The sequence below is a fragment of the Triticum aestivum genome, chromosome 7A (genome assembly GCF_018294505.1).
Source record: "Triticum aestivum cultivar Chinese Spring chromosome 7A, IWGSC CS RefSeq v2.1, whole genome shotgun sequence".
NCBI lineage: Eukaryota > Viridiplantae > Streptophyta > Magnoliopsida > Poales > Poaceae > Triticum > Triticum aestivum.
The window spans coordinates 657,746,172-657,811,480 of NC_057812.1; the positions used below are offsets into that span (position 1 = coordinate 657,746,172).

Here is a 65,309-nt window from a genome sequence, read left to right on the forward strand (position 1 = left end):
TGTCGGCCCTGACCAATAGCCCCACCGGTCAATGTGTGACATTCTGAACCAAACATAGTGACTTTTATATAAAAGAAATAGTGATACCAATTCATTTTTAATTGAGAGATGATACCAAACATAGCTCCAATTGTGGTAGTTTTGATATAGCTTGAAAAACGATCTTATATTGTGGGACGGGGGGAGTACAATTTAAATCCAAATACAATAGCATAAAGTATTTCCTCCACCAAATTATTATGAAGACAATGTTTACTACTTAGCCGTCTGTGATGATTTAACTCGGATGATGAGATAATATTGATGGGAAGTGGAGAACGGTAAAAGGAAAATGGCTTGGCTCACTTGGGAGAAGATGATTCTACCCAAGGACTTGGAAGGTATGGGGCTTAAAGATATGTGGGCATTTAACCAGGCGCTGCTAGCTAAGCAGGCTTGGAGGCTACTAGACAGCCCGGACAGTCTTTGTGATCGACTTCTTCGGGCCAAATACTACCAAATGGTAATCTATTGGACACGATATTCCCTTCTAGCTTGTCTGCAGTCTGGAAAGGAATCATACCTGGCCTTGAATTGTTGAAGAAAGGACTAATTTGGAGAGTGGGTAATGGTACGTTGATCAAAACATGGAGAGATGCATGGATCCCCAGGAGACATGATTTCAAACCGGTCACCCCGAAAGGCAATTGCAGATATAACTGGGTGGCTGATTTCTAGGATAAGTCAGGAGCATGGAACGTGCATAGACTAAGGCAATATTTTTGCAACATGGATGTTCGTGAAATACTGAAGATTTGGACGTCCCCTAGAGGCGGGCAAGACTTTTTAGCATGGTTTCCGGAGAAGAGTGGAAAGTTTACAGTTAAAAGTGCATATCACCTCGCTACTACAAACGTGTCCGCAGGGCTGGGAGCCTCTAGCGCTACACCCGACGGGCATCGTTTGATATGAAGACGGGTCTGGAATGCCAACCTACCTCTGAAGATGCGGATACTAGCCTGTAAGGTGGTGTCCGGGGCACTTGCAACAAATACATGCAAGAAGTGTATAGACACATATCTACGCATGACACAAGCCCGCTATGTGGTTATGAGAAGGAAACAAGTTTCCACGCACTTATCACATGTGATCATGCACAAGCATTATGGATGCAAATGCGCCAGGTTTGGGCTTTGCCGGATAATCAGTTGTTGAGGGATACAGGGAAGGATTGGCTACTGAATATTCACATAAATTGTAATGATACAATGAGGGACTGCACAATAATGCTACTTTGGAGAATCTGGTCACTGCGATTTGATCTTACACATGGCAAGGCGATCCCTTCTACCGCAACGTCAGCAGACTACCTCCAAAGTTACATGGCATCACTGCATTTGGCAAGAAAGTATACCACTGAAGAAATATTGAAGGGAAAGGTGTCGATAGTGGATATCAACCCGGCTGCTCCGCGAGTTGCAGCCCCGGCGCTGCCCTGGCTGAGGCCTCCACCCGGACAGATCGCTCTGTCTATGGATGGAGCCTTTTCCGAGGCAGATGGTTCAGCAGCAGCAGGGATGGTTCTACAAAGGTATGATGGCAGTGTTATATTTGCAGCGTACCGATGCATATTTAACTGCAATGACGCACTGGAAGCCGAAATACATGCTCTAATGCAAGGAATGGCCCTGGCTATTCAACATAGTGAGGGGTTGTCATTGTCCAATCCGACTCATCGGATGCACTGATGGCATTGAAGGGGGATAGCCTTCGGTATTCCGCTTATGGACACTTGATGGCTGAGATTCAGCATCTTATGGGTGATCGAGAGTTTATTTCTTCGAAAATTAAGCGTGAACAAAATAGGGTAGCAGATCGATTGGCTTTGTATAGTCGTACGGAGAACACTACTGCCGTATGGCTAGGTAGAGGTCCACCTTGCATGGAGGAACTTTTGCCTCTTGATTGTAACCCTGTGGTCTTGAAATAAATCTCTTTTACCCTCGCAAAAAAAATGTTTACTACTTAGCAAAATTAATTTACTCCTTTTGTTTTTTTTTACCCGGTACATTTTTCTTCAGTTAAATTGTATAACTTTGAACAAGTTTCTTAAGAAAAAACATCTACAATACCGAATCAATACCGTTAGGTTCACTATTAAATATATCTCCACATGTTATGTATGTACTTAATTGTTATTCTAGATGCTCATATTGTTTCTTATAAAATTGTGGTCAAACTTCATAAAGTTTGACTTAGAACAAAGCTAATATATAATAAAGTAAACAAAAAAAGAGGGAGTACATTCCGAATTGAAAACCAATTTAGTAAATTGACTGATTTGATCAACGATCTCACATATTGTTGCATGATAGTGCATTAAGTTGCTAGCACAGGAGGGTTGAAGTAAGGGAAACCCCTCCCCCTCTCCCTCCCGTGGCGCCCCCGCGGGCGACCCGGGAGGAACCCCAACCCGCCGTCGCAGGCCTCCCCCACCTCGCTCCCCCTCCTCCGCCGCCGCCGGAGGGCGTCGCCGGGCAAAGCCTGCGCGGTGCCGGCGGCGGCGGGGCCTGCTCTCTCTCCCTCTCGATTCGGACGGGGCGGCGCGGGACGCCAGATCCAGCAGAGGCTCACGCGGCGGCTGGGTGCGCGCCCGGCGTAGGCTGCGAGCTCGGGGCGGCTTGGGCGCGACGAGTGGTGCCGGTGGTGGTCCAGGCGGTTGCAGCGGCTCGGGGAGGCTGGTGGGGGCTTCCTCCCGTCTGGATCCGGGCCTAAGCAGGGGAGGCGGCTCGGCTTGCCATGGCCGTGGCTGGAGGTTGGTGGGGGGAGCCGCTCCGTGGAGAAGGTGGATGGGTGGTGTCTTTGGTGGCGAGGGAGGGAGGACGATGGTCTGTCTCTCCCGTCGGTGAGGCTCGAGGCGCCCAGTGTAGTGGGGTTGTCCTTCAGGCGCTGCGGTGGGCGACGCGGTGCTGCTGTCTGGCAAGTGGCTGGCGGCCGGCGCGGCGCGCTGCATATCTGCCTCCTCGGCTGGCGCGGCTACGGTTCGTCTGCTATGTCGCTGCTCTGCGCCGCGGTCGGTTTGGATCTGGAGTGCGGCGCGGCTGCTGCTGGCTCTGGTGCTCGCCATCCGGAGGTTACGGCGGTGGAGTGTGTCCAGCCCATGAGTCGCCAGATATGCGTCCCTGCTGGTTTGGTCCTGCCCAACCAGCATCTCGGCGTTTGGGTGGCTCATGCTCGATGACATGGTGGCAGCTCGTCTCGGGGGAACGGCTGTGTGTGGAAGACGGCTTGTGGCTGGTGGCAGTGGTTCTGTCACGCGGCTGATGGTGGGGCCGGCTGGGTTGGTCGGTGGAGTGGAAGACGATGCCAGGCGAAAGTCTGTTCTGACTATGGTCGGAGCCGGTAGCGGCGGCATCTGCGGGCGCCGTTGCCTTCTTGAAGGCGCTGCTGTGGTGATGTTCTTCTCTCCCTTACCATCTCCTGCTCCAAGGGAAACCTTAGATCTGTGCTCTCTCTGATCGGATGATGACGGCGCATTGTGTCTTTCCCCTCTTGTGGGCATCATTTTTTGGAGCAGGAGGTAGCCGGAGGGACCAGCGGTGGTAGTGGTGGATGTGGTGCGACTAGCTTGGAGTCGGCGGTGGTTGTTCGGTGGTGTTCATTGGGGCTCGGCGGCGGTGCCTTTGGCGCCGTAGGGCGGCCAGTTTTCCCCCCTCGTGAGCTCGACCATCCCTTGGTGTGGTTACGATTCTTCCTTCCGAAGCCGGGTTAGCGGGGTGTGCTCCTCCCCGGACCACTTCGTTCCCATACGACACCTCTCTCCTTGCGGGTGTTGTTGGGTGGCGACCAGACGGCCAACGTTCAAGGCTCTCCTTGCTTGGTCAGATGAAGATGGAAGTTGAGGCCCCCTTTGTGCTGGTTGTGCTGGCTGTGTTTTTCTTCATGTCTTTTCTCTTCGGCTGCCCTTTGGGCGACCTCCGTGCTTGCTCAAGACGCTACCATGGTTGCCGTTGTACTGCGGCGAGCTTCGGGCTCTTGGTGTGGTCTTGGTTCACCTTTGCTCAATGACGAAGCAATGATACCTCCCCAACCTGCTAATCGTTTCGACCGCTCGTGGCGGATCTCCCAGTCAAGGTTCGTGTTTAGTTTGGCACTCGTTGGTTTTGGTTGATCCTCTGTTGTGCCGTGGGGCTTGATACGCATGCCGGTGTGGTGCGTTAGGTTGTTTGCAGAATCTTGGTATTGTGATCCTTTGACAACACCCCACATCTACTTGTGTCTCTCGTGGTGTTGGTCTTTCTGCCTGCTAGCTAGGTCATGCCTTCTCCTGGGTGGCATTTTTTTCTCATCTTCTGTAACCTTGTTGCCTGTACGGTTTTTTCGGCCCGGTTTCCCTCATAAACGGGGTCAGCTTGTTTAGGTTTTCGATCCGGTTTCCCTTATAAACTGGATCAGCCAAAGCTCAAGGGGTCACTCTTGGCTTTGGCAGCTTTTGAGCAATATATTCAGGTGGGGATCCTCTCCCCCCCCCCCCCCCCCCCCCCCCCCCCCGGTGATCGTTCAAAAAAAAACATATTGTTGCATGTATTGGGAAATTAATTGACCTGATGCAGATGACGTGAAGCAATGAGGAGGGTGACGAGCGCGGCCGAGAACGAGACCTCCGGTATGTTCGGTGGCGCCCATGGGTCGATATCTGGGGAGTGGTTTGGCACCGGTGTTGGGTCACCAGGGCCATCGTCCGTGGTAACGACGGAGGACGAGTTCGGCCTCGAGATGCAGCAGCTCATGTCGTCGCTGCCACTGTCGGCCGACGAGCTTAACTGGAACGCTTAATTGGCAAAAGAAAAAAAAAGGGAAATTAAAGACGTAGGGATGGTGTTTGTTTATGTGAGAGCAGAGAACGCCTTCTTTTTGTATCGAGTGAGTCATATTGTCGGGTCTTGCTAATGATAAGAAGCGTTTTGCCCCTGATCACCTCCGGCGTCCAAAACAGACGGAGACGAGATCCCTTGTTCTTAATTAAAGGAACAAAAATACTAATCCTACGAACTAAACCCTATACTCCCTCCGTTCCTAAATATAAGTCTTTGTAGAGATTCCACTAAATGGACTACATACGAAGCAAAATGAATGAATCTAAACTTAAGATGCATCTATATACATCCGTATGTGGTTCATAATAGAATCTCTACGAAGACTTATATTTAGGAACGGAGGGAGTAGAATGCAATCTACAGAGGTACATGCATCTCTCCCCCCACTAATCTCATCCCCTTATAAAATGAAACCGTTCATTAAGCTCGGTAAATGTAACGTTTGTCGCGTTTCTCCTTATGCATCGACAGGATGGGAAAGCTACGTAGACATATCCTTCCAAGGGGGTTTAAGAAAATAAACTTTACAAAATGAAACTGATCATTTTTTTTCTAGTGAAGAGTCTAACTTCATGGAATTATTAAGCAAAGTGTCGCATTGAAGAGACCGAAATGGTTTAAAGATGCTTAAAGTTATATCAAGGCCATCTAAAGTCACAACCCTAGCTTCGTATTTTGCATTTTTGACATTTTCATCGCCGGGCTACACCGAGGGTGCAGACCACAGTCGAGATGTCACCCAACGATTTGCTGACGCAGCCCGAGAGAGCCGAATCCAACCGATCCATTGCCAAGACCATCTAACGGAATTGGCCAGCAAATAATCGAAGAAAGCAAGCCAAACCTGCAACCTCCGAGAGCGCACCAAATCAACACAATATTGACTCCAAGATTGACCATGTTTTCTGCACTGCTGATTGGAGCTACTGTTCCCCAGTGCCACCTCAGGGCGATCTCTCCTTCAGTTTCTGATCACTGCGCCATGGTGCTCACAGGTCAAGTCAACCAAAGGAAATTCAGGGGTTTCCATTTTGAGAATTACTGGTTGAAGCTACAGGGTTTCCGTGAGGTGGTCTCTGAATCTTGGTCTGCGCCTGCTGCTCACAACGACTGCATGTGGATCCTGCACCATAAGCTGACTCGACTGGCCCGTTCCCTTCGCGCTTGGAGTCGCCAGCGAGTTGGCAACATTGCCCTCCTCTCGGCCATCGCGGATCAGGTCATTCTGGCTCTCGACGCTGCTCAAGATCAACGGGACCTTTCTCTGGCTGAACTGGGTCTGCGCCTGTTTTTGCGTAATAAACTGCTCGGCCTGGCTGCTGTTCAGCGCATCAGAATTCGACAGAGATCCAGAATTCAGTGGCTGCGTGCTAGGGATGCCAACTCCAAATTGTTCTTCATCAAGGCAAACGGGCGACGCCGGCGAAACTTCTTCCCACTTCTTGACACTCCTTCAGGTCAACTCACTCTGCAAGCTGATAAGCATCGCGAGCTTCTTCGGCACTTCTCCTCCACTCTTGGCTCTGTCCGTGACAGAGCGGCGTCCATCAACTGGGACTTCCTAAACTTGCCGAGGCTGGACCTGTCGTCGCTTGATGCTCCCTTCTCAGTCGACGAAATTCGGGCTGCGGTCTTCTCCCTTCCTTCGGGCTAAGCACCGGGTCCGGATGGGTACACTGTTGATTTCTTCAAGGCCTGCTGGCCACTTATTGGCTCGGATGTCGTTAAGGCCCTAAACCAGTTGTTCGATCTAAGGGGACGCCGGTGGCACCTGCTGAACTCCGCCCACATCACGCTGATTCCAAAGTCTAATGATGCCTGCCGCGTGAAGGATTATCGCCCCATTAGCCTCATGCACTCGGTGGGAAAGATTGCCTGTAAGCTCCTGGCAAACCGGCTAGCACCTTTCCTTCACCTGCTGATCCCTACCTCCCAGAGTGCCTTCATCAAGTCGCGCTGCCTGCATGACAACTTTCTTTACGTCCGCAATGCGATTCGAAGTCTGCATCAGCTGAAGGAGCCCTCCTTATTTCTCAAGTTGGATGTCGCTGGCGCCTTTGATTCGGTCTCCTGGGCGTACATGCTGGAACTAATGCCGAGGCTGGGTTTCAGGCAACGATGGTGCAACATCCTTGCCCTGCTTTGGAGTTCCTCCTCCTCCTCCTCCCGTGTAATGGCGAATGGGACCTTGGCCAGAGTTTTTGGCATCGTTGTGGCTTGCGCCAGGGAGACCCAATATCCCCAATGCTGTTCACTGTGGCAATTGCTCCGCTTCACTGGTTGTTCAACAAGGCAGCACTTTCCGGTGCACTGTCTCCTCTTTGGGTTCCGCCCTCCCAGCTGCGGGTGAGCCTTTTTGCGGGCGATGTGGCTCTCTTCATTTCCCCCACAGCCGATGATTTGGCCACCACCAAGAGCATTCTACTCACGTTTGGTCAGGCATCGGGTCTCATGGCCAATATCCAAAAGTGCGGCATCTTCCCGATTGCGTGCAATGGGATCGACCTGCAATCCTTGCTTCGGCAGTTCCCAGTGCCCGTTCTTCAGTTCCCCTGCACCTACCTGGGTCTTCCGTTGCACTTCAGAAGCTTCACCCATGGTGACGTGCAGCCCACTCTTGATAAGCTGGCGGCTAGGCTGCAGATTTGGAAAGGCATGCTAATGTCCAGCGATGCAAGGCTGCGGCTCGTCAACTCCGTTCTTTTTGCCATTCCGGTCCACCTAATCACTGTGTTCAAGCAGGTTGACAAACTGCGGAGAAATTTTCTATGGAGGACCAGATAGGACGCGGAGGGTGGCATGCCGCTGGTCAATTGGAAAGTGGTCTGCCGGCCTAAAAACCTTGGTGGCTTGGGAGTGCTGGATCTCACTCGCTTTAGCAGAGCGCTTCTCCCGCGATGGATCTGGTACGAGTGGCATGACACTGGTCGCCCATGGGTCATGGGTGGGCTCCCCGATCCCATGTGATGACTCTGACAAGGCCCTGTTCCGAGCGGCAACCTTTATTACAATTGGCAGTGGCAATCGTGCTCTATTCTGGCACGGCAGATGGTTGAACGGTATGGCCTCCAAGGACCTTGCTCCAGATGCCTTCAAGCTTGCTCACAGGAAGAACAGCACGGTCTGCTCGGCACTGCAGAATCATCGTTGGATGGCTGGCATGCAGCGCATGCATAATTTGGTACAGCTACGGCAATTCACTCTCCTTTGGGGTATGTTACAGCATGTCCATTTGGATCCGACGGCCGAGGACACCGTTGCCTGGAACATGTGCACCTCTGGTTCATACTCGGCCTCATCAACATACAAATGTCAGTTCCTGGGCTTCTTCTCGTGCATCAACTTCGACCGTGTCTGGCAAGCCAAGACTGATCCACAATGCAGATTTTTCTTCTGGTTGGCCCTGCGATGCATAATTCTCACTGCCGACAATTTAGCCAAGAGGGCAATTGCCCACAACTCGATCTGCAGCTTATGCGACCAAATGGAGGAATTCGCGGCTCACCTTTTGCTTGGATGCCCCTACTCCAAACTTGTATGGTTGCTAGTTGCTGCTCGGGTTGGCATTCCTGGTCTTGCTGCTGCGCCCCTGCCTGATACTCCCGTCTCGACTTGGTGGAGCGAGGCCATTCCACCCCTCGGGGCCAAGGCCTGCTCTGCGGCTATCTACACTGGGTGGAACATTTGGAAGGAGAGGAATCGGAGGATCTTTGACAGCAAATTCTTGCCAGAGCATGATCTGCTGGAGCTCATAAATTCTGACATTTTCCAGCCTTCTCTCTCACTACACTGGCTCAGCGACACTGAGAATGCCCCAGAACCGGAGCCTGACTAGCTGTGGATATTAGTCTATCCCCCACCCTTTTGTCTTTTTCTTTTTTTCTTTTTGTACTATCATTCCATCTCCCCCCCCCCCCCCCCCCCCACCACCACCACCAAACTCATTGTACTTGTTTTTACTCCTGCTTAATATATAGGCGGCTTTGCTGCCCTTCCCTAGAAAAAAAATCAACACAATATAGAGGTTGAAGGGATGTACAAGGTTGCATTTTCTATAAGCTAGGAGCCACATATCTGGTAAAGTACACCAGTGCAAGTCCAATGTAGAAGCAAGGTGGGGTCAAAATTCAAAGAAAATATGAGTCAGTCTTAGCTAACATTATACAATGTGGAAATCAGGCCTCACAAAAAATTCCATCTGCCACTACCGTACTCCAGCTTGGTAGTTTCCACCGCCTGTCCGGGGTTGAGCCCTAGGATTTGACGGCGGACTTGAAAAGCCACCTACAGACATATTACGCACAATCATTCCAGATAACACTCGCATTCTCTGTCTTACCGTGGCTGTTGGCACAGAGTAGCCGATGCTTATTCCTCACCCGGTATGGAGCAATCATCGTCATCAGCGTAGCGTGAAGACCTTCCCACGGTCTTCGAGTCTTTTGGTACTTTTTCACTGTCTTATTACTTTTTTGTAACCGGCTTTAAGTGAAAAAATGTTTAGGTTGTTGGTTACCATGACCGGCTCGTACTGAATATAAAATCAATCTCTCTCTCTCTCTCTCTCTCTCTCTCTATATATATATATATATATATATATATATATATGTGGGGGGGGGGGAGGATAGAGAAGTAGGCGATCTCCAACCTTCACAAATTCATGTTGGAAATATGCCCTAGAGGCAATAATAAATTAGTTATTATTATATTTCCTTGTTCATGATAATCGTTTATTATCCATGCTGGAATTGTATTGATAGGAAACTCAGATACATGTGTGGATACATAGACAACACCATGTCCCTAGTAAGCCTCTAGTTGACTAGCTCGTTGATCAATAGATGGTTACGGTTTCCTGACCATGGACATTGGATGTCATTGATAACGGGATCACATCATTAGAAGAATGATGTGATGGACAAAGACCCAATCCTAAGCCTAGCACAAGATCATGTAGTTCGTATGCTAAAGCTTTTCTAATGTCAAGTATCATTTCCTTAGACCATGAGATTGTGCAACTCCCGGATACCGTAGGAGTGCTTTGGGTGTGCCAAACGTCACAACGTAACTGGGTGGCTATAAAGGTACACTACAGGTATCTCCGAAAGTGTCTGTTGGGTTGGCACGAATCGAGACTGGGATTTGTCACAACGTGTAAACGGAGAGGTATCTCTGGGCCCACTCGGTAGAGCATCATCATAATGTGCACAATGTGATCAAGGAGTTGATCACGGGATGATGTGTTACGGAACGAGTAAAGAGACTTGCCGGTAACGAGATTGAACAAGGTATCGGGATACCGACGATCGAATCTCGGGCAAGTATCGTACCGCTAGACAAAGGGAATTGTATACGGGATTGATTAAGTCCTTGACATCGTGGTTCATCCGATGAGATCATCGTGGAACATGTGGGAGCCAACATGGGTATCCAGATCCCGTTGTTGGTTATTGACCGGAGAGTCATCTCGGTCATGTCTGCATGTCTCCCGAACCCGTAGGGTCTACACACTTAAGGTTCGGTGACGCTAGGGTTATAGAGATATTAGTATGCGGTAACTCGAAAGTTGTTCGGAGTCCCGGATGAGATCCCGGACGTCATGAGGAGTTCTGGAATGGTCTGGAGGTAAAGAATTATATATAGGAAGTGCTATTTCGGCCATCGGGACAAGTTTCGGGGTCACCGATATTGTACCGGGACCACCGGAAGGGTCCCGGGGGTCCACCGGGTGGGGCCACCTGCCCCGGGGGGCCACATGGGCTGTAGGGGGTGCGCCTTGGCCTATATGGGCCAAGGGCACTAGCCCCAAGAGGCCCATGCGCCAAGAGAGAGGGAAAGGGGAGAGTCCTAAAGGGGGAAGGCACCTCCGAGGTGCCTTGGGGAGGATGGACTCCTCCCCCCCCCTTGGCCGCACCCTTCCTTGGAGGAAGGGGAAAGGCTGCGCCCTCCCCCTCTCCCTTGGCCCTATATATAGTGGGGGGAAGGGAGGGCAACCATACCTAAGCCCTGGCGCCTCCCTCTCCCTCCCATGACACATCTCCCTCCTCCCGCAGCGCTTGGCGAAGCCCTATTGGAATCCCGCTACTTCCACCACCACGTCGTCGTGCTGCTGGATCTCCATCAACCTCTCCTTCCCCCTTGCTGGATCAAGAAGGAGGAGACGTCGCTGCTCCGTACGTGTGTTGAACACGGAGGTGCCGTCCGTTTGGCGCTAGGATCATCGGTGATTTGGATCACGACGAGTACGACTCCATCAACCCCGTTCTCTTGAATGCTTCCGTGCGCGATCTACAAGGGTATGTAGATCCACTCCTCCCTTGTTGCTAGATGACTCCATAGATAGATCTTGGTGACACGTAGGAAAATTTTGAATTTATGCTACGTTACCCAACAGTGGCATCATGAGCTAGGTCTATGCGTAGTTTCTATGCACGAGTAGAACACAAAGTAGTTGTGGGCGTTGATTTTGTTCAATATGCTTGCCGTTACTAGTCTTATCTTGATTCGGCGGCATCGTGGGATGAAGCGGCCCGGACCGACCTTACACGTACTCTTACGTGAGACTGGTTCCACCGACTGACATGTACTAGTTGCATAAGGTGGCTAGCGGGTGTCTGTCTCTCCCACTTTAGTCGGATCGGATTCGATGAAAAGGGTCCTTATAAAGGGTAAATAGCAATTGGCATATCACGTTGTGGTCTTTGCGTAGGTAAGAAACGTTCTTGCTAGAAACCCATAGCAGCCACGTAAAACATGCAAACAACAATTAGAGGACGTCTAACTTGTTTTTGAAGGGTATGCTATGTGATGTGATATGGCCAAAAGGATGTGATGAATGATATATGTGATGTATGAGATTGATCATGTTCTTGTAATAGGAATCACGACTTGCATGTCGATGAGTATGACAACCGGCAGGAGCCATAGGAGTTGTCTTAATTTATTTATGACCTGCGTGTCAATATAAACGTCATGTAATTACTTTACTTTATTGCTAACCGTTAGCCATAGTAGTAGAAGTAATAGTTGGCGAGACAACTTCATGAAGACACGATGATGGAGATCATGGTGTCATGCCGGTGACAAGATGATCATGGAGCCCCAAGATGGAGATCAAAGGAGCTATATGATATTGGCCATATCATGTCACTATTATTTGATTGCATGTGATGTTTATCATGTTTTTGCATCTTGTTTGCTTAGAACGACGGTAGTAAATAAGATGATCCCTCATTAAAATTTCAAGAAAGTGTTCCTCCTAACTGTGCACCGTTGCGAAAGTTCATCGTCTGGAAGCACCACGTGATGATCGGGTGTGATAGATTCTTACGTTCGAATACAACGGATGTTGACGAGCCTAGCATGTACAGACATGGCCTCGGAACACAAGAGACTGAAAGGTCGAGCATGAGTCGTATAGAAGATACGATCAACATGAAGATGTTCACTGATGTTGACTAGTCCGTCTCACGTGATGATCGGACACGGCCTAGTTGACTCGGATCATGTAATCACTTAGATGACTAGAGGGATGTCTATCTGAGTGGGAGTTCATAAGATGAACTTAATTATCCTGAACATAGTCAAAAGGTCTTCGCAAATTATGTCGTGGCTCACGTTTCTGTTCTACTGTTTAGATATGTTCCTAGAGAAAATTTAGTTGAAAGTTGATAGTAGCAATTATGCGGACTAGGTCCGTAAACTAAGGATTGTCCTCATTGCTTCATAGAAGGCTTATGTCCTTAATGCACCGCTCAGTGTGCTGAACCTCGAACGTCGTCTGTGGATGTTGCGAACATCTGACATACACGTTTTGATGACTACATGATAGTTCAGTGCGTAATGCTAAATGGTTTAGAATTGAGGCACCAAAGACGTTTTTGAAACATCGCAGAACATATGAGATGTTCCAAGGACTGAAATTAGGATTTCAGGCTCGTGCCCACGTCAAGAGGTATAAGACCTCCGACGATTTTCTTAGCCTGCAACTAAGGGAGAAAGCTCAATTGTTGAGCTTGTGCTCGGATTGTCTAAGTACAACAATCATTTGAATTGAGTGGGAGTTGATCTTCCAGATGAGATAGTGATGTTTCTCCGAAGTCATTACCACCAAGCTGCTAGAGCTTCGTGATGAACTATGATATTCAGGGACATATATGATGATCCTTGTGATATTCGCGATGTTTGACACCACAAAAGTAGAAATCAAGAAGGAGCATCAATTGTTGATGGTTGGTGAAACCACTAGTTTCAAGAAGGGCAAGGGCAAGAAGGGATACTTCATGAAACGGCAATTCAGCTGCTGCTCTAGTGAAGAAACCCAAGGTTGAACCCAAACCCGAGACTAAGTGCTTCTGTAATAAGGGGAACAGCCACTGGAGCAGAATTACCCTAGATACTTGGTAGATGAGAAGGCTGGCAAGGTCGATAGAAGTATATTGGATATACATTGTGTTGATGTGTACTTTACTAGTACTCCTAGTAGCACCAGGGTATTAGATACCGGTTCGGTTGCTAAGTGTTAGTAACTCAAAATAAAAGCTACGGAATAAACGGAGACTAGCTAAAGGTGATCTAACGATATGTGTTGGAAGTGTTTCCAATGTTGATATGATCAAGCATCACACGCTCCCTCTACCATCGAGATTGGTGTTTGCGTTGAGCATAGACATGATTGGATTATGTCTATCGCAATACGGTTATTCATTTAAGGAGAATAATGTTTACTCTGTTTATTTGAATAATACCTTCAATGGTCTTGCACCTAAAATGAATGGTTCATTGAATCTCGATCATAGTGATACACATGTTCATGCCAAAAGATATAAGATAGTAATGATAGTACCACCTACTTGTGGCACTGCCACTTACGTCATATCGGTATAAAACGCATGAAGAGGCTCCATGTTGATGGATCTTTGGACTCACTCATTTTGAAAAGTTTGAGACATGCGAACCATGTCTATTGGTGTATATGCATGAAGAAACTCCATGCAAATGGACCGTTTTGACTCACTTGATTTTGAATCACTTGAGACATGCAAATCATACCACATGGGCAAGATGACTGAAAGCCTCATTTTCAGTAAAATGAAACTAGAAAGCAACTTGTTGGAAGTAATACATTTTGATGTGTGCAGTCCAATGAGTGCTGAGGCGTGTAGTGGATATCGTTATGTTCTTACTTCACAGATGATTTGAGTAGATGTTGAGTATATTTACTTGATGAATCACGAGTCTGAATTATTGAAAGGTTCAAGTAATTTCAGGGTGAAGTTGAAAGATCGTCATGACAAGAGGATAAAAGATCTATGATATGATCATAGAGATGAATATCTGAATTACGAGTTTGGCACATAATTAAGACATTGTGGAAATTGTTTCACAACTAATACAGCCTGGAACACCGTAGCATGATGGTGTGTCCGAACATCATAACTGCACCCTATTGGATATGATGCATACCATGATGTCTCTTATCGAATTATCACAATAGTTTATGGGTTAGGCATTAGAGACAACCACATTCACTTTAAAAGGGGCACCACGTAATTCCGATGAGATGACACCATATGAACTATGGTTTAGAGAAACCTAAGCTGTCATTTCTTAGAAGTTTGGGGCTGCGACGCTTATGTGAAAAAGTTTCAGACTGATAAGCTCGAACCCAAAGCGGATAAATGCATCTTCATAGGACACCCAAAACAGCTGGGTATACCTCCTGTCTCAGATCCGAAAGCAATAAGGGATTGTTTCTAGAATCAGGTTCTTTCTCGAGGAAAGGTTTCTCTTGAAAGAATTGAGTGGGAGGGTGGTGGAGACTTGATGAGGTTATTGAACCGTCTCTTCAACTAGTGTGTGGCAGGGCACAGAAGTTGTTCCTGTGGCACCTACACCAATTGAAGTGGAAGCTTGTGATAGTGATCATGAAACTTCAGATCAAGTCACTACCAAACCTCGTGGGATGACAAGGATGCGTGCTACTTCAAAGTGGTACGTAATCCTGTCTTGGAAGTCATGTTGCTAGACAACAATGAACCTGCGAGCTATGGAGAAGCGATGGTGGGCCCGGATTCCGATAAATGGCTCGAGGCCATAAAATCCGAGAGAGGATCCATGTATGAAAACAAAGTGTAGACTTTGGCAGAACAGCTCGATGGTCGTAAGGCTGTTGAGTGCAGATGGATTTTAAAAGGAAGACGAACAATGATGGTAAGTATCACCATTAAGAAAGCTCGACTTGTCGTTAAGAAGTTTCCCGACAAGTTCAAGGAGTTGAATGCGGTGAGACTTTCTCACTCGTAGCGATGCTAAGAGTCTGTTGGAATTATATTAGCAATTACTGCATTATTTGTGAAATCTTGCAGATAGGATGTCAAAACATTGTTTCCTCGACGATTTTCTTGAGGAAAGGTTGTATGTGATACAACCGGAAAGTTTTGTCAATCCTGAAAGATGCTAATAAGTATGCAAAGCTCCAGCAATCCTTCTAAGGACTGGAGTAAGCATCTCGGAGTTGGAATGTACGCTTTGATGATGATCAAAGATTTTGGGTTTATACAAAGTTTATGAGAAACTTGTATTTCCAAAGAAGTGAGTGGGAGCACTATAGAATTTCTGATAAGAATATGTTGTTGACATATTATGGATCAGAAATGATGTAGAATTTCTGGAAAGCATATAGGGTTATTTGGAAAGTGTTTTTCAATGGAAAGCCTGGATTAAGCTACTTGAACATTGAGCATCAAGATCTATAAGGATAGATCAAAACGCTTAATGGTACTTTCAAATGAGCACATACCTTGACATGATCTTGAAGGTGTTCAAGATGGATCAGTCAAAGAAGGAGTTCTTGCCTGAGTTGTAAGGTATGAAGTTAAGACTTAAAGCTCGACCACGGCAGAAGAAAGAGGAAGGACGAAGGTCGTCCCCTATGCTTTTATCATAGGCTCTATACGGTATGCCATGCTGAGTACCGCACCTGATGTGTGCCTTGCCACATATCTGGCAAGAGGGTACAAAGGTAATCTAGGAGTAGATCACCAGATAGCGGTCTAAATTATCCTTAGAGGAATAAGGAATTTTCTCGATTATGGAGGTGGTAAAAGAGTTCGTCGTAAAGGGTTACGCCGATGCAAACTTTGACACTAATCCAGATTATTCTGAGTAGTAAACTGGATTCGTATAGTAGAACAGTTATTTGGAATAGCTCCAAATGTAGCGTAGTAGTTGCATCTACAAGATGACATAGAAATTTGCGAAGTACATACGGATCTGAAAGATTCAGACCCGTTAACTATAACATCTCTCACAAGCATAACATGTTCAAACCCAGAACTCATCGAGTGTTAATCACATGGTAATGTGAACTAGATTATTGACTCTAGTAAACTCTTTGGGTGTTAGTCACATGGGGATGTGACCTTGAGTGTTAATCACATATCGATGTGAACTGGATTATTGACTCTAGTGCAAGTGGAAGACTGTTGGAAATATGCCCTAGAGGCAATAATAAATTAGTTATTATTATATTTCCTTGTTCATGATAATCGTTTATTATCCATGCTGGAATTGTATTGATAGGAAACTCAGATACATGTGTGGATACATAGACAACACCATGTCCCTAGTAAGCCTCTAGTTGACTAGCTCATTGATCAACAGATGGTTACGGTTTCCTGACCATGGACATTGGATGTCATTGATAACGGGATCACATCATTAGGAGAATGATGTGATGGACAAAGACCCAATCCTAATCCTAGCACAAGATCATGTAGTTCATATGCTAAAGCTTTTCTAATGTCAAGTATCATTTCCTTAGACCATGAGATTGTGCAACTCCCGGATACCGTAGGAGTGCTTTGGGTGTGCCAAACGTCACAACGTAACTGGGTGGCTATAAAGGTACACTACAGGTATCTCCGAAAATGTTTGTTGGGTTGGCACGAAACGAGACTGGGATTTGTCACTCCGTGTAAACGGAGAGGTATCTCTGGGTCCACTCGGTAGGACATCATCATAATGTGCACAATGTGATCAAGGAGTTGATCACGGGATGATGTGTTACGAAACGAGTAAAGAGACTTGCCGGTAACGAGATTGAACAAGGTATCGGGATACCGACGATCGAATCTCGGGCAAGCATCGTACCGCTAGACAAAGGGAATTGTATACGGGATTGATTAAGTCCTTGACATCATGGTTCATCCGATGAGATCATCGTGGAACATGTGGGAGCCAACATGGGTATCCAGATCCCGCTGTTGGTTATTGACCGGAGAGTCATCTCGGTCATGTCTGCATGTCTCCCGAACCCGTAGGGTCTACACACTTAAGGTTCGGTGACGCTAGGGTTATAGAGATATTAGTATGCGGTAACCCTAAAGTTGTTCGGAGTCCCGGATGAGATCCCGGACGTCACGAGGAGTTCCGTAATGGTCCGGAGGTAAAGAATTATATATAGGAAGTGCTATTTTGGCCATCGGGACAAGTTTCGGGGTCACCGGTATTGTACCGGGACCACCGGAAGGGTCCCGGGGGTCCACCGGGTGGGGCCACCTGCCCCGGGGGGCCACATGGGCTGTAGGGGGTGCGCCTTGGCCTATATGGGCCAAGGGCACTAGCCCCAAGAGGCCCATGCGCCAAGAGAGAGGGAAAGGGGAGAGTCCTAAAGGGGGAAGGCACCTCCGAGGTGCCTTGGGGAGGATGGACTCCTCCCCCCCCCCCCCTTGGCCGCTCCCTTCCTTGGAGGAAGGGGCAAGGCTGCGCCCTCCCCCTCTCCCTTGGCCCTATATATAGTGGGGGGAAGGAAGGGCAACCATACCTAAGCCCTGGCGCCTCCCTCTCCCTCCCATGACACATCTCCCTCCTCCCGCAGCGCTTGGCGAAGCCCTGTTGGAATCCCGCTACTTCCACCACCACGCCGTCGTGCTGCTGGATCTCCATCAACCTCTCCTTCCCCCTTGCTGGATCAAGAAGGAGGAGACGTCGCTGCTCCGTACGTGTGTTGAACAGGTGCCGTCCGTTCGGCGCTAGGATCATCGGTGATTTGGATCACGACGAGTACGACTCCATCAACCCCGTTCTCTTGAACGCTTCCGCATGCGATCTACAAGGGTATGTAGATCCACTCCTCCCTTGTTGCTAGATGACTCCATAGATAGATCTTGGTGACACGTAGGAAAATTTTGAATTTATGCTACATTACCCAACAATTCATTGGTTTGTTCATAGATTGAAGGCTCCCAAGCATACCTAGACGATGTAGGAGATTATAACCCTCGAAAAGTAGAAAAGATAGGTGTGATTCCTTTGATACGGTTTTGAATGTATATAGGCATGCCTTTTTTTCCTAGAGGTGACCCTAGGTCATCAAACCCATGGGAAGAATTGCTAATTGAAAGGTGATTCCAACAAGTTCTTGTCATTGCTAGAAGTTTCAGTTTTGCTAATTTGGCACAGTGTATCCTCCTATCCGGGGTTGGGAGTCCAAGGTATTTTTCCTTAACATCTTGCTTCTATACTTTAAGAATCTGACGCACTTGATCTTGGTTTTTTCACTGGACATGCATCTCCAAATTGCATAGAACACTTTTGAGGATTAATTAGTTGCCTTGTAGCTTGTGCATAGTTATGAATCACACCCCTTATAAACTCGGCTTGGTCCTGACTTGCCTTAAAGAATAACAAAGTGTCCTCCGCAAAGAGTAAGTAAAATACACCCAAAACTCTTTTGCATACTTTAACTAGCTCCAAGTTGTTTGATACCACACCCTGTCTCTAGAGGGTAGAGAGGCCATCAGCAACAAAAAGGAACAAAAATGGGCTAGGGGATCACCTTGCCAAAGCCCTCATGACGTTGCGAACGAATCCAAGATGGCTGCATTAAATTTGACAAAATATCTCACCAAGCCATTGTACCCATTGGTGAGAGAAGCCCAACTTTTCTATTGCTCGCTTCAAGAAATCCTAACCCACTTGGTGATATGCCTTGGATAGGTCAAGCCTATACGCACAAAACTATTTTCCGGATTTTTCTGAATAAAAGGAAACACTCAAAGGCCAAGAGAGTATTGTAAGTGATCAAACGACACAGGACAAAGGCATTATGTGAAGGAGATATGATGTCAGCTAGGATAGGCAGCAGCCCGTTCACAAGACACTTTGCCACAATTTTAGAAACCATGTTGTATCAACTAATGGGGCAAAAATCTATGAGATGAGTGGGGGTTGGTACCTTTGGTATTAGCACTAGTGTCCATATCATTGACACCACGGGGAATGACACCAATTGTGAAGAACTCCTTGACAACATGTATAATATCATGACAGCCCAATTCCTTTGAAAAAAGCTCGTCGGGAAACCACCCTCACCGGGAGCCTTCAAGGGACCAATTTGGAACAAGTTATCTGAAATCTCTTTTTTCGTGAATGATACGTCTTTGTTGTATCTATAATTTTTGATTGTTTCATGCCATTATTTTATAACTTTCACATACTTTTGGGAACAATTTATAAGATTTTGGACTAACATATTAATCCAATGCCTAGTGTAAGTTCCAGTTTGTTGCATGTTTTTTGCTTAGCAGCAAATTCATATCAAACGAAGTCCAAATGAGATAAAAAATTTACGAAGATTTATTTTGGAATATATGTGATTTTCGGGAAAAATAATCAATGCGAGATGATGCTTGAGGGGCCCACAAGATCAAGGGGCGCCCCCTACCCTAGGCGTGCCTAGCAGGCGTGTGGCTTCCCTGTAAGTCGGTTGGGGCTGTCCTTCTGCCGCAAGAAAGATATTATCTGGCTAAAAATCCCTCAAAATTTCAGCCCAATCGGAGTTACAGATCTTCGGGAATTTGAGAAACGGTTTTCGGACAGAAAACATGAACTCAAAACATAAGAGAACAGAGAGAGAGAGAGAGAGAGAGAGAGAGAGAGAGAGAGAGAGAGAGAGAGAGAGAGAGAGAGAGAGAGAGAGAGAGAGATACTATCTCCGAGGGGCTCCTGCCCTCAGGGAGCCATGGAGGCCATGGACCAGAGGGTGAACCCCTCCTCCCATCTAGGGGGGGGAGACCAAGGAAGAAGAAGAAGGTGGGGGTCCACATACTTCTAGAGTATCCCGAAAGCAAAGCACCTGTCGTTCACCTGAGGGTGTCACTAATAGATGTTCAAAAGACCACATAGCTTCATTAAAACAACCCATTACGCACTAAGGGAAGTTTGATTGTGTTTCCAAGGTTTGTAACAAGGACCAAATGCGGTATCTGTTCTCAACCTGAGGTTTGCCATAAACACAAGTAAGCCTCCATTGGGGTTCTTTCGCTGACTCACGAATGTACGCATAAATTAACCTTTCATTAACTTCTTTAACATCCACACATAATTGATCACACCAAAAAGGAGCTAATCCACCACTAAGACCAACGATGTCACAACCAGCAAAACCTCTCAACCCTAACATACCATGAAGATGACAAACTTTTTCAGATTTTTGTCTAGTTTCACAAAGAAAGACCAAACTAGCCTTGGCGATCCTGACTAGTCCCACCATCTCACGAAATTTGGGTTTTGTTGGCCGCGCCCCAACAGTTCCACGCTGAGCAATTCATCGCTCCTGACGAGGCACCACATTTGGCCATGTCAGTTTACCTGCGACCCCTATTGTATCCTCCAAATTTGCCTAACACGCCATGTTGTTGCCATCATCTTCTATAGATATCTCGACCACATATGCTTGTTGTCCATTCCCCACCACTTGCTGCATCTCCACCTTCCCATTTTTTTGCACCGCTCCTACAAGTGTATCCACGAAAAGGACATGTGCATTGCCATCGGTAGCCTCTAACTCAAACCCAGCATGCCAATAATCTGCCTCTTCACAAACACTAAACACACCCTAAGACATTGTACTCGATGATCAAAGGATCTCTGCAATATTGCCATGGAATGCCCTTTAAAGTCTGCATCATGTTCGCCTCGTAGCTAATTTAGGAGCACTCCATCCCCCTCTAGGTCGATCTCTAGCTTGGCTGACCAACTGTGAGGCCCACTGGCACCGTTTCCACGTGCACTGAAGGGTTGCAGGGTGGACCTATTGCGGCCTTGTTCGCCCGCGTCTCGGAGAACCCCACAAGTGGGACTCTCATGGAGTTCATTGCCAAGTCAATTATGCTCAAAGATGGAAATATTCAAGTCATATTGTGTCTGGAATCAGAATACGTGAGGCCGAAGGAAACTTCGATTGGAGGGTGGATTGATCCACGTGCAACATATAACAAGGGACCTACTTTTGAGCTTGCACAGATCTCTCGGAGAATCAATAAGATGTTGGATAATGACTTGCAAAGCACCATTGAGGGGAACTCCTATGCATGGTCGACAATGATGTCGGCGCCAGCTACCTTCATGCCTTGCCCCTGGTGGATCTCGTGGTGAACACGAGGACGACAGGTGGGAACGATAAAGGGACTCCCGGTGAGGGAGTTACCCGCCCAAAGCCAGCTTTTGAGGGAACCTTGGACCAGGGGGCGACGAGACCAGTATTACTAAATACCCTTATTATTTAGGTATTTATCATATTGCATTCATTACATATTATTTCCCCCCTTATTTGTATGAGGTGTAAGATTTATACCCAGTATCATCATTTACCCTTCTTATTTCCATACTAATCACCATGTATCTGCATTATTGCCTTTTTATTTGTATGTTTTTAGGTTTATATGCTCAAAACCATTAATTATCTTCGGTATTTCCTTACTTATCATCATATATTAATCATGTATTATTTTATTTCTTAATTGTACGAGGTGATGGAGCATCAACCATGCACGACGACCATCAACTCTCCTTTTATTATAATCTAGAAAAACTGCCCTTTTATTAATAGTAAATATTTATTTGTGGGTAGGTGTTGTAGTGACTAGTAGTGTTGCTTGATGATATTGTACTTTTCACCTACAACTCTAATGCGGCACCTTGTCCTTTGATATGTTGCTAACCTTTGCCCTTGTCTCCTTTGTTTTGTAACCTGTGTGTTGGCTATACAGGCAGCGGGAGCGCCGGTCAAGACCATGGACGCAGCTTGGTCGAGCTACAATGAGCGCATCTGATTCCAACACATCAAGATTAGCTTCACACATTGTTCCCTCTTTTATTCTTTTCAGACAATGACGGATCAGTAGATTCCCAATCGTCGGTGGCCTCCTCTCATAAGAACTTCTTCATAGCTGTATGAAAATAGCTTTTCCTTGTCCATGTGATTATTTGGGGATTTTTTACCATCAAAATAGCTTCTGATGCCAACACAAAGATGTTATTGATGCATGTGAGCTGCTATAATTAAATACACCACAATTTGGAACCCATGCAAATGAGTTACTTGGGGAATGTAAGGTCACTTATCAAATTCTATCATTTGGAGCTAACTCGTGTTCCTTCAAATGCTTGCAAGGTTGCATTGGATATTCACACAACTTTATATCATATACTTTGGGCATCGCTGAAACAACTGAATGTCAAAGCTACATGCTTTTCTTTTGATTGTTCTTGTCATCCTCCATCTCGGAGACATGGGGTATTTTCATACGCCTGGACTGATGATTTCCCAATGGTAAACTATCATTTGCTTTTGTGTGTGGTTTGCTCTGCTTATTTTAGCCCATGCTAACAATGTTGGACATATTTTTGGGTGCCCAGGTGCCTATGTGAGGTCCTACAATCCATTTGGATGTATTTAGTTAAGGCTAGTATGGCAGCTTCCATCTTGTCAATTAGTTGTTAGTCAACGGCATGTAATTTGCTATGTTAGATGCTCTTTTTTGTAAAGGATCTTTTGGCTTTGTCATGGCTAAACTGGTATTATGTCATCATGCCCTGCATAGAACTATCGCTCTAGGTTGTCATATCAATCCCCTCATCACCAATCTACTGACTTCCTATACTAACTAAGAGAACTGACGCATAGGATTAGTTTTGCATTTCACGTTTTCCTCATTTTCTCATGAAACAATTTGAGGTCCAACTCCCCTCAATATTGTTGAGTACTTATGTTAATCGCTCTTGTACCCAATCACCACCAAATCATCACGTCTTCCTTCCCGAAACTTAGGAGAAAAGGAATTTGGCATATAGAACCTAGTGCTTCGTTGATTCTTTATGTAAAACAAGGACTTATTAGCAAATAGTATGGAATCTGTGGACTAGATTGAAAAGTATGGCAAGTTTGATAGCTTGTGTCTAAGATTCATAAAGTAATGCATGAATATGAACACTTGAGTATTAAAATGTGAAATAGCCAAGGGATAAGGCTCCCTAGTTCATGCAGGTACCAATTTCTTCCTTGGGGCAAAAATTATGGCCGGTCCACTCTGTTTGCCAAAGGATGCCAAGTGTGGAACGTTGTCTGTTCCAGTCATTGGTTGATGTCTCTACCTTAGGGGACGCACCTGAGGATCCATGATGCATGGTGCGCGTCGAGGAATGGCATTGCTGGAGTTGTTTCTGCAAACTAATTAGTATCACCATATACCCTTATTATTTAGATACTTGTCATATTGCATTAATTACATATTATTTCCTCCTTATTTGTATGAGGTGTAAGATTTATAACCATTATCATTATTTACCCTTCTTATTTCCTTACTAATCATCATGTATATGTACCATTTCGTTCCTTATTTGTATATTTTGAGGATTATATGCTTAATATATTAATTATTTTTGTTATTTCCTTACATGCCATCATATGTTAATCATGTGTTATTTCATTTCTTAGTTGTACGATGTGATGGATGGAGCATCAACCATGCATCACGACGACAACCACCAACTATCTTTAATAGTAAATATTCGTCTATGGCTTGTGTTGTACTAGTAACTAGTGGTGATGCTTGATGATGTTGACATCTACAACTCTAATGTAACACCCTGATTTGGTTAATTTTGTTCTTATGATTTATGCTACATTTATTTATTTGATTTGAGTAGATCTTTCAAGACGATTTTGGTGGATCATGGTTGGAACCTTGATGCCAATATTCCACATCCATGGAAATTTCTCCCAACCCACCTTCATTCATAAAGCCTTTTCCCTTGATAGTTGATTTATTACTTGTTAAAGGTATGCATTGCTTTGTATGGTGGGAATTATTGAAACTATAGTTAAGGGTGAGAAAATTATTGAAGGATGGTGATATTCTCTCTTCTTGCTTCAAAGATATGAATTTATACCGATCTCGGCAACGCATTAATATGAACGCATTTGTAAATCACCTAATTAAATAAAAGGACATTCCTCTATTTTCCATCTCCGTTTCTTTGAATATCTTTATGTTTGGATACCACCTTCTCTTCCAGATCATAGAAAGAAATTGTTCACATTTGTTTTGTTTAGAAGTACATGTGATTTTTGAACTGCAGTGCACATGTACTCTATAAGTACATGCCATGTTATTGAAAGGAAGTGCTCAAACCCACGTAAAAGCATCGGCTATTCAATTAGTGTGGTGTTAGTCGTGTAATGACACCATTGCTTAGGCTATATATGGTTTTCTTTCTTTACTTTTGGTAGTTGTTTGTAAGATACTTGGTTTCAATTAAATGAAATCGGAGACGGAGCTCTCTTTATTAAAAAAATATTGATATGTCATTCGGCACCTTAGTTTGAGGAGTTGTACTTAAAAATATTGTGACGGATAACTCGGCCGTATCAATTTCATGTAGTGTTGCATCTAACTTCTTTACTATTTAAACTATTATTATCAACTGATGACAAACGGCTTTCTATCCATATGTATTGTCATCATTAATATCGAATGGAAGCATATTTAGGTCAAGCTCATGCATCTGCCCCCAAAAAAGGGCAACCATTTTCAATGCAGGTCAATACACAAATTCAGGAGATGAATGATGAAATTGAATTTGATCATTTTTCTTTATTTTTCGAAGTTATTTTTTGAACATGCACGGGTGTATCTTTTGTTTAAGCAATTCATTAGTGGAAAGTTCCCCCATGACCCAAAATAACATCAGAGAGTATATGTTGCAGAATTTTAGTCAGCTTTTTGGGGGTTAGTTAGTAGGTCGGTGACAAGTTGCATGCAAAGATGTCCATTGAAACAACCCGATGATCGTACAGTAAAGTGGGGACGGAAAGTGGGGGATTATAGAAAGAGAGAAAAATGTGGACTTTTGAGCGAGAGAAACCATGAGAGAGAGGCTTCAAAGAGAACATGTTTCTTTGAGAAATTGAAGAGATAGAAACTGCGATTGAGAACTCTACTTTTTTATATTTTTTGCAGAGAAGTGAGAAACACTGGCAGAGCTAGGCTGGAATCTAGGGGGGAATTCAACACATGAACAACTCAAAGGGCAAAGATTGATTTTTTTTCTTATCTAATCCACGCACGGTAAAATTTCATCACTGTTTTGCCTAAGGCTGGGGGGCCACGGCCCCCTCAGACTTGCACTAAGCTCCGCCACTAGTGAGAAAGAGAACTTGTGTGTGTTAGAGCGCCTTTAATTTACTCTTGTCGTGGTGTGTGTGTGTGTGAGAGAGAGAGAGAGAAGGGCATGAGCTAAGAGAGAGATTTTGTTTTTAGGAAAGACCGAGAGAGAGAGAGAGAGAGAGAGAGAGAGAGAGAGAGCGCTTGTATCCTAGTGCTAACTATGACCAAATTAAAGCGAAGTCGACGACACGGGAGCGGAGGGGTGTGTATGACGTGCATGCATGGGTTCGATTGTGGGGTTGTGAATGCCGCATCCTTCTCCCGCAAGCAAGAGAGGTTTCCATTTTCGGGGTGCATGCTTTGCCTACTTGAGGAAAGGGAGGAAGGCCATAGCTAAGCTACCTCTCCTCTCCTATCTGGCCATCCCTGTCAGCTCAGCTCAACAGAGTGCTAGTACCATTCACCATGACTACTCTCATTTCTCCGGGCCCCTAGCACCCACATGGTTAACTCACTACAGAACTACATAGTTAAATCTCCTCTAGTAGTGTCCTCATTTGAGCTAAGCTAGCACCCATCGGCCTCATTCACCACCCCCATCGATGGATCTCATCCCCGGGAGAGCAGCTTGATCTCGATCGCTTTCTCCAACGATGTTCATCACGCACATAATCTAACCTGCTAAGTTCAGATGAGCCGATGAGAAGTGAGACAGACTCGTAGAAGTCCACACATATGTGGTCCGGGTAAAAAATGTGGTGGAGGTTACCAGTGGCAGAGCTACATGCACTACTGAGGGTGAGGGGGTTGTTGCCGCCCCCCTCCCCCAGCCCTTGGATATTTAGTGAAGAGGAAGAAGCACATGGAGAATTTTTGTACCTCAAAGCCAGCATCCACTCCGTTCCTTGTTGCATGCTTGCGGATCTGCACCTTGATCAAACTGAGTAGATGTGCAAATTCACAGCGGCCATTGAAGATCTTGAATTGTGTGAGCTCCCTATGCATCTGCAGGGCCGAAGATTTACTTGGTGCAGTGACACGGTAATTACAATGCACACTAAAGACTGGGAGTTGCCCTTCCTGCAGTACCAAATTTCTCCTTCGTACTTCTAGTTCTACCTCTGTTTGGAACCATCGCACTTTGATCCTGAACAAGATGCGGCTCAATCCGTTCAAGATGCTTGGATCCAACCTGTGAGATCAAATGATGCCCTGAAAGCTTTACATAGTAGGCTGCCCTGAACCCACGTCGCCGTCCAATGATGGGTCTTGTCGGCCTCGTCGCCCCCGCCGCCGGCGAGCAGGGTTCACATTTGCTTCAAGTGCCCGTGTTATCCGCCACATTAGGACCACACATCGCTGCACCTGTGCGCGGCAGCACACGCACTGGGGACCCGCCAGGCCCCTGGTCGCTATCATCGATGCCTCGCCCCTTGCTCCGTGACTCCCACTGTCCATGGGGGTCCATATGTCCTTACTCGCTCACTAGGTCGATGGGGAATACTTGGGAGAAAATATTGGGTCAAGGAGTGTTTTGTAAACTCTAGGTTTGTTAGTAGTTTCTCTTCAATAGAACTACATTTGTTAAGTTTATTTCCGTTGTGTTGCGCTGAGAGTTTTGAAGTTTCCAAAGAAATTTAAATCTCCCATTCACCCCCGCCCCCTCTGGTCGATATACTTAGATCCTACATCCGCTGTTTCAAATAAGCTACCACAATGGCTTAATATACCACTTAGTTTGGTCTACATGCTACATAAGAAATGAAATAATAGCAAATGCCCTATCAATGTAACTGTGACAAAATATATATAGCTCCATAACAACCTCAAAACAGCTCCGGGATGATTTCAATGGAAGCATCATGCGACGGAAACATATTATTTGATATTGTGATAGAAATATTTGATTCAACGAAACATTGTTTCAACATCATGGTACAATTTTTTAGACGCTTTGGACAAAAATTGTGTAACAGAAAGTAATTTACGTTTGATGGAAACATTAGCTTCGCATGGAAATTGTGTGGATCAACGACATGAACATAAAAACAAAACAAAAAAACGACATGAATATACACCGAGACAAATCCATTTGATATGAAAAGTTTTCGATGCGTGGGCTGAACTGGCATCATTAACAAGACTGGTCTCGGCTGCATCGCACTCAATATCGCTGCAACATTGTTGGCATTATTTTGGAAATGAGGAAGCACAAATTTAACAGGTGGGGCAAGATGTATGTACAATTGAAGCATCATTAATAATGAATAACATTAGTGGTTGAGAAGGAAAACACTACAAGAAGCAAACATATAGAAGCACATGCATGGTAGTAGGGGCCTGGAATTCATCATTTCATTTAAGTTTGCTTCCATGTCAAACTAAGATTGTTTTGATTTGACCAAATTTTATAACCAGTGTATCAGTGTATTAATTTTGTTTGTGATGCCATACAAATATACTTGAAAAGACCAAATAATTGCTTCCAAGGATATTTGTTTCCTAGCAGAATTATTTACCATAGAAAATTTGCATTGTTTGAAACAAACTAAACTATTGCTTCCTAAGAAACTAACATGTGCATCCAAAAAATATATCAAAATTTGCTTCCATAAAACATGGCATCTAGGAATGGTTCAAACACCCGATGGAAACTATGCTTCCTTTCGATGGTTGTCGTGCTTTGTTGTGATGGTAATCGTGCTTCTATTTTATGGCGTGTGTGCATCCAGTGCTGGTTGTGCATGGTAGTCATGCTTCCTTTCGATGCTGGTCGTGCTTCCTTGTGATGGTAATCGCGCTTCCTTGAGATTGTGGTCGTACCTATCCACAGTAGCTCTCGTGTTGAACAAACATATAATGGACATTCTCACGTGTGTTTTGAGCTCCCCAATCGTCAACATGGCAGCCACATCTTGGCCTTAGTGCACTCAAAAACATTGCAGCACCGTCCGACATTGTGCTTGATACAAAGAAGCGTGTCTTGAATCATATGCTTCCAACACAGTAGAAGAAATTCACTCAATGAAGCAACATTGGTAATAGTTGAAGCACACATATGTAGTGGTTGCAGTAACATGCTTATATGACAAAAGAAGCACACATTAACAAAGTTTGAAGCAAAAAATTGGTGTTGTAGAAACATATGCGAGACACAAAATTATAAAGCATGGTTGAGTCAAAGCATCAATCTAATGCTATCACAATATATATGGCGCCCGATGGAAGCATACAAAATTTATTTCACAGTCGGGCATGCAAACTGAGCATATCATTTTTAAACCAATTTCATCATACAATTCAAAGAAGCGACGGTTGCATCGTTCGCAGCACAAAACACCCAGTGGTTGAAGCAACTTGCTTGTACGATAAAAGCACATGGTTGCAATGTTTGAACCAAATATTCCGACCTAAGTAGTTTTGAAAGAAAAATATAGTTTGCTTCTGACCAAACTAGAATATGCTAGGTCAACATTACTCATCTTAGTTTATAAAACATAATATATCCATTGGAAATATGAATTGTTATGTGTGGCATACATGCAAATTGAAGACATTGTTGTGGACCAATGTGGCAAATTATCTAGCTCGCAGCAGCATATATGTGATAAATGTAGAAGCACAAAAGGTAGAAAGCATGACAAGAGTGCTATGGATACATTAGTAGTGTTAACTGGAAGCATGGATTCATGAAAGTGGAATGCGAACTAGTATTGCCGCCAATATGGGGAGCATATTTGGTCCAAGAAAATATCTAATTCACATATGACTTTGTGAATCATGATTCAACACAAAATGGCCAGAGAAAATTCACAACAAACAAACCAATATATGCACATGTAGATATCAAACAATAATAGTTTCAGAAAAAAGATATCAAACAATACCCAGAACAAAAAATTATTAGAAATCAACTAGCATTGTACGAAGATAGTAGGCTCATGACGATCAGATGAGGATGATACTGGGGGTGAGGGGGCGGCGACTTATGTGCTAGCTCTGTTCCTAATGAAGACACCGTGATGGACCGAAAGAGGTTGTGCTTGATCTCATGGAGAGGGCGAAGTGATGAAATCGGAGAGAATGGGGCGGTTGACAACGAGATTGGCGGAGGTGCGTGCGAGGCGAGAAGAGAAGTGAACCTGGGTGGTGATGCTCGACGACGGAGTGAGAAAGGGAGGCAGGAGGTCGGCGACAATGTCGGAGAGCATGGAGCAGTGCAGTTGGCGCACGGGGTCGAGTAAGGCTGCTTGCCAAGCGAGGGGAAAGGAGGACGGGTGGTTAGCTCCAGATTCACGTGATTTTTTTTCATACTTATATGGCGCAAAATCTTTGACCGTGAGATTCCAATAGAATCAACGGCGGTTGACAGGTTTACCGATGGGTTAGTATCATACTTATTAGACATCCTACCCATAGCTTGCTTAACTTCCCGGCTGCAGTTTGTCTTTGCTCCAATGGCACAACGGGTTATCTAGTCTAGGAAAGAAGAGATGAGAAGGGGAATCTACTGGACGAAGGTGAATTCTCTCTCTTCTGAACAAATACACATTATATAAAAGAACAGAGGGAGTAACATGGAATATGTGGACTAGATCGAAAAGTCTAGCTCTGGCTCCTCTGAGCGAGCTCCCACTCCTCGATTGACCGTGTAATGCAGGGAAATTGTTTGTTCGCTCCAATCCGATTCATGAGTTGGGCCCAAATCTAGCATGTGGCCCAAGCACGAGAGATACAAACTCAGGACTAACTGGTACGTTCACTTTCCTCGCTCCGCTCCAGGCTGAGCCGGTATCCTGTTCGAGTTGGCTCCACCTGCTCCAGGAGCGAAGTTGTGGAGCGGAGTCCCTCCGAGCAGGCAGAGATAGCCATGGAGATCGTTCCTGGAAGGGGCAGTTTCCTTGTAAATATGGGCTGGGCTTTCCAGGCTTCGCATTTACACGGTCGAGTGCCCAGGCGACCAAGGAGCAACAGAATGCTAACCACACTTTTTGACTTTCAAAGAATATGCAAGATTTCGAATTTTTAAGGTACAAGAATTTGCAGAATTTTCCCAAGATCATAAAAATCATATTGAAAATACAATTTGAATTTTGGAAAACATAAAATTAAGTTAACAAAACATTACGTATTTCACTGGGGAAAGGGCTCTGACATCCAAGGAAGGAATTTGCAGCATTAGCTCTTGTTGACACACGAACACGTCACGTGTACCCTCGATGCCGGGGGTGATGCACCGCAGCTCACGTCGAAGGAGACCCGGCCGACAGCGCGATACGCAAGACAGTCGACGGGCGCTTTTGCAGACCCGAAAACCCCACACACCCGGGAGGGACCCCGTCAGGGAGTGCGGCGGCTATGGGCTGCCCTAGGTCGATTCGCTCGCCCCTAGAGCCTCGGAATTCGCAGCTCTCAAACATGAAGAACAGCGAAGAACGAGATAGAAAAACGGTGGAGAGATAAAACGTATATGAAAAAATAGTATATTGATTTGTTCGATTGTGTGTTGTTCAATCGGCCGTCACCCCCAATATATATGAGGCGGCTGGACTTCCCGTACAAGCAAAGGATTTATCTAGGCTTTCCTTACAAGAAAATTACATCAATTCACGTCCTACAATCCTAGTTCTGGTCCCACTCGGATTCAACCCGAATCTGGTCCAATCTTCTGTCTTGCTCCTTGCGTGGGCTGTGGAATCTGCATATGACTTTCGATGGATACGGTTCAAATATCAATTATGTGTGCTTCGACGAGGCCAACAATCTGTATGTTGATCCCTTTTCCAAATAAGGCCATCTTGAATACTCCACGGGGTCATCTCTAATTTCGAGTTGGACTCGTTCATGTAGCTGACTGGACTGTCCGACTCTTGCAGCGTCTCTGCAGGTCATATACTACGTCGGATGATGATGACTTCAAAAACAAAGTTGACCGTTTCGACGTTACGAACAACTCCTGTGTTGAACACTTCTTCATCTGAAGCCATCTAGATAAGTATTTGAGCCCATCTTCAACATCTGGTCGGATTGGCCTCGATAGTTTCTACTGTTCACGGCAGCAAGCTTTCCCGGCAAAGTTATTGTTCACGGCGGCAAGCTTTCCCCGGCAGGTTACTGTTCACGGCGGCAAGCTCTCCCCCGGCAAGGTTACTGTTCACGGCGGCAAGCTTTCCCCGGCAAGGTTACTGTTCACGGCGGCAAGCTTTCCCCAGCAAGGTTACTGTTCACGGCGGCAAGCTTTCCCCGGCAGGTTACTGTTCACGGCGGCAAGCTCTCCCCCGGCAAGGTTACTGTTCACGGTGGCAAGCTTTCCCCGGCAAGGTTACTGTTCACGGCGGCAAGCTTTCCCCGGCAAGGTTACTGTTCACGGCGGCAAGATTTCCCCGGCAAGGTTTTTGAGGCAGTAAACGACCTCGGATGAAAATGTGTCCAAAAGCAAAGTTGACTGTTTTGACGAGAGGAAAAACTTTCGTGTTGAACGTTTTCCGATTCGAGGCCATCTTCTGGGCCAAAACACTCACGCATTACATCAGACACTTGCCAAGACATGTCTGGTCTTCCGCGTCATATTTCGCCTCTTGACAGGGCTGCATCCAGATAGCTCTAACTTTTGCATATGAACTCGGATTGAGATGATTTTTATATCAAAATCGACCGATTCGACGAGACGAAGACAATTCATGTAGATCATTCCTTCATCCGAGATTGTCCTGGAGGCGTACTTGACCAAAAAGCACTCAGAACACCTAAACATGACAATCTGACTGTAGTTTTGGTCTTTGATATGATGCCGAATGATCATGGTCCAAACATCAAAGTTGTTCCACTCGGCAATGTGAAATTTCTCATTTAGAATATTTTGTCATTTGAGGCCATCTCCATTGCATTCTGCATTGTGCCAAAATCAGGTGTCAACAGCTCTCAAGCCTGGCAGGGCGAAAGCTCTTAGGCGGCAACTGTGAATGTTGTGAGAAACAAGCCATAGATTTATCATCATTGCCATATTATTTCCCCAATATCAATTCAGTGAAATGAAATAACAGCAAATGCCCTATCAGAGTAACTATGACAAACAAATATAGCTCCATCTAGACATACATCCGTAGCTAAAATGTTAAGTTCATCATATAGGGCTGTGAGAATAAATACCTGCAGAAATTACTAACATGAACAAGTCAAATTTTAATGAACATCTAAAAATAGTGAAAAGATGGCCCAGTGGAAATCTCTTGGTTATTGCTATAACCATTCAAACACGATATTTGCAGTTCAACAGTTAAGTTAGAACAATAAAGACGTTCCAAGCGTCATTCACTTGCGAGTGAAATGTAGTACGGCTACTAGGCATTAGTTACTGAATCAGGTTTCAAGGTTCCAAGTTAATAACATCAGCACCTGCAAACTGGTTTTGGAAGTATCTGTGAGTCACGGGGACTCAGCAATCTCACACCCTCGTGATCAAGACTATTTAAGCTTATAGGAAGGGTAAAAGGTATGAGGTGGAGCTGCAGCAAGTGACTAGCATATATGGTGGCTAACATACGCAAATGAGAGCAAGAAGAGAAGGCAAAAGCACGGTCGAACAACTGTGATCAAGAAGTAATCCTAGAACAACCTACGTCAAGCATAACTCCAACACCATGTTCACTTTCCGGACTCCACCGAGAAGAGACCATCACGGTTACACACGCGGTTGATGTATTTTAATTAAGGTCAACTTCGGGTTTTCTACAACCAGACATTAACAAATTCCCATCTGCCCATAACCGCGGGCACGGCTTTCGAAAGATCATATCCCTGTAGGGGTGTCCCAACTTAGCCCATCATAAGCTCTCACGGTCAACGAAGGATATTCCTTCTAGTGGGAAGACCCGATCAGACTCGGAATCCCGGTTACAAGACATTTCGACAATGGTAAAACAAGACCAGCAAAGCCACCCAGATGTGCCGACAAATCCAGATAGGAGCTGCACATATCTCGTTCTCAGGGCACACCGGATGAGCAAGACGTCGGGTGGGCCAGCCCAGAGTTGCCCCTGGTAGCTCCGGACATCGCTCGGTTGGACCAACACTTAGACAAGCACTGGCCCGGGGGGGTTAAAAATAAAGATGACCCTTGGGCTGGCCTAACCCAAAGGAAAAAAGGCTAGGTGATGGTGAAACCAATGTTGGGCCTTGCTGGAGGAGTTTTATTCAAGGCAGACTGTCAAGGGGTTCCCATTATAACCCAACCGGGTAAGGAACGCAAAATCCGGGAACATAACACCGATATGACGGAAACTAGGGCGGCAAGAGTGGAACAAAACACCAGGCATAAGGCCGAGCCTTCCACCCTTTACCAAGTATATAGATGCATTAATTAAATAAAAGATATTGTGATATCCCAACAAAATATCCATGTTCCAACAAGGAACAAACTCCAATCTTCATCTGCAACTAACAATGCTATAAGAGGGGCTGAGCAAAGCGGTAACATAGCCAAACAACGGTTTGCTAGGACAAGGTGGGTTAGAGGCTTATCTCAATAATATGGGAGGCATGATAAGCAAGTGGTAGGTATCGCAGCATAGGCATAGCAAAAGAGCGAGCAACTAAGCAAGCAAAGATAGAAGTGATTTCGAGGGTATGGTCATCTTGCCTGAGATCCCGCAAGGAAGAAGAACGAGCCCATGAGGAAGACAAACGGGTGTAGACGAACGAATCCTCACAAACGCGATGTTATCGGAACCAAACCGAAGAAGCAACACTGGAAAGAAAGCAAACAACATAGTGTACAACCATCACATAACATGGCATGATGCGCAAACAAGTATGATGCATGTCCGGTTTAAATATGCATGGCATGGCAAAGTGCACAAACAATACTACAAATTAAGTGGATCTCAATATGCAACTCGTTGCATATTGACGGAACACCACATGACTTATTTAGTTCTCTCTCAGTTATGTACCTAACAATATTAAATGTTATTAAGCATGGCAAGAGGTGCAGCATAAAAGAAACTATCTAACTAAGCAATTTAAATGGGGCCGGATATAACAAACAACAAATCCGGTAAATCCCCATATGCATTAGCAATTTAATGCAACAACAATTTAAACATTTTAATTGTTGTTATTATGATGCGGATGACATGGGCAAGTTTTATGCGAGTTTTAAAGAAAATGTTGATAAGAGCATTATATGGAGCATATGTCATCGTGGCGGAAAGAAAGGATGCCACGGCGACAATAACGGAAACGGTACCACGGCAACGTTCCGGTTCCGGAAACTCGATTGAGATGCCGGTGGAAAAGAACAAGTGTGACGGGAGTGTAACGCCCGGATAATCATGCTACAGTAATCCCATGCTAATCATGCCATGACACCTCGGTTACTGTTGCTATCCTCACAATAATTCGGAACCGTTCGAAATTCAAATTCAAATTAATGATAACAATAAAAGTTTTCAAAAATTAAAACTAAAATGTTCGGTGGTTGTCAAATATTACAAAGTAAACCCATTTTTATAAAATACCTAAATGTTCTGAATTAAATAAAACAGAATAGGAAAAGAAATAAAAGAAAAAAATACAAAAGCAAAAGACAAAACAAAACTAAAAGGAAAAAAAGGCCCCCTGGCCAATTGGGCCAGACGGCTCAGCTCACCGGCCAGGACGGCCCACCTGGCCCAGCCGGCCTCCCCTTAACCCCCCACCTCGACCGGAACCCTAGCCGGTCCGCCACTCCACTCTCCCCACTCGCCCCCCCCCCCCCCCCCCCACTCGCCCTTCCCCCTCCTCCCCGATCCAGATCGGATCAGGGGAACGAACCCCATCGCCCCCCCTGCGCCCCACGCCGCCCGTAGCCGCTCCGTCGCCGGACCGTCCTCGTCCTCCTCCCCGCCGGCGCCGCCCCCCCTCTTCGTCCTCCTCCCCGACGCGCTCCATCGACCCCGACGCCGCCACGAACCGCCGTCGCCGAGCGCCATTCGCCGGAGCTCCTCCGTCGTCGGAACGCCGTCCCCGTCCTCCTCCTCGCCAGTCCTCCCCAACCTCCCCCGAGCCTGCTGCCCGTTCCCTACGCACCTCGGTGAGGACCCCGGTCCTCCTTCTCCCCGTCCCTTCTCGTCGGTGCCTGCCTTGCTCCGGTGCCGCGCTTGTCGCGCCCCGCCCCCCCCCCCCCCTGTGCACCGGCGCCTCTCGCTCGTCGGCGCTCGCCGTCGTCGCCCACGACCGGCCGCACCTTTGCAGCGACCCTTCACCGCCCCGCGCCTTTCCGCTCGTCGCCGTCGCCCCTCCCCGGTGCCTGGCCGCCACGGCCGCCGCCGTTCGCTCGCTCGGTCGGGCCTGCTCATGGCCATGGCCGCACGCCCGGTGACCCGCCCCGCCGTGGCCACGGCCTTGCCCCGCAACGCCCAATCGGGCGCTCAGATGCGCCTGTAACCCGTCGCCCGCACGCCCGAACCCGATAGGCCCCTGGGGCCTATGACAGATGGGCCCCATGCCCATAACGTTTTAAAAAAAGGAATTAAAAATAAAAATAATAAATAAAAAAATGATTTAATAAAATTAATTATTAATTAGTTAATTATCTAATGAATTAATTAAGTTAATTAATCTGGTTTAATTAATTTAATTAACTAGTTAGGTTAATTAAATAGTAATTAAATTATCTAATCTATAATTAACCTAAACAGAGAATGACAGGTGGGTCCCACCGGACCCACATGTCAGGTTGACCAAGTCAACTCTGTTGACTGCTGACGTCAGCATGACATCATGCTGACGTCATAAATCCATTTTTCGAATTAATTAATTAATTAATTAAATTCTAGAAATTAATAAAATCTTTAGAAAATCATATCTTTTAATCCGTAACTCGGATTAAATTATTTTCAACATGAAAGTTGCTCAGAACGATGAGACGAATCTGAATACGCAGCTCGTTCATCCACCACACCCCCCTAACCTATCGAACTTGCAACTTTCCCCCTCCGGCTCCTCTGCCCGAAAACGCGAAACACCGGGAATACTTTCCCGGATGCTTTCCCCCTTCGTCGGTATCACCTACTACCGCGTTCGGGCACACCTAGCACCGCGTATTGCCTCGTTTTGTTTGTGATACTTTGTTGGCTCTGTATTTACTGTTTCTTCCCCCCTCTTCTTCCCCGGTAGACCCCGAGACCGGCGCTGATGCCACCGAGTACGACTACATCGACGACGACCCCTCTCTCTTGCCAGAGCAACCAGGCAAGCCCCCCCCCCCCCCTTGATCACCAGATATCGCCTATTCTCCTCTATACTGCTTGCATTAGAGTAGTGCAGCATGTTACTGCTTTCCGTTAATCCTATTCTGATGCATAGCCTGTCATTGTTGCTACAGTCATTGATACCTTACCCGCAATCCTAAATGCTTAGTATAGGATGCTAGTTTATCATCATTGGCCCTACATTCTTGTCAGTCTGCCTCGCTATACTATTGGGCCGTGATCACTCGGGAGGTGATCGCGGGTATATACTTTACATACATGCATACTATACAGATGGTGACTAAAGTCGGGTCAGCTCGAGGAGTACCCGCGAGTGATTCACGGATTGGGGGCTGAAAGGACCTTTGTCCCGACGGCCCTCTGTGTGGATCTTTGTGGCGGAGCGACAGGGCAGGTTGAGACCGCCTAGGAGAGAGGTGGGCCTGGCCCTGTTCGGCGTTCGCGGATACTTAACACGCTTAACGAGATCTTGGTATTTGATCTGAGTTGGCTACGAGCCTATATGCACTAACCAACTACGTGGGAAAGATATGGGCACTCGGCGTCGTGGTATCAGCCGAAGCACTTCAGACGTCAGCGACGGAGCGGCGCGCGCCGGATTGGACTGGAACACCTGCTAGGCTAGGTCTGCTTCCGGCCGCCCTCGCAACGTGCAGGTGTGCTATGGGCGATGGGCCCAGACCCCTGTGCGCTTAGGTTTAGACCGGCGTGCTGGCCTCTCTGTTTTGCCTAGGTGGGGCTACGACGTGTTGATCTTCCGAGGCCGGGCATGACCCAGGAAAGTGTGTCCGGCCAAATGGGATCAAGCGTGTTGGGTAAGTTGGTGCACCCCTGCAGGGAAGTTAATCTATTCGAATAGCCGTGATCTTCGGTAACAGGACGACTTGGAGTTGTACCTTGACCTTATGACAACTAGAACCGGATACTTAATAAAACACACCCTTCCAAGTTCCACAGACAACCCGGTGATCGCTTTTCCATAGGGCGACGAGGGGAGGATCGCCGGGTAGGATTATGCTATGCGATGCTACTTGGAGATGCTACTTGGAGATGCTACCTGGAGATGCTACTTGGAGATGCTACCTGGAGATGCTACTTGGAGATGCTACCTGGAGATGCTACTTGGAGATGCTACTTGGAGGACTTCAATCTACTCTCTTCTACATGCTGCAAGACGGAGGCTGCCAGAAGCGTAGTCTTCGACAGGATTAGCTATCCCCCTCTTATTCTGGCATTCTGCAGTTCAGTCCACTGATATGGCCCTTTACACATATACGCATGCATATGTAGTGTAGCTCCTTGCTTGCGAGTACTTTGGATGAGTACTCACGGTTGCTTTTCTCCCTCTTTTCCCCCTTTCCCTTCTACCTGGTTGTCGCAACCAGATGCTGGAGCCCTGGAGCCAGACGCCACCGTCGACGACGACTACTACCCCGGAGGTGCCTACTACTACGTGCAGCCCGCTGACGACGACCAGGAGTAGTTTAGGAGGATCCCAGGCAGGAGGCCTGCGCCTCTTTCGATCTGTATCCCAGTTTGTGCTAGCCTTCTTAAGGCAAACTTGTTTAACTTATGTCTGTACTCAGATATTGTCACTTCCGCTGACTCGTCTATGATCGAGCACTTGTATTCGAGCCCTCGAGGCCCCTGGCTTGTATTATGATGCTTGCATGACTTATTTATGTTTTAGAGTTATGTTGTGATATCTTCCCGTGAGTCCCTGATCTTGATCGTACACATTTACGTGCATGATTAGTGTACGATTGAATCGGGGGCGTCACAGGGAGCGTGTCATGCGAAGAATGGTGGGGTGCTCCCGGTTACCGGGTTCCCACATGTCGACGGCATGGCAACAAGGAGGAACAACTAAGGTTCACGAGCAAAAACAACAACCAACCATGCTCTCATACAACACAAGCATTCGGTCCACGGGCGTCGTCTCGGGGTTATACCTTCGGAGCGTGCAAGCGGGATAGTTCTCGTTCGGTGCAAAGTAGAGGAAGTAGACGTTCTCGCGACGGCGGTAGTGGAAGTAATCATTCTCGCAACGGCGGTAGTGGAAGTAGTCGTTCTCGCACGGCGGTAGTGGTACATGTTTATCGGTAGTCGAACATGACAATCCGGAGAGGGTACTTGGCAACATGCACGTCGTTGGTAGTTGTACACAATCATTGTCGGACTTGACGGGTTCGAGGGCTCCGGCCATCGTGGTACTTTGCGCACCACCGTGTAGTCATACATTTGAAGAGTAACTTGGCCATCCGAAGGTGTACTTGGCGAACAACGATCGTCGTGGTACTCAGCGGTCCACGAAGTCGTTCTCGTAGGTCTTGGCATTTCGTTCGGTACTCGTTCGGGCAACCGTGTGGTCTTGTCGGTGGTGTACTTGGCGAAACTCCACGGAGACGGTCTTGGCAGGCAACGAGCAGCGACGCGGTGCACCGACGCAGCAACGCAGGCGGGTGCTCGAGCAAGACTTGGCGCCGGTCGTCTTCCTCACGTTCTCGCACGACAAAGGTAGGGGCGAAAGGAAAGGCACGGGCAGGAGGAAGTCGAGGCCGGCGCTGGTCGGCGCTACGGCGGTGTCCTGCTGATCTTGGATGGCGGCAATGCACGGGAGAAGGCGGAGGGCAGCAGCGGGCAACGGCGGCCATGGGAGGCGCCCTTGGTGCACCCGTGGCGACGCGGTGGGGCGGGCGAGCTCGACCCTCGCGCCCATGGCGGCAAGGAGGAAGAATATGGAGGAGGCGCACGGGTCGCGGGCTCCTGGAGGGCGGAGTTAACGCAGGGGAGGCACCGGTCCTTGTCATCATGCTCGATCCCGCTGGATCGAGACGACGACTGCAGCAGGGGATGGCACTCGGCGAAGTAGGGGAGGCAGAGAAATGGGACTCCGGCGACGAGGTGCAGCGGCGGAGCTTCAAGCTCGGTTGGCAGCGGGCTTGCCGGCACCGGGGATGGTGCAGGAGAGGAGAGGGCCCGCGAGCGAGACGGGGGTGCTGCGGAGGGAGGCGGAGCTCGCGGCAGGAGGGAGTCGCCGCAGCGGCGTGGGAACGGGGTAGCAGAGGGGCGCGGCGGCGCTAGAGAGGTCAGGGCGGCGGGTCTGGTGAGGATTGGGCGCGGGCTCCTCCCTGGCTCGAAGTGGAAGGGAGGACAGGAAGACGAGGGGAGGAAGAGCGAGGGGAATCGATGGAGGTGGGGGTTTTCCCGTGGGTTCGCCTGGCGGCGGGGTGGAAACGAGAGAAGGCTGGGGGTTTCGGGAGAGGGTTAGGATTAGGTGGGGCGGATGGGCCTAAAGGGCCAGCCTAGCTAGGAGGCCCAAGTGGCCAGCTGGGCTCTGCTCTCCCTCTAAGAAAAGAAACGAAAAAAACAGAGAAAAGAAAGAAAATAAAGAGAGGTTAAGGGAAGAAGTTGGACACGCGAATTATTTTCCCGGACTCACAACAATGTGCTTGTTCTGAGAAAATAGGACTGACCATGATTGCAAGATTTGAATTCAAATGCATTTGAATTTAATTCAACTCGTTTGAAAGGAGTAGGAATCCGAAGTTTCCAAAAATGTTGAACATTTAGGAAGAGCCCCGATAAAACGATAAAATAATATGAGGACAAGTCGGAGACCAAGAATTGAGATAACAAAGGCATTGGGATTAGTTTGCAAGTGTGTCAATGGTTAAGTCCAAAAGAATGGAATATTTAATAATAACTCCATAATTATTAGGAGGATATGTTATAAAGAGAAATCACCAGGTGAGTTCCCTCAATTTAAATAGATGAAAGATCTATGCATTTTATTTAGTGAGTTCTAAAATGGGTTGCATGATGACGTGATGCAAAGATGAAATGCAACAGACGAAACAAAAACACACAACGAAACCCGGAAACCCTGGAAGGCATCTGAAGCTCCGGTCTTGGGGCATCACAACACTCCACCACTACGAGAGGATCTCGTCCCGAGATCTAGAATGGCACCGGAGGGAAAAATGGAGGAGAAAGAGAAGAGGTAAAACTAAGTTGCTCCTTTGACAAACGAGTGAGACCAAAGAACCTTGAAAAAGGTTAAACCATTTCGAGAAAAGAATACAACGGAGATAAATGAAGTTGAAAACACTCTGTTAGCAAAGAGGAACAAGGAAGAATAATTTTGGGCAGCACTCCGGTTGAGAAGGGATGCAAGGCTTGATAAGGCGAAAAGAACTTGAACAAAAAGGACAGAACACTCCGGTTGAATGGATAAGCGCGAAAAGAACACGATCCAAGATGATGAGAGAATAGAGCAACATGACAATGGCTCCGGAACAAAAGAATAGAAGATAGATAATTGAAATAAAAGAATGGAGACGAAAATGCCATCTTATGCCACAAAAGAGCTTGAGAAGGCATCCTTAGGAGAAGGGTCGAACGGAGTTGTTGGAAAAACCAACAACAAAAAGAATAAGCTTGAAATGGTTTTATGGAATACATCTCAAAATTATGAGGTGACAACCTGCCATTCACGGGAAAAGAATTGGATTGGTATGAACAAGGAGACGAGAAAGCTTATTTCACCGGAAGGATGAAAGAAGAACTTGGGTCCTATATGGGCACCATAAATAGCAACAATCCTTAGGAAAAGCTTTAGGTGGAACATAAGCCAAGATAACTCCAATGACGAGATTGATGGATTTAAATAACTCATTCTTGACAACATGTTAATTATGAGACATGAACTCAAATTATCAAAAATGACATAATACCACCTCCAATTATACAATAGAAAGAATTGCACTCCGGATAGCAAGATGAAGAATGCTTGACCTCCTTAGAAAAGAATCTCAATGAACACTTGGAGAAGGGATATAAATCCTTGATGAACCAACATGTAGAACCTTCATGAAGAACTCCGGTAGACAAAAAAGAATAACGAAAATAAAGAGAAGTCGGAAACACAAGGTGACACCTTGTAATGATTTAGATGGATCTCCGTGATAATTAGAGCTTGGAACTCCGGGAAAGAAAGACGAGCACTTGAAACCAAGAATTTAATCATCGTGAACAAACTCCGGAAGAAAAGATTAACATATGGATGAAACAAGAATAAGAATTACATTATGCTTATCCTTCACCAATTTAAATTGATGACAAGCAATGGAATTGGCATACTATTTATTCTCGTAAAAAGGATTAATATAGATATAGCGCAAACTTGAGGAAGGTCTTCAACGAACCACCGGTAGAATTGAAACCACGAATGAATTGATAAGGAAGAGAAATCTTGAACGAACCACCGTAAGAATTAAAAATGAACGAAGAGAAGATAAAGAAACACCGGGAGGAATTAGCAAATGAACGAAAATAATTGCTAGGATTTAGATACATGAGAACGAAGAGATCATGCGTTGATTAAAGAATATTGAATGATGCACCGGTGAGATTTGGGGAACGAGAGCTGAAAGCTGAGAATGAACAAGTCTTCTGAAATGATGGGCTCCGGATAATCGAACTGAAAAGGCTCCTGAATTGCTCCGGATAGGTGAAAAGAACTCTCACAATAAAAAACAATTATGAGGGGATGGCATCAAGCTAGAATCACGAATCTTCGAGAGGATGGACAAGATTGAGAGAGAAAAATCTTCTTCTGTCTTCAAAATCTGAGAATGACGATGAAAAACACCACCAAATTATTGAGATACTCCGGGATGAAAAATGGAATGTTGAGCCAACGATGAAAAGAATTTAACCGATCTTGGAGAAGGACATTTGACTGATGATAATTCATTCTTACGTCAAACTTCGAAATGAAATTTGAGGATAGCTCCATAAAATAAGAAGAGTTAGGTAAGATCCTGGAAAAAAGACCTGTGGGTTAGGGCCCACTCAAAAGATACATTGTTGAATGATTTAGAAGATAAATTGCGCCGGTTGAAATAAATGGCTTGAAAGAGGTAACATCCTCAAAAGATCTTGAACGAATGTAGAGTGGAAACACGAATCTTCGGGATATCTTGAGCACTCGGAAATAATTGAATAGCGAGAAGTGGATGATTAAGAGGTGCATCGGTATGATAAAACTTCTGAAACGAGAAAAGGATATGATCAACACCAAAAACTTGAATTGAATCCACCGGAGAAGAAAGGAATGAAGAGTGATGAATGAGTAGAGCATCAACCACCGCGTAAGAACATTGACGGGAAAGAATGAAGAGACTTCTCATCAATAACATAATAGTTGGTTAAGAATTCCGAATCCTTGAAGGAAAGAGGGTGGGAGGGCGGGAAAAATAAAGGCAACTTGGAGACGGATGAAACAAACACCGTTGAGAAGAACTGATACTAGATCTTGCGAATGTTGAAATTAGACGAATCCGCTTGAAGAGAAGCACACCGGTTGAAAAGGATTGGCAAGACAATCTTGATGATCAAGAATGAGTAGTATTCATATAGGAATATGAGAACACTACTTAGACAAGGGATGGAATCAACATTTGACTTCGAAGCAACTCGAATACCACAATTCAAAAACAAAACAAATGATTGGCTTGCAAAATAAGCCGGAACAAATATATGATAGAAATTCCGTCCGAAATTTTCGTGGTGGGGCCTACACGGACTCGATCGTACAGCACCATTATGTACAAGGCAGTGCACATGACATACGAAGCGTCCCCGAGTCGGCATAGCCAAGGACTCTTTAAGACACAACGAGACCACTGTAAAACCAATCGTGAATAGGCGGACCACTAGACGTCGAACCCCAATTTCATGTCATATATCCGTCGGAAAGATATCCTAAGAGCTACTTGAATCCCACTTATAAACTCCCGAAATTTTCCGATTATGCAATCAGGTGTTGGGGATACAGGGGAAGCATAATATCGCACCCAAAACTAACAAATCCTACATCCAGCTGTATCTATTCTTCAACACATAACCAAGAAACCTTTAGAAATTGTCTACCTCAACCTTCGAAAAGCATCCGTTATACGAGTTATGGCAATACTCCCGAAGTCCCGCCACAGTACTGGGTGGCGTCGAGGTTATTTCATCAACTGCATAAAAGAGATTTTCGATGTCGACGAAACTAAACTCAGGTATTCCAGAACTGCAACGATAAAATTGTGACAACACCTTAGAGCTCAACTTCCCAGGACACTGCCACAACCCCTAAATGACAGGAGGCACCAAAAACAATGTTCTCGTCACAAATCGATCAAAACGATTCCAAGATACCCGCGTAATCCTAAAAAAAAATAGTGAAATTTGAAAAGAGAAAAGTCAAAACTCTACGTCAAGATGCCTCACCAGAGCGATGAAGGGACTAAGGGGTAAAAAGAAGTCCTAACTCTCCGATATATATAATTCTTAAATAACTCAAAACATTTTTTCTAGACTCAACAACGCCAACTATTCAATCAAGCAGAGAGCTCCTAAGGTCAAGGAAGGTTCTGATTATCAACTTGTAACGCCCTCGATGCGGCTATATCTTCCACGTGTTGAAGCACGACTTAGAGGCATAACCACATTGAAAGCAATGTCGCTAGTTGGCTTACAATCATCATCCAGATAGAATCAAGATCCGACTACGAAACCAAAATAAAAAAGACTGCCCCAAATGCTAGACCCCAACTAAGCTCCACTACTGATCAACAGTAGTCCCAAATGAGTTTATTTCATTGCGTAGTGCGGGTCATTAAAATAGAGAACAATTATCATTCTACAAGTAAAATACTTAAAAGGGGAAAATTAACAAGGCTCCAACATCCAAGGAAGGAATTACAGCATTAGCTCTCAAGCCTGGCAGGGCAAAAGCTCTTAGGCGGCAACTGCATGTTTTGAGAAACAAGCCATCAATGAAATGAAATGAAATAACTAATGCCCTACGAGAGTAACTATGACAAAAAATATAGCTCCATCTGGAATTAAATCCATAGCTAAAACATTAATTTCATCATGTACGGCTGTGGGAATAAAGACCAACTGAAATTACATAAACTCGTATCATAAAAGTCAAACAACTTCTACGAGAAGAATTTACAGTAACTCTGTACTGTGAAAGGAAGTCAAACGCCTGAGTTCCAGAAATTAATGTGATAAGATTACCCAATAGAAATCTCTAGGTTATAAACAAAGATGTTTCAAGCGTCATTCACTTACAAGTCTGTACCATTAATTTCTAACGTCCAGCTAATTCAATTCCTTTTCACAATTCATATCCAATTCAATTCGTGGCATTTGCTTCTGAATCAGGTTTCACAACATGGTCTAGGTAACTTGTTTCAGAACGATATTCCAGCTTGTTTCTCCAGAGTAGCAATTGTTGCAAGGATGCAGTGAAAATTGTGAAATTTCGTGCCGTTATTTAAATCCCATCTCGTAGGGTAAAGAGACGAAGCTGATGACAACACACGCTCTACCGAGCTTTTCAGCACCTTCCACAAATCAGAGGAACTTGCAAGAGGATAGTTAAACTCGGCAACAATCAGAATTAAAGCGAGTGATAAAACAGAGGCCAATAACCAACAGAAGGAATAAAGATGCTAGATCATGGCTCAGATCGGTATATAACAGGTTTTTCAGTCAAGAATTTTCAGAAGCAGAACTGGCATGTTTGCTTAAAGTGTTTATCATCACCGCCATTTATCAATATAGCAACATAAACAAACCAAGAACAGTAACAAAAGAATGCTTTGGTATTTGCAGTGGCTCATATTAAGAAATTCAACCATGTTTTCCCTTGTACTTCACGAGTTAATCAGAAGCACGGGTAAGATTCTAATCACTGCCACCAAACCACAATCCAAGATCCAACGCAAAAACAGAGGAAAAAAGATGTGATGCGAATGTATCCGTTACTCTGACACAGGCTGCTCATCCACGCGTGTCGCGGCCTGCAACACTGAACGGCAGCGTGGATCTAGCACAGCATTGGGGCTTTCCTTCATCACAGCGGACAGAGGTCCGTCCGACAAGCCCGGGGTTAGCATCGTGCAGAAGAAAATTACTCATCGCCAAGAGAAGAACAAGCAAAAAGGGGCAGAGCAAAAAAGTGTACGAACGCAACAATCATATTGCCTACGGGAAGCCATGGCAATTGAAAAGATTTCTTGACGCGATCCCGCCAATACGAATTTCTTACGTCACAGAATCAGAAAACTAAACTATGATAGATCAAGGCTCAAATCGGTATATTGGTTTTTCAATCATTAACTTTCAGAAGCAGAACTGGCATGTTTTTTTAACATGCACAACTGGCATGTTAGATTGAAGTGTTTATCATCACCGACATGTACAAAAAAACATAATAAACAAAAAAGATCAGAAAGAAAAAGGGATTCAGTATTTGTAGCACATTTTTCCCATAATTTGGTTGTGACAACGATGCATTTTTGGTGCCTGTAGTGTTCTTTGCAGCCTGATCAGCATCTTACTGTAGCTTTCATTTGACTGCATAGACACAGGTTCAGGTGATACAGATTCAATTTTTACCAATTTTACATGTTAGTGCAGATACAGATCCATGAGTTACCTGCATTCTGCAACTTTTACCTGTTGTTTACATTTATCAATTTGCAGAGTACAAGAATTTGCAAGACATCAAACTGTTAAAATGAGAAATAAGTAGTAGGAAGCGCCTGGGAGTTTATTTCATTGCGTAGTGCAGCTCATTAAAATAGAGAATAATTATCATTCTGATTGAAGACCCTACTTAATAATTATCATTCTGATTGAAGACCCTACTTATCACAAGATCATGGTTTGAACTTTGTAAATGAAAAATTAAGTAAAGATTATATTTAGAAAAAATACTGGACAAAATTAACAAGGCTCCGACATCCAAGGAAGGTATTAGCTCCCAAGCCTGGCAGGGCAAAAGCTCTTAGTGGCAAATGCTTTAGTTATTTCCCCAATATCAAATCAATGAAATGAAATAACAACAAACGCCCTATCAGAGTAACTATGACAAAAAATATAGCTCCATCTGGAATTAAATCCATAGCTAAAACATTAATTTCATCATGTAGGGCTGTGGGAATAAAGACAAGCTGAAATTACAACTTCTTCCAGAAGAATTTACAATAACTCCAGTACCATGAAAGGAAGTCAAACGACTGAGTTCCAGAAATTAACGCAATAAGATTACCCAATAGAAATCTCTTGGTTATAAAACCATGCCATAAAGATGTTCCAAGCGTCATTTCACTTACAAGTTCAATGTCTGCACCGTTACTGCATTAGCTACTAATTCGTGCTAGAGTCCAGCAAATTCGATTACTTTAAACAATTCATATCCAATTCGATTCATAGCATTTGTTTCTGAATCGGGTTTCAAGTTCACAATATGGTCTAAGTAACTTGTTTCTCCAGAGTAGCAGTTGTTGCGAGGATGCAGTGAAGATTTGTGAAATTTCGTGCCGTTATTTAACTCCCATCTCGTAGGATCAAGAGACGAAGCTGATGACAACACATGATGTACCGAGATTTTCAGCCTCTTCCACAAATCAGAGGAACTTGCGAGAGGATAGTTAAACTCGGCAACAATCATAAATCAAGCCAGTGAAACAGAGAGCAACAACCAAAAGAAGGAATGAAGATTAGATCATGGCTCAGATCAGTATATAACAGATTTTTCAGTCATGAATTGTCAGAAGCAGAACTGGCATGTTTGCTTGAAGTGTTTATCATCACCGCCATGTACAATCAATATCAAACCAAGAACAGTAAAAAAAGGAAGCATTTGGTATTTACAGTGGCTCATATTAAGAAATTCAACCATGTTTTCCCTTGTACTTCATGAGTTAATCAGAAGCGCGGGTAAGATTCTAATCACTGCCACCAAAAAACCACCCAAGATCCGAAGCAAAAACAGATGTGATGTGAATGTATCCGTTACTCTGACACAGGCTGCTCATCCACGCGTAGTGTCGCGGCCTGCAACACTGAACGGCGGCGTGGATCTAGCACAGCATTGGGGCTTTCCTTCATCACAGTGGACCGAGGTCCGTCCGACAAGCCCGGGGTTAGCATCGTGCAGAACCAAGAAAATCACTCATCGGCGACAAGAGAAAAACAAGCAAAACGAAGGGAGAGAGAACAAAAAAAGAATTGTACGCAAGCAACAATCATATTGCCTACTGGAAGCCATGGCAATTGAAACGATTTCTTGACGCGTCGATCTATCCCCTCCCCGAGAAGATTGGCGGCATGGGAGCCGCCAACTTATCAAGAATCGAGAGAGGAAAACGCAAGTAAGCAGGATTTCGATTTATAAAAGAAAAAGTAAGAAGCAAATCGCGGACGGGAAAAGAGAGGGCGAGAGCGAGAGGTAGGGGACGAAGATACAGGGGGGGCGGGGGGCGGGGGCGGGGGCGGCGGCGCGGGCTGGGAACCCTAGGATGGTGGTGGGATTGGGCGATCGCTTCGGAGTTTATTTATAGCCTCCCTGGCGGCGAGTGGAAGGAGAGGCGTGGCGCGGCGTGGGAAAGGAGAAAACCTAGGAGGAGTTTTTGCGGGCCTCTTTGCGATGACCGTTTCAGGAGATGGGCTGAGTAGCAAAACTGGGCCTGGAATTTCTTTTGTGTACGGTGCAATTTTGGCTAAAAAAATATGCCTAAAAATCCCCAAAAAAAGATGCCTAAAAAAGGCTAAAAAATATTATTGTGCGTGTGCATGGCTCGCTTTTCTTTCTTCCACATGAAGAAAGAAAAGGCGATCTCGCCAGCCGCCACGAGAGTTTTCTTCCGCCGATGACCTTGGTCGTTGGTGGTGAGGGTGATTGCCGGATCCACGTGTGTGGATTGTATAGTTTTAGGTTTTAGGCCTTGGTAGCTTAGGTTTTTGGGTTGTTTAATGTCTTGGCTTTAGCGGCGGCGATGGCGATGTTGAATAAAGAATCTTCAAATCCTTCCCTGACAAGGTGATCGGCCCTATGGTTGGAGATGGATTTGGAAAGAAGATTGATCAAGCAAGGATGGCGTGGCGGCAGCGGCATCCTCATTGTCGACTTATGACCTCAGGCTCCGTCATTGCGACTGTGTTTGCTTCAGCACCAGCGCGGATCTTGGGATGTGGTCCAGGAACGGATATAGATTGTGGTCTGCATCAGGGGCATCTGGAAGATGGCGGGTCATGTGTTGGGTTCGTGTTTTGTGTTTGACAGGTATGGTTTTCTCCTCCGACGTATTGGTTGTGTGGGGGTCCAGATATGGAGTTCGATGGCGTGTATGGGTGTGTTGCCTTGATCTGATTCGTTCAACAGCAATGGCTTCGCCTTTGGTAAGCCATTCTAGAGGTCCCCAAAGTTGCATATAAGCGACGGAGCCGCGTCGAGCTCAAGTGAGGATGTGATCCGTCATTTCCCCCCTCTTTGGTGGCTGTTGTGATGGCGTCGGAGGCAAGTGACAGACGTTGTTGTCAACCTTAGGGGATTCCTCAATCTTAATTGTATTTTTCTTTTTGAATGGCGTTTCTTTGTGTAAAGTCTAGCATTTTGCTATCTTTTCAGTTTTGTACATGGTTGGTATTATGATTTTTATGATATAAATGAGACATGTGTCACCATGCAAAAAAATGTGTTTTTTAGAGAAAATCGTTGTCACTTTATTAACTGTTCATAGCTCCCTCGGTAGCAATCTCCAAGCTAACACACCCAGGAGATACATGGAGCCAAGTTTTACAGAGAGATCTAATACAACCTTCCCTAACTAGGACATCTATGGCTTTATTCGCCGAACACCGCACCCAAGCAACCCTAAACTCCTCAAAAGAGTCCAGTAAACCTTTGATCTCCTCAACTGGTTGCCCATTAGTTGAGAGATCCTTTTGCACATTCTTGATCTTACTCACCGCTCCTAGAGAGTTCGTTTCGGGGACCACCTTCTGGATTTGTAATTCTTGTGCTGGGATCAGAGCCATCTGGCACGCCAATAGCTCGGACACCTCTGCACCGTGAGTGGAGGGGGGAAATATTGTGTTACAATAAGCCTTTCATAGCATTCTCTCTAAAAACATCTCGTATAATGACATGTTTTTTAACCCAAAACTCCAGTCTGTTGTAACCATTATGAAATGTTACAGTCCGCTATAGGCTGCACCAAAAGAACTCGCCAGTTCAAGGATGGCGTTTTGGCACTTCGGGCATATTGCTCTCCATAACTATAGTTTCATAGTTTGGCTTGGTGTTTGTGTCACTTACTTGCCTCCCACCCCCATCCCCCCCTCGCACCCCTGCCCGGAAGGGGCCCTAACAGATTTGTTCTCCTTTGTGAGGTAAAAGGAAAGTTAGTGAACCTGCAAATATCGACAAAACAACAAGTAGTATTGACCAAGGAAAACAACTCATGATAAAGACAAATATACGTTTTGACCAGAAAAGCCATATATTTCTTGCTGACATCGAATCCTTGTTTTGTCAATTGAGTCTTAGTAGCTACTTATGCTAACTTTTACAGTCGAATAATATTTCTAATGAAATGTGCACATTGGACCCTAACAATGACCATAACCGAGAGTCTCGTGCCATAAGGCTATAAGTGTACCCACAAAGAAAAAAAGGCTATAAGTGGTGTTTTTGGTTTGTTAGTTATAGAATCTTGGTTTGGCGATCAAGGATCTCTATAATGTTATGTGCCACACATTTAAGAAAACCCTTAAGGAACATTGAGTTTTTTTTGCAAGGAACTTCCTTGAGCCTCACAAAGCTTGCATGTACCTCATATCGCATCCAATTTTGGTGCCTACGCAACAAGTTATTCAACATGCCCTTGATTAACGCATTAACACTATTCATGTAACTATATGTTCATACATGAGCCCTCTCTAAAACCTTTAGAATGTCATTATAAGTGTGACGCCCGGATAATCAAGCTACAGTAAACCTCTGCTAATGATACCACGTTGCCTCAATTACTGTTGCTAACCTCGCGTTAAATCAAAAAGTTTCAAAATCAAATTTGATTTTTTGACAAACAATAAAAGTATTCAAATATAAAATATAAAATGTTCGCGTTGTGACCAATAATGCAAAGGTAATTATGGTGGAGAAGCCACATTTTTATAAAATAATTAAATGCACTAAGGTATTTAAGACAGTAGCTAAAATCAATAATGAAATGCCTTTTAAAAAATTTATAAAATATTAAACTATCTTATTTAGTTGACCAAACTTAGGTGACAGTAATATATTTATTTAGACTAAATTAGGGACTATTTTTATAATCTATAAAACTAAAATAAAGAGAGAAACTAGAAATAAAACAGAAAAAGAAAAATACAAAACAAATAAAAAAATAAAGAAAAGGGGCAAAGCCTCCCCTCCCTCACTGGGCCGAATGGCCCATCTGGACATCTAGGCCACCAGGAGGCCCACCCCATCCCGCGTTTATGTTGGGTTTCGTAGTAATTTCAAAAAATTTCCTACGCACACGCAAGATCATGTGATGCATAGCAACGAGAGGGGAGAGTGTTGTCTACGTACCCACGCAGACCGACTGCAGAAGCGTTGACACAACGTAGAGGAAGTAGTCGTACGTCTTCGCGATCCAACCGATTAAGCACCGAAACTACGACACCTCCGAGTTCGAGCACACGTTCAGCTCGATGACGATTCCCGGACTCCGATCCAGCAAAGTGTCGGGGAAGAGTTCCGTCAGCACGACGGCGTGGTGACGATCTTGATGTACTACAGCAGCAGGGCTTCGCCTAAACTCCGCTACAGTATTATCGAGGACTATGGTGGCTGGGGGCACCGCACACGGCTAAGGAATAGATCACGTGGATCAACTTGTGTGTTTCTGGGGTGCCCCTGCCTCCGTATATAAAGGACTAGAGGGGGGAGGCTGGCCGGCCAAGGTGGCGCGCCAGGAGAGTCCTACTCCCTCTGGGAGTAGGATCCCCCCCAATCCTAGTTGGAATAGGACTCCTTGAGGGGGGAAAGAGAGAGGGGGCTGGCCACCTCTCCTAGTCCTAATAGGACTAGGGGAGGGGGGAGGCGTGCGGCCACCTTTGGGCTGCTCCTTTCTCCTTTCCACTAAAGCCCACTAAGGCCCATATAGCTCCCGGGGGGTTCCGGTAACCTCCCGGTACTCCGGTAAAATCCCGATTTCACCCGGAACACTTCCGATATCCAAACATAGGCTTCCAATATATCAATCTTTATGTCTCGACCATTTCGAGACTCCTCGTCATGTCCGTGATCACATTCGGGACTCCGAACAACCTTCGGTATATCAAAATGCATAAACTCATAATATAACTGTCATCGTAACCTTAAGCGTGCGGACCCTACGGGTTCGAGAACAATGTAGACATGACCGAGACACGTCTCCGGTCAATAACCAATAGCGGGACCTGGATGCCCATATTGGCTCCTACATATTCTACGAAGATCTTTATCGGTCAGACCGCATAACAACATACGTTGTTCCCTTTGTCATCGGTATGTTACTTGCCCGAGATTCGATCGTCGGTATCCAATACCTAGTTCAATCTCGTTACCGGCAAGTCTCTTTACTCGTTTTGTAATACATCATCCCGCAACTAACTCATTTAGTTGTAATGCTTGCAAGGCTTAAGTGATGTGCATTACCGAGAGGGCCCAGAGATACCTCTCCGACAATCGGAGTGACAAAACCTAATCTCGAAATACGCCAACCCAACATGTACCTTTGGAGACACCTGTAGTACTCCTTTATAATCACCCAGTTACGTTGTGACGTTTGGTAGTACCCAAAGTGTTCCTCCGGTAAACGGGAGTTGCATAATCTCATAGTTATAGGAACATGTATAAGTCATGAAGAAAGCAATAGCAACATACTAAACGATCGGGTGCTAAGCTAATGGAATGGGTCATGTCAATCAGATCATTCTCTTAATGATGTGATCCCGTTAATCAAATAACAACTCATTGTTCATGGTTAGGAAACATAACCATCTTTGATTAACGAGCTAGTCAAGTAGAGGCATACTAGTGACACTTTGTTTGTCTATGTATTCACACATGTATTATGTTTCCGGTTAATACAATTCTAGCATGAATAATAAACATTTATCATGATTATAAGGAAATAAATAATAACTTTATTATTGCCTCTAGGGCATATTTCCTTCAGTCTCCCACTTGCACTAGAGTCAATAATCTAGATTACACCGTAATGATTCTAACACCCATGGAGCCTTGGTGCTGATCATGTTTTGCTCGTGGAAGAGGCTTAGTCAACGGGTCTGCAACATTCAGATCCGTATGTATCTTGCAAATCTCTATGTCTCCCACCTGGACTAGATCCCGGATGGAATTGAAGCGTCTCTTGATGTGCTTGGTTCTCTTGTGAAATCTGGATTCCTTTGCCAAGGCAATTGCACCAGTATTGTCACAAAAGATTTTCATTGGACCCGATGCACTAGGTATGACACCTAGATCGGATATGAACTCCTTCATCCAGACTCCTTCGTTCGCTGCTTCCGAAGCAGCTATGTACTCCGCTTCACATGTAGATCCCGCTACGACGCTTTGTTTAGAACTGCACCAACTGACAGCTCCACCGTTTAATGTAAACACGTATCCGGTTTGCGATTTAGAATCGTCCGGATCAGTGTCAAAGCTTGCATCAACGTAACCTTTTACGACGAGCTCTTTGTCACCTCCATATACGAGAAACATATCCTTAGTCCTTTTCAGGTATTTCAGGATGTTCTTGACCGCTGTCCAGTGATCCACTCCTGGATTACTTTGGTACCTCCCTGCTAAACTTATAGCAAGGCACACATCAGGTCTGGTACACAGCATTGCATACATGATAGATCCTATGGCTGATGCATAGGGAACATCTTTCATATTCTCTCTATCTTCTGCAGTGGTCGGGCATTGAGTCTTACTCAACTTCACACCTTGTAACACAGGCAAGAATCCTTTCTTTGCTTGATCCATTTTGAACTTCTTCAAAATCTTGTCAAGGTATGTGCTTTGTGAAAGTCCAATTAAGCGTCTTGATCTATCTCTATAGATCTTTATGCCTAATATGTAAGCAGCTTCACCGAGGTCTTTCATTGAAAAACTCTTATTCAAGTATCCCTTTATGCTATCCAGAAATTCTATATCATTTCCAATCAGTAATATGTCATCCACATATAATATCAGAAATGCTACAGAGCTCCCACTCACTTTCTTGTAAATACAGGCTTCTCCGAAAGTCTGTATAAAACCAAATGCTTTGATCACACTATCAAAGCGTTTATTCCAACTCCGAGAGGCTTGCACCAGTCCATAAATGGATCGCTGGAGCTTGCACACTTTGTTAGCTCCCTTTGGATCGACAAAACCTTCTGGTTGCATCATATACAACTCTTCTTCCAGAAATCCATTCAGGAATGCAGTTTTGACATCCATCTGCCAAATTTCATAATCATAAAATGTGGCAATTGCTAACATGATTCGGACAGACTTAAGCATCGCTACGGGTGAGAAGGTCTCATCGTAGTCAACCCCTTGAACTTGCCGAAAACCTTTCGCGACAAGTCGAGCTTTGTAGACAGTAATATTACCGTCAGCGTCAGTCTTCTTCTTGAAGATCCATTTATTCTCAATTGCTTGCCGATCATCGGGCAAGTCAACCAAAGTCCATACTTTGTTCTCATACATGGATCCCATCTCAGATTTCATGGCTTCAAGCCATTTTGCGGAATCTGGGCTCACCATCGCTTCTTCATAGTTCGTAGGTTCATCATGATCTAGTAGCATGACTTCCAGAACAAGATTACCGTACCACTCTGGCGCGGATCTCACTTTGGTTGATCTACGAGGTTCAGTAGTATCTTGATCTGAAGTTTCATGATCATTATCATTAGCTTCCTCACTAACTGGTGTAGGTGTCACTGAAACAGTTTTCTGTGATGTACTACTTTCCAGTAAGGGAGCAGGTACAGTTACCTCGTCAAGTTCTACTTTCCTCCCACTCACTTCTTTCGAGAGAAACTCCTTCTCCAGAAAGTTTCCGAATTTAGCAACAAAAGTCTTGCCTTCGGATCTGTGATAGAAGGTGTATCCAATAGTTTCCTTTGGATATCCTATGAAGACACATTTCTCCGATTTGGGTTCGAGCTTATCAGGTTGAAGCTTTTTCACATAAGCATCGCAGCCCCAAACTTTCAGAAACGACAACTTTGGTTTCTTGCCAAACCATAGTTCATAAGGCGTCGTCTCAACGGATTTTGATGGTGCCCTATTTAACGTGAATGCGGCCGTCTCTAGAGCGTATCCCCAAAACGATAGCGGTAAATCAGTAAGAGACATCATAGATCGCACCATATCCAGTAAAGTACGATTACGACGTTCGGACACACCATTACGCTGAGGTGTTCCGGGTGGCGTGAGTTGCGAAACTATTCCACAATTTTTCAAATGTACACCAAACTCGTAACTCAAATATTCTCCTCCACGATCAGATCGTAGAAACTTTATTTTCTTGTTACGATGATTTTCAACTTCACTCTGAAATTCCTTGAACTTTTCAAATGTTTCAGACTTATGTTTCATTAAGTAGATATACCCATATCTGCTTAAATCATCTGTGAAGGTGAGAAAATAACGATATCCGCCACGAGCCTCAATATTCATCGGACCACATACATCTGTATGTATGATTTCCAACAAATCTGTTGCTCTCTCCATAGTACCGGAGAACGGTGTTTTGGTCATCTTGCCCATGAGGCACGGTTCGCAAGTACCAAGTGATTCATAATCAAGTGGTTCCAAAAGTCCATCAGAATGGAGTTTCTTCATGCGCTTTACACCGATATGACCTAAACGGCAGTGCCACAAATAAGTTGCACTCTCATTATCAACTCTGCATCTTTTGGCTTCAACATTATGAATATGTGTGTTACTACTATCGAGATTCAACAAGAATAGACCACTCTTCAAGGGTGCATGACCATAAAAGATATTACTCATATAAATAGAACAACCATTATTCTCTGATTTAAATGAATAACCGTCTCGCATCAAACAAGATCCAGATATAATGTTCATGCTTAACGCTGGCACCAAATAACAATTATTTAGGTCTAATACTAATCCCGAAGGTAGATGTAGAGGTAGCGTGCCGACTGCGATCACATCGACTTTGGAACCGTTTCCCACGCGCATCGTCACCTCGTCCTTAACCAATCTTCGCTTGATCCGTAGTCCCTGTTTCGAGTTGCAAATATTAGCAACAGAACCAGTATCAAATACCCAGGTGCTACTGCGAGCATTAGTAAGGTACACATCAATAACATGTATATCACATATACCTTTGTTCACCTTGCCATCCTTCTTATCCGCCAAATACTTGGGGCAGTTCCGCTTCCAGTGACCAGTCTGCTTGCAATAGAAGCACTCAGTTTCAGGCTTAGGTCCAGGTTTGGGTTTCTTCTCTTGAGTAGCAACTTGCTTGCCGTTCTTTTTGAAGTTCCCCTTCTTCTTCCCTTTGCCCTTTTTCTTGAAACTAGTGGTCTTGTTGACCATCAACACTTGATGCTCCTTCTTGATTTCTACCTCCGCAGCTTTCAGCATCGCGAAGAGCTCGGGAATAGTCTTGTTCATCCCTTGCATATTATAGTTCATCACGAAGCTCTTGTAGCTTGGTGGCAGTGATTGAAGAATTCTGTCAATGACGCAATCATCTGGAAGATTAACTCCCAATTGAATCAAGTGATTATTATACCCAGACATTTTGAGTATATGCTCACTGACAGAACTGTTCTCCTCCATCTTGCAGCTATAGAACTTATTGGAGACTTCATATCTCTCAATCCGGGCATTTGCTTGAAATATTAACTTCAACTCCTGGAACATCTCATATGCTCCATGACGTTCAAAACGTCGTTGAAGTCCCGATTCTAAGCCGTAAAGCATGGCACACTGAACTATCGAGTAGTCATCAGCTTTGCTCTGCCAGACGTTCATAACATCCGGCGTTGCTCCTGCAGCAGGCCTGGCACCCAGCGGTGCTTCCAGGACGTAATTCTTCTGTGCAGCAATGAGGATAATCCTCAAGTTACGGACCCAGTCCGTGTAATTGCTACCATCATCTTTCAACTTTGCTTTCTCAAGGAACACATTAAAATTCAACGGAACAACAACACGAGCCATCTATCTACAATCAAACATAAACAAGCAAGATACTAATCAGGTACTAAGTTTCATGATAAATTTAAGTTCAGTTAATCAAATTAATTAAAGAACTCCCACTTAGATAGACATCCCTCTAATCCTCTAAGTGATTACGTGATCCAAATCAACTAAACCATAACCGATCATCACGTGAGATGGAGTAGTTTTCAATGGTGAACATCGTTATGTTGATCATATCTACTATATGATTCACGCTCGACCTTTCGGTCTCCGTGTTCCGAGGCCATATCTGTATATGCTTGGCTCGTCAAGTATAACCTGAGTATTCCGCGTGTGCAACTGTTTTGCACCCGTTGTATTTGAACGTAGAACCTATCACACCCGATCATCACGTGGTGTCTCAGCACGAAGAACTTTCGCAACGGTGCATACTCAGGGAGAACACTTCTTGATAATTTAGTGAGAGATCATCTTATAATGCTACCGTCAATCAAAGCAAGATAAGATGCATAAAAGGATAAACATCACATGCAATCAATATAAGTGATATGATATGGCCATCATCATCTTGTGCTTGTGATCTCCATCTCCGAAGCACCGTCGTGATCACCATCGTCACCGGCGTGACACCTTGATCTCCATCGTAGCATCGTTGTCGTCTCGCCAAGCTTGTGCTTCTACGACTATCGCTACCGCTTAGTGATAAAAGTAAAGCATTACATCGCGATTGCATTGCATACAATAAAACGACAACCATAAGGCTCCTGCCAGTTGCCGATAACTCGGTTACAAAACATGATCATCTCATACAATAAAATTCAGCATCATGTCTTGACCATATCACATCACAACATGCCCTGCAAAAACAAGTTAGACGTCCTCTACTTTGTTGTTGCAAGTTTTACGTGGCTGCTACGGGCTTAAGCAAGAACCAATCTCACCTACGCATCAAAACCACAATGATAGTTTGTCAAATAGACTCCGTTTTAACCTTCGCAAGGACCGGGCGTAGCCACACTTGGTTCAACTAAAGTTGGAGAGACAGTCGCCCGCAAGCCACCTATGTGCAAAGCACGTCGGGGGAACCGGTCTCGCGTAAGCGTACGCGTAATGTTGGTCCGGGTCGTCTCGTCCAACAATGCCGCCGAACCAAAGTATGACATGCTGGTAGGCAGTATGACTTATATCGCCCACAACTCACTTGTGTTCTACTCGTGCATATAACATCAACATAAATAACCTAGGCTCTGATGCCACTGTTGGGTTTCGTAGTAATTTCAAAAAAATTCCTACGCACACGCAAGATCATGTGATGCATAGCAACGAGAGGGGAGAGTGTTGTCTACGTACCCACGCAGACCGACTGCGGAAGCGTTGACACAACGTAGAGGAAGTAGTCGTACGTCTTCACGATCCAACCGATCAAGCACCGAAACTACGGCACCTCCGAGTTCGAGCACACGTTCAGCTCGATGACGATCCCCGGACTCCGATCCAGCAAAGTGTCGGGGAAGAGTTCCGTCAGCATGACGGCGTGGTGACGATCTTGATGTACTACAGCAGCAGGGCTTCGCCTAAACTCCGCTACAGTATTATCGAGGACTATGGTGGCTGGGGGCACCGCACACGGCTAAGGAATAGATCACGTGGATCAACTTGTGTGTTTCTGGGGTGCCTCTGCCTCAGTATATAAAGGACCAAAGGGGGGGAGGCTGGCCGGCCACATAGGGCGCGCCAGGAGAGTCCTACTCCCTCTGGGAGTAGGATCCCCCCCCCAATCCTAGTTGGAATAGGACTCCTTGAGGGGGGAAAGAGAGAGAGGTGGGCCAGCCACCTCTCCTAGTCCTAATAGGACTAGGGGAGGGGGGAGGCGCGCGGCCACCCTGGGCTGCTCCTTTCTCCTTTCCACTAAAGCCCACTAAGGCCCATATAGCTCCCGGGGGGTTCCGGTAACCTCCCGGTACTCCGGTAAAATCCCGATTTCACCCGGAACACTTCCGATGTCCAAATATAGGCTTCCAATATATCAATCTTTATGTCTCGACCATTTCGAGACTCCTCGTCATGTCCGTGATCACATCCGGGACTCCGAACAACCTTCGGTATATCAAAATGCATAAACTCATAATATAACTATCATCGTAACCTTAAGCGTGCGGACCCTACGGGTTCGAGAACAATGTAGACATGACCGAGACACGTCTCCGGTCAATAACCAATAGCGGGACCTGGATGCCCATATTGGCTCCTACATATTCTACGAAGATCTTTATCGGTCAGACCGCATAACAACATACGTTGTTCCCTTTGTCATCGGTATGTTACTTGCCCGAGATTCGATCGTCGGTATTCCAATACCTAGTTCAATCTCGTTACCGGCAAGTCTCTTTACTCGTTCTGTGATACATCATCCCGCAACTAACTCATTTAGTTGTAATGCTTGCAAGGCTTAAGTGATGTGCATTACCGAGAGGGCCCAGAGACACCTCTCCGACAATCGGAGTGACAAAACCTAATCTCGAAATACGCCAACCCAACATGTACCTTTGGAGACACCTGTAGTACTCCTTTATAATCACCCAGTTACGTTGTGACGTTTGGTAGTACCCAAAGTGTTCCTCCAGTAAACGGGAGTTGCATAATCTCATAGTTATAGGAACATGTATAAGTCATGAATAAAGCAATAGCAACATACTAAATGATCGAGTGCTAAGCTAATGGAATGGGTCATGTCAATCAGATCATTCTCTTAATGATGTGATCCCGTTAATCAAATAACAACTCATTGTTCATGGTCAGGAAACATAACCATCTTTGATTAACGAGCTAGTCAAGTAGAGGCATACTAGTGACACTTTGTTTGTCTATGTATTCACACATGTATTATGTTTCCGGTTAATACAATTCTAGCATGAATAATAAACATTTATCATGATTATAAGGAAATAAATAATAACTTTATTATTGCCTCTAGGGCATATTTCCTTCAGTTTAACCTCCAAAAACCCTAACCCCCTCCCCACTCGCTCCGACTCCCCCACGCCGTCACTTCCCCCCTCCCAATCCGATCTGGATCGGGATCGATCCCCGTTGCTAGACGCCCGACGTCGCCCTGCCTCTAACGCCGCTGGACCTCGTGGCCACCTCGCGGGACCTCCCTCGCCGGATCGCTCCACCTCGACCACGCCTCCCCGTCAGACTTCCTCCCCATCGTCGACGCCTCGCTGTCCTCCTCCTCGACACCACGCCGCAGCCGCTCGCCTCCCCATCGCCCGGTCGTCCCCGTCGTCCTCCCCACGCCCCGCTGCCCGTGCCCTACGAAACCCCCCGCGAGGCCCCCTCCTTCCTCCTTTCCCTGCGGTCACCACCGCTCGCTCGCCCCGCACCGCTGCTGCATCGTCGGTGCTGCTCTGCTGCGGCCATCGCACTCAGCCCCGTCCACCCGCAGCGCACACCTGCCCGCACACACGCCCGCTCGGCCCCGCCTCCCCCGCCGGCGCTCGCCGCAGCCCCGTGCACGCTCTTGCTCCGGCCCTTCCTGCTGCCGTAGTCCGCTGCGGCCTCGTCGCCCCTCGCCGCTCGCCGTCGCCCGCAGCTACGACCGCGCCCGCTACGGCTACTCGCCGCTCGTCCGCGCGTGCGCCCCGCCTCATCAGCGCTGTTGTGGCCTCGCCGGCCCGCGCCACCGCATCCCCTGCTCTGCCCGTGGTGCTTGCTGCCTCCTAGTGCGCGCATGCCAACGCCCGACTCCGCTCGCCCTCCCCCCGCCACCACCTCCACCATTGCTGCCCAGCACCGCCGCCGCCCTGTGCCGGCGCTGCCCTGCTGTAGCTCTCTGCGGTGGCCGCCAGCGCCCCGTTGCCCCTGCTAGTCCCGCCCCGCGGCAGACCTGGGCGAGTGCCCTAGTGGGCTGGCGCCCATCGCCCATCTCCGCCCGAACCCGCGCGCCCGCTAAGGCCCCCAGGCCTATGACAGTCGGGGCCCAGCCCGAGAACGTTTTTTAAAAAAGAGAAAATTTTAAAAAATAATTTTAAAAATAAATAAATAAAATTGTTAATTAATTAATTAATTGTGTTTAATTAACCTAATAACTAATCAACCTAATTAACTAATGTTAATTAACTAAACAGCCTATGACAGTAGGGACCCACTTGTCAATTTGACCAGTCAACGGTCAATACCGACTGGGTTGTTGACTTTGACTGGCCCCACCAGCCAGTCTCTACTGACTGGGCAGTTGACCAAGTCAACTGGGCCTACTGGTCAGCCACACAAGCCCTTCTGTGGGTACACATCTGTGTACCCATAGCAATTTAACATTTAATTTCCGAATTAAAACAATTTAGAAAATGATTTAAAACTTTAAAAAATCATATAAAATAATCTGCAACTCGGATGGAAATACTTTGTACATGAAAGTTGCTGAGAATGACGAGACAAATCCCGAATACGCAGCCCGTTCATTTGCCACACATCCCTAGCATAGCGAACACGCAACTTTCCGCCTTCGGTTCATCCGTCCGAAAACGCGAAACACCGGGGATACTTTCCGGATGTCCCCCCTCGTCGGTATCACCTCCTACCGCGTTAGGGCACACCTAGCACCATTACTTGCCATGTCATGCATTGATACGTCCATTTTGCATCATGCTTTTATATCGATATTTATTGCATTATGGGCTGTTATTACATATTATGTCACAATACTTATGCCTATTCTCTCTTATTTTATAAGGTTTACATAAAGAGGGAGAATGCCGGCAGCTGGGATTCTGGGCTGGAAAAGGAGCAAATATTAGAGACATATTCTGCACAGCTCCAAAAGTCCTGAAACTTCACGGAAGACGTTTTCAGAATATATAAAAAATACTCAGCGGAAGAAGTTCACCAGGGGGGCCACACCCTGCCCACGAGGGTGGGGGCGCGCCCTACCCCCCTGGGCACGCCCCCTACCTCGTGGGCCCCCTGGTGGCTCTCCGGTGGCCATCTTCTTCTATATGAAGTCTTTCGATGGGAAAAAATAAAAAGCCATCTTCTCGCACGAAACTCCACCGCCACGAGGCGGAACCTTAGCGGAACCAATCTAGGGCTCTGCGGAGCTGTTCTGCCGGGGAAACTTCCCTCCCAGAGGGGGAAATCATCGCCATCGTCGTCACCAACGCTCCTCTCATCGGGAGAGGGAAATCTCCATCAACATCTTCATCAGCACCATCTCCTTTCAAAACCCTATTTCATCTCTTGTATCCAATTCTTGTCTCCAAGTCCGGGATTGGTGCTAGTAGGTTGCTAGTAGTGTTAACTACTCCTTGTAGTTGATGCTAGTTGGTTTATTTGGTGGAAGATCATATGTTCAGATCCTATATGCATATTAATAGCCCTCTGATTATGAACATGTTTATGCTTTGTGAGTAGTTATGTTTGTTCGTGAGGACATGGGAGAAGTCTTGCTATTAGTAGTCATGTTAATTTGGTATTCGTTCGATATTTTGATGAGATGTATGTTGTCTCTCCTCTAGTGGTGTTATGTGAACGTCGACTACATGACACTTCACCATTATTTGGGCCTAGAGGGAGGCATTGGGAAGTAATAAGTAGATGATGGGTTGCTAGAGTGACAGAAGCTTAAACCCTAGTTTACGCGTTGCTTCGTAAGGGGCTGATTGGATCCGTATGTTTCATGCTATGGTTAGGTTTACCTTAATACTTTTGTTGTAGTTGCGGATGCTTGCAATAGAGGTTAATCATAAGTGGGATGCTTGTCCAAGTAAGGACAGTACCCAAGCACCGGTCCACCCACATATCAGATTATCAAAGTACCGAACGCGAATCTTATGAACGTGATGAAAACTAGCTTGACGATATTCCCATGTGTCCTCGGGAGCGCTTTTCTCTATATAAGAGTTTGTCCAGGCTTGTCCTTTGCTACAAAAAGGATTGGGCCACCTTGCTGCACTTTATTTACTTTTGTTACTTGTTGCTCGTTACAAATTATCCTATCACAAAACTATCTGTTACGACTTATTTCAGTACTTGCAGAGAATACCTTGCTGGAAACCGCTTATCATTTCCTTCTGCTCCTCGTTGGGTTTGACACTCTTACTTATCGAAAGGACTACGATAGATACCCTATACTTGTGGCTCATCAAGACTCTTTTCTGGTGCCGTTGCCGGGGAGTGAAGCGCCTTTGGTAGGTGGAATTTGGTAAGGAAAAATTTATATAGTGTGCTGAAATTTACTGTCACTTGTTACTATGGAAAGTAATCCTCTGAGGGGCTTGTTCGGGGTGTCTTCACCCCGACCAGTAGAGCAAAGAGTTGCTCCTCAACATACTGAACCTACTGAAAATGAAAATGTTTGCTTTGAAATTCCTTCGGGTATGATAGAAAAACTGCTAGCTAATCCCTTTTTAGGAGATGGAACAAAACATCCTGATGAGCATCTAATATATGTGGATGAAGTTTGTGGATTATTTAAGCTTGCAGGTGTACCCGGAGATGTTGTTAAGAAGAAGGTCTTCCCTTTATCTTTGAAGGGAGATGTATCGACATGGTATAGGCTATGTGATGGTATGGGGTCTTGGAATTACAAATGATTGAAATTGGAATTTCATCAGAAGTTTTATCCTATGCATCTTGTTCATCGTGATCACAATTATATATATAATTTTTGGCCTCACGAAGGAGAAAGCATCGCTCAAGCTTGGGGGAGGCTTAAATCAATGTTATATTCATGCCCCAATCATGAGCTCTCAAGAGAAATGATTATTCAAAATTTTTATGCTCAGCTTTCTGATAGCAATCGCACCATGCTTGATACTTCTTGTGCTGGCTCTTTTATGATGAAGACTATTGAATTCAAATGGGATTTATTGGAAAGAATTAAACGCAACTCTGAAGATTGGGACCTCGACAAAGGTAAGGAGTCAGGTATGACACCTAGGTTTGATTGTGTTAAATCTTTTATGGATACCGATGTTTTTCGTAAATTTAGCACTAAATATGGACTTGACTCTGAGATAGTAGCTTCTTTCTGTGAATCTTTTGCTACTTATGTTGATCTCCCCAAGGAGAAGTGGTTTAAATATCATCCTCCCATAGAAGCAAAAGTAGCTGCACCTATTAAAGTTGAAGAAAAGATTGTCACTTATAATGATCCTATTGTTCCTACTTCTTATGTTGAGAAACCACCTTTCCCTGTTAGGATAAAGGATCATGCTAAAGCTTCAACTGTGGTTCGTAAAAGCAATATTAAAACCTATACACCTCCTGAGCAAGTTAAAGTTGAACCTAATATTGCTATTGTTAAAGATCTCTTGTCTGATAATATTGATGGGCATGTTATTTATTTCTGTGATGAAACTGCTAGAATTGCTAAACCTTGTGCTAAAGATAAAAACAGACCGGTGGTAGGTGCTACCTCTTGAGCAATGCGTTGGTTTTCCCCGAAGAGGAAGGGATGATGCAGCAAAGTAGCATAAGTATTTCCCTCAGTTTTTGAGAACGAAGGTATCGATCCAGTAGGAGGCTACGCGCGAGTCCCTTGTACCTGCACAAAACAAATAAATCCTCGCAACCAACGCGAATAGGGGTTGTTAATCCCTACACGGCCACTTATGAGAGTGAGATCTGATAGATATGATAAAGATAATATTTTTGGTATTTTTGTGATAAAGATGCGAAGTAAAATAAAGGCAAAGTGGAAAGCAAAGGAAATAACTAAGTAGTAGGAGATTAATATGATAAAGATAGACCCCGGGGCCATAGGTTTCACTAGTGGCTTCTCTCAAGTAGCATAAGTATTCTACGGTGGGTGAACAAATTACTGTTGAGCAATTGACAGAATTGAGCATAGTTATGAGAATATCTAGGTATGATCATGTATATAGGAATCACGTCCGAGACAAGTAGACCGACTCCTGCATGCATCTACTACTATTACTCCACTCATCGACCGCTATCCAACATGCATCTAGAGTATTAAGTTAAAAATAGAGTAACGCCTTAAGCAAGATGACATGATGTAGAGGGATAGACTCATGCAATATGATGAAAACCCCATCTTGTTATCCTCGATGGCAACAATACAATACGTGCCTTGCTGCCACTACTGTCATTGGGAAAGGACACCGCAAGATTGAACCCAAAGCTAAGCACTTCTCCCATTGCAAGAAAGATCAATCTAGTAGGCCAAACCAAACTGATAATTCGAAGAGACTTGCAAAGATAACCAATCATACATAAAAGAATTCAGAGAAGATTCAAATATTATTCATATATATACTTGATCATAAACCCACAATTCATCGGTCTCAACAAACACACCGCAAAAAGAATATTACATCAAATAGTTCTCCACAAGAGAGGGGGAGAACATTGTATTGAGATCCAAAAAGAGAGAAGAAGCCATCTAGCTAATAACTATGGACCCGTAGGTCTGAGGTGAACTACTCACACTTCATCGGAGAGGCTATGGTGTTGATGTAGAAGCCCTCCATGATCGATGCCCCCTCCGGCGGAGCTCCGGAACAGGCCCCAAGATGGGATCTCGTGGATACAGAAAGTTGCGGCGGCAGAATTAGGTTTTTGGCTCCGTATCTGATCGTTTGGGGGTACGTAGGTATATATAGGAGGAAGGAGTACGTCGGTGGAGCAACAGGGGGCC

General features: G+C 45.4%; 9 non-coding genes and 1 pseudogene across 9 annotated transcripts; all 10 read right to left on the minus strand.

Annotated features, from left to right (window-relative positions):
• Positions 1-44,292: 44,292 nt before the first annotated feature.
• LOC123155096 (uncharacterized) lies at positions 44,293-44,396 on the minus strand (annotated as a pseudogene).
• A 486-nt stretch (positions 44,397-44,882) lies between these two features.
• On the minus strand, positions 44,883-44,988 carry LOC123155239 (small nucleolar RNA snoR97). The gene has a single exon (XR_006477296.1). It is a non-coding gene; the product is annotated as a small nucleolar RNA snoR97 (small nucleolar RNA).
• Positions 44,989-45,082: 94 nt separating this feature from the next.
• Positions 45,083-45,179, minus strand: LOC123155121 (small nucleolar RNA Z223). The gene has a single exon (XR_006477237.1). It is a non-coding gene; the product is annotated as a small nucleolar RNA Z223 (small nucleolar RNA).
• A 61-nt stretch (positions 45,180-45,240) lies between these two features.
• Positions 45,241-45,325, minus strand: LOC123155256 (small nucleolar RNA U36a). Its single transcript, XR_006477312.1, has one exon. It is a non-coding gene; the product is annotated as a small nucleolar RNA U36a (small nucleolar RNA).
• A 53-nt stretch (positions 45,326-45,378) lies between these two features.
• Positions 45,379-45,531, minus strand: LOC123155260 (small nucleolar RNA snoR134). Its single transcript, XR_006477317.1, has one exon. It is a non-coding gene; the product is annotated as a small nucleolar RNA snoR134 (small nucleolar RNA).
• Positions 45,532-46,942: 1,411 nt separating this feature from the next.
• LOC123155237 (small nucleolar RNA snoR97) lies at positions 46,943-47,048 on the minus strand. The gene has a single exon (XR_006477294.1). It is a non-coding gene; the product is annotated as a small nucleolar RNA snoR97 (small nucleolar RNA).
• An 89-nt stretch (positions 47,049-47,137) lies between these two features.
• On the minus strand, positions 47,138-47,234 carry LOC123155119 (small nucleolar RNA Z223). The gene has a single exon (XR_006477236.1). It is a non-coding gene; the product is annotated as a small nucleolar RNA Z223 (small nucleolar RNA).
• Positions 47,235-47,288: 54 nt separating this feature from the next.
• LOC123155255 (small nucleolar RNA U36a) lies at positions 47,289-47,373 on the minus strand. Its single transcript, XR_006477311.1, has one exon. It is a non-coding gene; the product is annotated as a small nucleolar RNA U36a (small nucleolar RNA).
• Positions 47,374-47,416: 43 nt separating this feature from the next.
• On the minus strand, positions 47,417-47,572 carry LOC123155261 (small nucleolar RNA snoR134). The gene has a single exon (XR_006477318.1). It is a non-coding gene; the product is annotated as a small nucleolar RNA snoR134 (small nucleolar RNA).
• A 71-nt stretch (positions 47,573-47,643) lies between these two features.
• LOC123155248 (small nucleolar RNA snoR111) lies at positions 47,644-47,764 on the minus strand. The gene has a single exon (XR_006477305.1). It is a non-coding gene; the product is annotated as a small nucleolar RNA snoR111 (small nucleolar RNA).
• Between the last annotated feature and the right edge of the window lie 17,545 nt (positions 47,765-65,309).